Source organism: Helianthus annuus, chromosome 8, assembly GCF_002127325.2.
Source record: "Helianthus annuus cultivar XRQ/B chromosome 8, HanXRQr2.0-SUNRISE, whole genome shotgun sequence".
NCBI lineage: Eukaryota > Viridiplantae > Streptophyta > Magnoliopsida > Asterales > Asteraceae > Helianthus > Helianthus annuus.
The window spans coordinates 31,429,755-31,501,843 of record NC_035440.2 but is presented as its reverse complement, the minus strand read 5'-3'; the positions used below and the strand labels follow the sequence as shown (position 1 = coordinate 31,501,843).

General features: G+C 36.3%; 1 protein-coding gene, 1 long non-coding RNA gene and 1 other non-coding gene across 3 annotated transcripts; 1 reads left to right on the top strand and 2 right to left on the bottom strand.

Moving 5' to 3' along the window:
* Positions 1-14,402: 14,402 nt before the first annotated feature.
* Positions 14,403-21,908, bottom strand: LOC110869820. Its single transcript, XM_022119037.1, has 2 exons — positions 21,333-21,908; positions 14,403-14,468 (listed from the first exon to the last, which is right to left on the bottom strand). The coding sequence occupies exons 1-2, from the start codon at positions 21,906-21,908 to the stop codon at positions 14,403-14,405; spliced, it is 642 nt and encodes a 213-aa protein (XP_021974729.1).
* A 24,240-nt stretch (positions 21,909-46,148) lies between these two features.
* LOC118481238 lies at positions 46,149-48,843 on the top strand. The gene is made up of 3 exons (XR_004864974.1): positions 46,149-46,271; positions 47,404-47,476; positions 48,736-48,843. It is a non-coding gene; the product is annotated as an uncharacterized LOC118481238 (long non-coding RNA).
* Positions 48,844-64,346: 15,503 nt separating this feature from the next.
* LOC118481346 lies at positions 64,347-64,465 on the bottom strand. The gene has a single exon (XR_004865553.1). It is a non-coding gene; the product is annotated as a U5 spliceosomal RNA (small nuclear RNA).
* Between the last annotated feature and the right edge of the window lie 7,624 nt (positions 64,466-72,089).

Here is a 72,089-nt window from a genome sequence, read left to right as displayed (position 1 = left end):
GGACAAACCGGTGTGGATGCACGTTTGAAGGGTTTACCTTAAAGGTATGTAACATGACTCGTTACATTATGTGAAATTAGATCAATGTAGTTGGTTATTAAAATTATTAGTGATTGTGAATTGAAGCGATGGTATTGTTGCATTGAATACTTGTTGAATAATGAACTAAACTCGTTGGTAGTTGTCATAAAGGAAGGAATTCTATAGACAAGCCAAACGGGTCAATTAATCAAGTTAAACATGATCTACATTCCGGAACATGATAGATTGTTGTATGTAGTTGGTTGTATTATGATGTACTAGAAATATCAGACTTTTATTACATTGATAATGCAGAATACTGAAACCCGAGAGTTGGGATTTTGGTTGAAATGCTTAAACCAAACAAAAACATGAATTTCCAGGTGCTACCGTAAATTACGGTGTCACCGTAATTTACGGTAGAGATTAATGATTTACGGTGGTTTTCTACTGGTTTACGGTGGATCCAAGAACTTCCAGCACTCACCGTAACTTACGGTGGCACCGTAAGTTACGGTGGAGCCTGGAAAACCTTTATATTTTTGTTATTTTCAATGTGATGTTAAACCTTGAAATCCTATTATTTATAAACGTCAAAGCTAATGATTTATTGGTTGATCATAGGTAATTAGGTGGGTCTCATGGATGGCGATCAAGTGATTTGATGATGAACCGAACACTCCACTCCGAAGCTTCCGCTATGTTTTGAACTTGTTAATTAGTTGTTCCTTGTTTTTAAACAAATTCCTAAACGACTTATCATAATCTACCTTAGTCTTTAGTAGACTAAGGTGTGTAATATTTTTGAAACTTATGTAATCTATCATCTTTTGGTATAAATTAGCTATTAAATCTAGTATAAATTTAAGGGTGTAACAAGTTGGTAATCAGAGCCACAGGTTGTCAATAAGTGTTCGGTTCAAGCTTGATCGACCATCCGGTAAGAACTAATTTCTGTTAATAAATTTTATATTACGTAAAGAATGAGAAATGAACAAATATGCATGAAAGGAGCAAGTAAGCTCATTTAAATACAAGAAATCAAAAGCAAGAACGATAAAATCAAGTTGTGAACTTGATTGAATCAAAAGCAAGAATGATCAAATCAAGTTGTGAACTTGATTGAATCAAAAGCAAGAACGACCAAATCAAGTCGTGAACTTGATTGAAATAAAGCAAGAGCGATTAAATCAAGTTATGAACTTGATTGAATCAAACAAGAACATCATGTGTTATAAATGGAATGTTTTAACAACTTGTGTAAACATTTCAGAAATAGAGATGGCTGATAAAGGTAATGATGATGCGGTGCCAAGAGTCACCGAACAAGTGAGGGAGGCGATTGCCGAAGAGGTTGGAAAGGCAATCGAAAACAGTCTGACAGGCTTCATTGATAGAATTCAAAACACAGTTCTATCAATGGTAGAAGATAGAATCAAGAAATTAGAAGATGACTCAGAACTTGAAAAGGAAAAACATGGAGGACGGAAACCTTGTTCATACAAGGAATTCATGGCTTGTAAACCACCGATATACAATGGGGAGGTTGACCCAATAGTGTGCCAAAGATGGCTAAGTGATATCGAAGGGGTATTCGAGAGGACCCATTGTGATGTAAATGACTATGTAGCCTATGGTATGGGTCAACTAAGAAATCAAGCAAAAGATTGGTGGGATAATAAGAAGAGAGAGATCGGTATTGAAGCTGTTAAGGTCATGACTTGGGATGAATTCAAGACGCCATTTCTGAAGCATCATAGCCCCAAAGCGGTTATGAATAAAATCAAGGAAGAGTTCATGCAGCTCAGACACAAAAACGAGACCATAGACAAGATCACGGCAACGTTTATGGACAAAATGAAGTTTTGTGACGATCTAGTGACAAACAAAGAACAAAAGATATACTACTATCATAACATGTTGAGTGCCGAGTATAGGGAGTTTATCACCCCTTCCAAATACGAGACCCTTACCGAGATTATAAATGCTGCTCGGGAGAGGGAAATAGAGCTGAAAAAGAGTATCAAAAGGGATGAACGGAGAGCACATGATGTAAATCCGAGCCCTACTAAGAAGGCACGAACAAATGAGAGCGCAAGGAAATCTGATACGAAAGGCGGGTCACCAAGTTGCAGAATTTGCGGGAAGGGTCATAAAGGCGAATGTCGTTACAAGGATAAGACTTGTCCTATATGCAAGAAAACGGGACATATAGCCATATCGTGCCCAGAGAAGGTGACGGTTTGTTATAATTGTTATCGAACGGGTCATAAGAAGTCTGAACGCCCGGAATTGGTTGAAAAGAAGGATGGGCCGGAACCGAAGGGTGAAGCCCCTAAAGCCAAGGCAAGATCTTTTCAACTAACAGCCGCAGAAGCAAAGATTGAACCTGACGTGGTCTCAGGTATATTTACTGTAAACTCGATTCCTGCACGTGTGTTATTTGATACGGGTGCGAATAAATCCTTTGTTTCATATGGATTTATTCGACATCCTTCATTTGTTCTAACTAAATTACCTGTGCCCTTAGAAGTAGAGATAGGTAATAATAAAAGTTTTATTGTTTGCGATGTATGTGAAAATTGCAAATTGAGCATTGACGATGAAGAATATTTGATAAATCTAATCCCAATGTCGATGGGAGAATTTCAAGTCGTCGTTGGGATGGATTGGCTATCTCGACACCATGCAAAGGTCGTGTGCTTCCGTAAAGAGATAAAACTGTCATCTCCGAGCGGGAAACACGTCACCATCTATGGCGAAAAAGGAGGCAATCCCATAGTATGCTCAATGTTGAAAGCTCACAAGCTAATGAAGCAAGGATGCAAGGCATTTATGATATACGCTAATGAGCCCGAAAAAGAATCACGAAAGATTGGAGATGTACCGGTAGTACGAGATTATGAAGATGTTTTTCCGGAAGATTTACCGGGGATACCGCCCGAACGGGAAGTAGAGTTCGGGATCGAATTGATTCCGGGCGCGAAACCCGTAGCAAAGGCCCCGTACCGACTTGCGCCGTCAGAATTACAAGAATTGATGTCCCAAATCCAAGACCTGCTCGACAAGGGATTCATAAGGCCGAGTGTGTCTCCTTGGGGCGCACCGGTATTGTTCGTGAGGAAGAAAGATGGAAGTATGCGCATGTGTATCGATTACCGGGAGTTAAACAAACCCACGGTAAAGAACCGATACCCGCTCCCGAGGATAGACGATTTATTCGACCAACTACAAGGTGCGAGCTGGTTTTCCAAAATTGACCTTAGATCGGGGTATCATCAATTAAAGGTCAAAGAAGAAGATGTGCCGAAGACGGCTTTCCGCACGAGATACGGACATTACGAATTCCTCGTGATGTCATTCGGGCTAACGAACGCACCCGCGGCTTTCATGGATCTCATGAACCGGGTTTGCAAACCGATGCTGGACAAGTCGGTCATCGTGTTTATCGATGATATACTGGTATATTCGAAAAGTGAAGCTGAACAAGTACATCACCTACAAGAAGTGTTAGAAACCCTTAGACGAGAAAAGCTATACGCAAAATTCTCTAAATGTGCCTTTTGGTTACGAGAGGTACAATTTCTTGGCCACGTTATAAGTGCCGACGGAGTACTGGTGGATCCGTCAAAGATTGAGGCGGTGTCAAAATGGAATCCCCCAAAGAACCCTTCTGAAATTAGAAGCTTTTTGGGACTTGCGGGGTACTATAGGAGATTTATTCAAGATTTCTCCAAGATTGCGTCACCACTAACAAAGCTGACCCGAAAGAAAGAAAGATTCATCTGGGAAGTTGATCAAGAGAAGGCGTTTCGAACGTTAAAAGAAAGATTAACTCAAGCTCCGATATTGACACTACCGGACGGAGTTGAAGACATGGAGGTTTATTCGGATGCTTCATTATCGGGACTCGGTTGTGTATTGATGCAACGGGGTAAGGTGATAGCCTATGCCTCGAGGCAATTAAAGATACACGAACAGAAATATCCCACGCACGATCTCGAATTGGCGGCGGTAGTGTTTGCATTAAAAATATGGAGGCACTACTTCTATGGAGTAAAGTGCACCATATTCACCGACCACAAGAGTTTGAAATACTTCTTCGATCAGAAGGAGTTAAATATGCGACAAAGGCGATGGCTGGAAACGGTGAAGGATTACGATTGCGAAATACGTTATCACCCAGGAAAGGCTAATGTAGTGGCCGATGCGTTGAGCCGCAAGACAGATTATACCCCGATACGGGTCCGATCGATGCAACTGGTTGTGACTTCAAGCTTGCTAGAACGAATTCGAGAAGCACAAGATGAAGCTGTAAAGGCAGAAAACTGGAAAAAGGAAAGAATTATCGGCCAAGTTAAAGACCTAGAGGTAGGCAGTCACGGCCTAAAGACTCGTTTTAATAGAATCTGGGTCCCTAACACATGTGAGGTTAAGAAGCTTCTACTTGATGAAGCTCATAAATCCCGCTACTCCATTCACCCGGGAGCGACCAAGATGTATCAGGACTTGAAGCAAAACTATTGGTGGCCCGGAATGAAGCGGGACACTGTGAAATACGTGGAGAAGTGTTTGACGTGCCTACAAGTCAAGGCGGAACACCAAAAACCATATGGTAAACTTCAACCGTTAGAAATCCCGGTTTGGAAATGGGAGCAAATTACGATGGACCTATTGACCAAACTGCCTAAAACTAGTCGTGGCTTTGATGCTATTTGGGTAGTCGTGGATAGGTTAACTAAAAGAGCTCACTTTATTCCGATTCGTGAGACTTATACGTCTGAGAAAATGTCGGAGGTTTACACCAATGAAATCATAGCAAGGCATGGGGTACCGATATCCATTGTGTCAGATAGAGATACCCGGTTTACTTCGAAATTCTGGCGTGAATTCCAAGAACAGATGGGAACTAAATTGTTCCTTAGCACTGCTTACCATCCACAAACGGATGGGCAGAGCGAAAGAACAATACAAACATTGGGTGATATGCTGCGGGCTTGCATTATTGACTTTGGGGGTAGTTGGGATGTCCATTTACCCTTGGTCGAATTCGCATATAACAATAGCTATCACGCGAGCATTAAAATGTCCCCGTATGAGCTATTATGTGGCAGAAAGTGTCGGACTCCGGTATGTTGGGGAGAAGTGGGTCCGCGGGGGCTAGCACCAACTGATATAATCCGAGCTACAAATACGAAAATTGACATAGTTCGGGCACACTTGAAAGCGGCTCAAGACCGGCAAAAGGCATACGCAGATAAAAGAAATAGGCCAATTGAGTTTCAGGTTGGCGATATGGTCATGCTAAAGGTTTCCCCATGGAAGGGTATTATTAGATTCAGAAAAAGGGGAAAGTTAAGCCCGAGATTTATTGGGCCATTTAGAATCACTGAACGGGTTGGTAAAGTGGCTTATCGACTTGAATTACCCGAAGAGTTGAGTGGAATTCATAGCACATTCCACGTATCACATCTTCGAAAATGCTTGGCCGACGAAACTGCTCATATCCACTACGATGACATCGAGGTGGATAACAGCCTCAACTTTGCAGTAAAACCGATTGCGATTTTAGATCGTAAAGAGAAAAGCTTGAGGAACAAAGTGATAAATCAAGTCAAGGTCAAATGGGACCACAGAAAAGGGTCAAACACTACATGGGAGTCCGAAGAGGAGATGTGACGTCTCCACCCTGCTTTATTTGGTACGTAATTTCGGTTTCGGGGACAAACCCCTTTTAAGGGGGGTGGACTTGTAACACCCGAAAATATAAACCCTCATATTAGAAAAATTCAAAGAAAATAATAAACAAGAATTTACCAACTAGGAACTTAACCTAGTTAAAAAATTTAGTCTTGAAATAAACTTATAATATGGTTAAAACACTTAAACTTAGAGAAAATGGTAGTTAAGGGACTGAACTTGTTAAAATTGAAAGTTGAATTCTAATTAGTGAACAAAACACAAAACTCACCCATCTTGGGTGGGCATCGATCGAACAGAGAGAGAGAGGGGCGACCAGGAGAAATTCCAAACCCTAAAATCTCAATAATCTTGCAAATTGAAGGATTAATCCAAGTAGAAATCGAGAATTGAGTCTAGAATCATAATCCTCATCACAAGAGGATTGTAAGGTATGTAAAATTAGTGAAAATCCCTTAACTTGAATTTCTCATGATTTTGTGAAATCTGAAAAATTGATGTTGCATGTGTGTTATTTGGTTAGTTTAGAATCGATTTGGTGTTTAGAGGTTAGACTCAACCAATTACATGTGAAATCATGACCAAATTCAGAAAACTCCATGAACACCTTGAAGGTGGGTTGTGGGTTTTACAAGATGATGATGAATTCTAGGGTTCTTAGTGGTTATTCTAGTAAAATTCGACCTTAGAAGATAGTTCCAGAAAAGATGTGATGTTTACATGATATATGATAGCTTAATTGAAGTTAAGTTAACCACTTAGCAATCCATAAACATGAATATGAATAATATAGAAATTCTGCCCTCTTGATGTTCGTTGAAATGCCTCAAAGAAGGCTTAAAAACTGAATTGTCAAGTTTTAAACGCGTAAATATGAAGCATGACGAATGTGCGTTATGTGTGTAAAACATGGAGTTCTAAACATAAAGTGCTTGAACTCTTTAGGGAAGGAAGCCGGGGCATCTAGCGGACAAACCGGTGTGGATGCACGTTTGAAGGGTTTACCTTAAAGGTATGTAACATGACTCGTTACATTATGTGAAATTAGATCAATGTAGTTGGTTATTAAAATTATTAGTGATTGTGAATTGAAGCGATGGCATTGTTGCATTGAATACTTGTTGAATAATGAACTAAACTCGTTGGTAGTTGTCATAAAGGAAGGAATTCTATAGACAAGCCAAACGGGTCAATTAATCAAGTTAAACATGATCTACATTCCGGAACATGATAGATTGTTGTATGTAGTTGGTTGTATTATGATGTACTAGAAATATCAGACTTTTATTACATTGATAATGCAGAATACTGAAACCCGAGAGTTGGGATTTTGGTTGAAATGCTTAAACCAAACAAAAACATGAATTTCCAGGTGCTACCGTAAATTACGGTGTCACCGTAATTTACGGTAGAGATTAATGATTTACGGTGGTTTTCTACTGGTTTACGGTGGATCCAAGAACTTCCAGCACTCACCGTAACTTACGGTGGCACCGTAAGTTACGGTGGAGCCTGGAAAACCTTTATATTTTTGTTATTTTCAATGTGATGTTAAACCTTGAAATCCTATTATTTATAAACGTCAAAGCTAATGATTTATTGGTTGATCATAGGTAATTAGGTGGGTCTCATGGATGGCGATCAAGTGATTTGATGATAAACCGAACACTCCACTCCGAAGCTTCCGCTATGTTTTGAACTTGTTAATTAGTTGTTCCTTGTTTGTAAACAAATTCCTAAACGACTTATCATGTTCTACCTTAGTCTTTAGTAGACTAAGGTGTGTAATATTTTTGAAACTTATGTAATCTATCATCTTTTGGTATAAATTAGCTATTAAATCTAGTATAAATTTAAGGGTGTAACATCACCCGAAACAGAACTTTCTTCAACAGAACTCCCGTTATAACCCTAACTGTCGTCACTTTCAGAAAATTCTTCCTTGTGAACGTGCTTGATGTGATTAATGATCTTTGCATAGCACGCTGTTCCTCCTCCTTGATCGCCTTCCCCAAATTGTACAGACCAATCACACCCTTCGTCAGCTTGAACAGTCAATGCTCGATTGGTGTTTGATGGTCCAGACTGGTTCGGATTGTTATTCACTGCTACAATCCCCCTTTCACGATTCTCTTGACGGGCATTGACATTTGAAGTACTCGTCTGGTTTCTGAATGGATTATGATTGCCTTGTTTGGTTGGCCGGGTGCACTCACGTTTGAAGTGCCCCTTTTCGCCACAATTGAAACATGTGACTGCATTTATATCAAACCCGTAATTCGTATCCTTTTTGCCTTCCAACGAAGTTCTTCCAGTTCGAGCCATGAAGTCCTTTGCCCTTCTAACTGCACTTGCAAATGCCCATTTGATATCCATTAACTCCATTTCATCCCTGTCGATCTGTTGATAATCTTCATTGGTCATATTTATGTTTCCAATTTGACCTGCGACCAACCCGCAGTAAGCACTAACCATTGTATTAATGAGTTCCATATGCTCCTTTGCTACTTCAATGCTAACTTGTGAGAGGTTTGAAGTATCGACTCTGACCGTGTTAGGGTTTAGGGGTGGAGGATTGTTGGTATAATGAGCTTGTTGTTGTTGTGGTTGGGCTTGAGGTGTGGGTATTGATTGTGAAAGATAGGCACTTTGATCGAACTGTGGTTGTGTAGTGGTAACTTGAGGTGGAGGTATGGATTGTGAAAGATAAGCACTTTGATCCCACTGTGGTTGGGCTTGATTGAATTGTGGAAACGGAGAAGAGCTTGTATTGGATACAAACGCCGTTTGAAGCTTCGGTTGCTGAACAGAACTAGAACTAGCTGAAGGACCAAAACCAGGCAAATACATTTATGTGTTTTGAGGAGGTGCAGCTGCAATTCTTTTAGCCTTCCGAATTTCCTCTTCGTTCTTGTGCTCCAACTTTTGAATGAATTCATAGAGACTGGCATTGGCTGCATCCAGAGCACCCGTATGTTTTAGAAGCTCAATGAATGGACTCCACTTAGGAGGTAGAGCATCAGCAAACCAAGCAATCATTTCCTGATGGGTTGCATTAACATTATAAGAGCTCATTTCACTAATCAAATGATAGAAACGAGAAGTCATATCATTTAGGGTTTCATTTTCCAAGAACTGAAATGATTCAAACTCTTTCTTTAACAAATCATGGCGTGTCTTCCTAGAAGCTGCATTCCCTTCTCCTCTCGCTACCAATGCATCCCATAAGCTTTTCGTGGTCTTACAATATCCGAATTGATGATAGATTTCTTTGTGAGGCGCTTGTGTAAGAATAGCAAACGCCTTTTTCTCCAAGTCATAGGCTTTCTTGTCATCTTCAAGCATATTAGCATAACCTGCTGAAGTTGATGCTGCTACTTCTAGGGCAGGGTTGGATGCATTAATGAAACACGTCCAAAGTTCAGTGCTTTGCCCTTGAACGTAGGTATGGAAACGTCCCTTCCATGATGGATAGTCATTCATGTGATTTAACTTTGGCGGGAGATTGTTGCTACCCGTCTCACTCTCGCTAAGCAAGAGATTTTGAATGCTTTGATTTTGATTTGATACCAATGCCCATTGACTTGCACTTATGGACGGTTGTTGTTGAGGTATGGAATTCGCTAAGTATGAGGCCATAGAGGTCTGATTCGGATTTTGACCTGGTCGTGGGTCCGTACTCCAGTCCCACGGACTTGTGCAACTCATCTTCGATGTATACAAGAAGAATACCTGATCAATTACTTGAAAACACAATGTTAAGCCGCTTTTGCAAACCTTTTGTAAAAAAAAAAGATAACACTTTTGACGAAACACTTCCCACGAAACACACTCTGTTTCGTCGAACTCACTTATGACGAAACTGCCCGTGTTTCGTCAAAAATACCTGTGGCGAAACTCTTCTGATTCGTCGAAGATACCTTTGGTGAAACACTTTTGTTTCGTCGAAGAGACCTTTGGCGAAACACTTTGATTCGTCGATAACCAGTTTCGCCAAAAAAGTAACCAGAGTTGGTGAATTGGTTGGTAAGACTTTTCAACCCAAACCTTATCTTGTTATTGACAAGGTACACCCAACAACATACTCATTTCACCAACCAGCATGGTCGCCCAATTTTTTTAATCTTTTATCAACTTTCAATTAAATTTTTAATTGTAAATTCAAGAAACTCTTATGAACTCCTTGAAGAGAAGTCCAGAAAATATGAATATATGAAGAACACTTCCAGAAAATATCAACTTTCCGGTCACCGTCAAATTTTCCGAAACACAAGATTGCACAAGACTTTCACGAAAAACCTGGTTTATCACTAGAACATCCAATCTAACAAGGTTTTTAACAAAACTCTTTAGCAAAACAACAATATTCAAGCAGATTTTCAAGACTTTTTCCGGAAACTATGAGTTTACAAGAACACGTTTCTGAAGAACAACCACAAATACTTGATAAAACCGAATAATGTTTGATTTTAAACAAGGGTAAGAGCCTAGAGCTCTGGTACCACTTGTAGGTCCCGAAATCGGAGGATCAGTAACACAACCTAATCCTTGTTTATAGCAAACAAAATCACGTGTCCGGAATCCACGTAACTAAGCCAAATCAAACATGTAAGAAAGTAACAAGGCGGTTTAACCAATGAACCACAATCTATTGATTAAACTGGATGAGAATACAAACTGATACAAACACAGTTTTGACAGAGTGACACTAAGGGTATGCTCTCATCTCTAACTTTTAAATGAAACAGACAGTGCTTATATATAGCAGCCTGGGCCAGTTTTCGACGAAACACAAGGTGGGTCGACGAAACAGAACTGGGCCATAACACTGGGCCATGAGAAGCCCATCAGATGACGAAACAAGTCTGTTTCGTCGCTGATCATGACGAAACAGAATGGAATTGTCACAAGCCTGTTTCGTCGATAATTGTTCGACGAAACAACCTGTTTCGTCGAAGGCTGCAATATGTGAGGTGTTTGCTGCAAACAGACAGCCAACAGCAGACAACATAAACACACCTGCAAAAGACAGAACTACCCTTTACATGCAACATGCATTGTTCATAGATCATTACATACCAAAGGAGATAAACAAGTCGGACACAAGCGGATAGGAGGATATCCGACTTGGTCGACGGCAAATACAGACTCGATAAACGATAAAAGACCGTACAAAATACATCGTAAATTACAAGACTAGTGACAGACACAAAAGTGCATCAACACACCACAAGGTTTTCACGCAAAAAAAGTTGGTCCATGCAAGACCTCTATTTCACAATCATCACTATCCCACTCCCTTGACATTTTGTTAATTAAATCCCATCGAAAAGATATATCAAAATGTCTTGGCAAAAAAAACTCAGTATCTTACATTAGATGACAAGAATCACAACCAAAAAATGGACGTGTTAGTTCATAAAGCCGAGTAAACGGTCAAGGACGTGAGTCACAAAGTTGATAGAGCTAGGTGGATTCGAAAGAACACACTTAGAGATCAAAAAGTTCCAGGAGAATCAAGGTCAATGAGACGACAAGCTTGGAGTTGATGACCCGCCTAATTCGAGTCTAAATTAAGGGAGGTGGATGTGTGAGTTCCAACCCAAAAAAGTTGGTTCGGGCTCGGCCAATTATAGCTACAAGAGGGTAGTAGCTTAATCCACAAAGTATGGGAACTAGATTTGAATTAAAATAGGTCGGTTATAATCCTTAATGTTTTCAAATTAAAATTTGAATTGTAATAGGTCACCTTGATTAAGAAGTTTGTCTAGCCAAAAAAAAAAAAAATAGATATCGAGTTGTGGTATACGGTATGCAAACTGTAATCGATTTCTTTGAGTTTTTTTATTATTAATAAGATTAGGGAGTCAGATTGAGGTTCTTGTAAAAAAGACTAAAAGTGTGAGAAGGGTAAGAAAGAATCGCAGCCATTAGATCTTTGATCTAATGGTTGAGATCAATAGGGACCAAATTGTAAAATTTCTTTTATTTTTTGCACCGATTTGAAAGTTGTAGGGGTAATAGAGTCTAATAGAAAACTGTAAATCAAATCCCTAGAATTTCAAATCCTCTTTTTTCTTCCAGATTTTTTCAAACAACAGCTTCAAAGAACGATAAGTTGCTTCAATTAAAACCCTAACACTTCAAATTTTAACAACTTGTTCGATTAACAGCTTCAACAACGATCAAATCAATGAATATGCTTCAAACTTCAAAAATCAGTTCGATTAACAGCTTATCCGACAACTGTAGCGATTAATTTCAACCTTTCTTCTTCCAAATCTGTGTATTCGAATCCTCCTTCTTCTCCAGATCAAAGATCTCGAATCATCATCATCAATCCATCTCGAATCATCATCATCGTCAGTTTACATCTCGAATCATCATCATCGATACAGCAGATTCATCATTCCTTCATCATCATCATCATCATTATCGATACTGCAGTGTCTTTAATAGTGTTATATACTTGTTGAATGGTGTTATATAATTATTGAATGGTGTTATATACTTATTGAATGGTGTTATATATGTGCTGAATGGTGGTTTGCAGTGTTATTCATAGTGTTTTTATAGAGATCTTTAAAATGATGTTATATACTTATTGAATGGTGTTATATACTTATTGAATGGTGTTATATATATGTTGAATGGTGGTTTGCAGTGTTATTCATAGTGTTTTTTATAGAGATCTTTAAAATGGTGTTATGTACTTATTGAATGGTGTTATATAATTATTGAATGGTGTTATATATGTGTTGAATGGTGGTTGCAGTGTTATTCGTAGTGTTTTTATAGAGATCTTTAAAAAATATCATGTTCCTATAAATAAGGTGGCGGGTGTGGAAGGTTTTGAATTACTTGAATCAATAATAAAATTACTTGTTTACCCTTTTAAATTAATTTAGATTGAGGACACATGTCATCTGCACAATATTTTCACACTTAAACATTTTTTACAATAACCTTACCCTAGGGAGTCATCCAATTAAGTGTTTTGTGTTCATACCGGTAATGGACTTGAGCAATGTCCTGAGTTACATTACCGTTAGATTCTTTTCAATTTCTAAAACGTTTGCCACATTCTCTACGGTTCTCTACATTATTGGAAATGTGAACTAAGCACAAAGTAAAATCGCAATTTATCAAAAGATAAAGCGATGAGAATACTGTAATTTTGAAATAGGAGAAAATCGTATTTTTAAACAGGGGCAAATTCGTAATTTTAAATTAGGGGTAAAATCATAACATACCCTGGCCAATGAGGGAGTACCATGCAACAGCCTAGCACTATTCCCCTACACACCTTTTAAAAAAAACTAACACAAGCAAAACTGTAATTTTGGGTTGGGGTAAAATCGTAATTTACCAAATGCTAAAGCGATGACAATACTCTAGTTTTAAACAGGGGCAAAATCATAACTTTGATTAGGGGCAAATTCGTAATTTTGAATTAGGGGTAAAATCGTCATATATACCCGGACCAATAGAGGAGTGTCAGGCTGCTGCCTTGCACCATTCTCCCACATTGGTTTTGTATTTATAGGTAATATAGGCCATAAGGAGCATAATATCAATTTTTTTTGTTTGTTTTTTAGAATGGCAATACCAATTATATTATATTATATTATATTATATTATATTATATTATATTATATTATATTATATTATATTATATTATATTATATTATATTATATTATATTATATTATATTATATTATATTATATTATATTATATTATATTATATTATATTATATTATATTATATTATATTATATTATATTATATTATATTATATTATATTATATTATATTATATTATATTATATTATATTATATTATATTATATTATATTATATTATATTATATTATATTATATTATATTATATTATATTATATTATATTATATTATATTATATTATATTATATTATATTATATTATATTATATTATATTATATTATATTATATTATATTATATTATATTATATTACATTATATTACATTACATTATATTATATTACATTATATTACATTATATTATATTATATTATATTTATATTATATTATATTATGAAGGATAATGAATAGTAACTTTATTTTTAAAATAAAGTGTAGCTTTTTAATATTTTTTATTTAATATATTACAATAGCTTATTATTATATTAATTTTTAATCATGTTTTTTATTGTTTTCTTTTTTTTAAAATCGTATATTTCCTTTACCATTTTTTTCATATTTTTTTTCTTTTTTTAGAACATAAATTAATTTATCAAATAATTTGATACTGTTTTAATAATTTACGTTTATAACTTTTTTCTAAAAACTTAAGTAGATAGTTCTTGATTTTTTCTCTCGACATTCCGTTATAAGTTGTGTTGAAAACGAAGTTGTATTCAAAATAAAGTATTTATTTGGTATCAAAAGACGGTACAACGATAAACTAAACCGTTCTAATGGTTTAACTTTCTAAACAAAATGGTTTACTTTTAAATCACGTTTGCTTTAGATTATCATTTGCTCGGTTTCACTGCAACGCACGACGTAAAAAAAAACTAGTTATTATTTAAAGTTGTTGATATATATCATAAATAAAAGTCATGATAGATAACCAGTAACAGAAAGGTTTTACATGCAAAAAATGAAACTAGATCAAAAGATTTCATCAACCTGCAGATGCAAAACTAATGCATAAAGATTGTGGTTAGCACTTTATCCGTCTTCAATGATGCTGCCAACAGCTTCAAACCCTGTTAACATTATCAATTATCAGTAGTATGAGAACTAAATCACAACCTAGATAAAAATGAGAAATGTATGAGATGACAATAGGTAACCTTCTCTTTTCCAAAAGAAACCATCTTCTCCTCAAGTTGACTCAGATCCTTCACACCAAACTTATTAATGAGAGTAATGCTAGAAATGGTGGACATTTGTGTTGGTTCAGTTCTGTTTATGCATGAAGGAAAACAATATAAATCATACCTGTCACAGCAGATAGTGCAGAGGAGAATCCTGTGAGGGAGTTCGACATGCCTGTCATCTTGATCTGGTTCCTCCTTAGGGTGCTAACTGATGATGGGGACTTAGAAAACCGAAAAGGGTATCGGTTATGGAGAGGAGGTTTCGTGATGATGTTATGGCTAATGGGGTGTGTGAATTGTGTAACTGAGTAACTCCTTAACCTCCACATAATTCTCCTTATATAAGCACCCAGGAGGAAACCCTAATTCGTTAATAAGGGTAATATGGTCCATCAACAATTACCAACTAATTATTTAATAGGTTCTAATATATTTTGATCTCTATCATGTAAATGATTATGATGGCTATAGATTAAATATTAATACGTAATATATTTAATCTTACATTCTCCCACTTAGCCGAGTAATCATTTACTATGAGTATTAGATAAGCCTGATCAGGAGTTAACACTCATTTTAGCCTTAAACAAGTACTATAGCAGAAAAATACAGCCGTTGAATCATTATGCGACTCAGGATCCCCATTAATCATACTATAGCCTTAATTTAAAACCTAATCGTCATGATCAAAATACGCGTAAGCCCTTTGTTTGATTTGTAACTTTTATTTGTCTATATGCCATTATACCGGTTGAACATATTCTAACAGACATACAAAATCAAACTTGAGGAAATTTCATTAATCATAAAACATAAGCTAGTACAATATGCTCAAATAAGGTCTTTACTAAATCCCATATTCCGAACATGTTCTTCGTAAACCTTAGGAGGGAGACCTTTAGTCATCGGATCCGCAAGCATATCCTTAGTACTAATATACTCGATACAAAGATTATTTTCCTCAACACGTTCACGTACAAATAGATATTTCGTATCGAGATATAAACCAGCTCCAGTCGAACTGTTACTGTTCGAGAAACTAACGGCAGCTGAATTATCACAGTAAAGCTTCAATGGTCTAGAAATGGAATTAACAATTTTGAGTCCAGTGACCAGGTTTCTAAGCAACATTCCATGACAGGTTGCGTTATAAACAGCAATGTACTCTGCCATCATTGTGGAAGTTGTGGTCAACTGTTGTTTATGACTCTTCCAAGAGATAGGGCCGCCTGCTAACATAAAGATATAGCCCGAAGTGGATTTCTTGTCATCTTTGCATTTGGCAAAGTCAGAATCAGAATAGCCCACCACTTCTAAATGATCACTTCTTCTATAAGTCAGTTTATAGTCTTTCGTCCCTTGCAGATATCGAAGCACCTTCTTAGCTGCTTTCCAGTGATCTAGGCCAGGATTAGTCTGATAACGGCCTAGCATTCCAGCAATATAAGCGATATCTGGACGAGTACAGACTTGAGCATATATCAAGCTCCCAACTACTGACGCATAAGGTATCTGGCTCATTTGCTCCTTCTCAACCTCTGTTGTCGGACACTGGAATGAACCCAAAACGTCTCCCTTAACTACTGGAGCGATGGAGGGTTTGCACTGTTGCATGTTATATCGTGTAAGGACACGATCTATGTAAGCCCTTTGGGACAATCCTAAGATCCCTTTGTTTCTATCTCGGTGAATTTCGATGCCAATGACGTAAGAAGCATCTCCGAGATCCTTCATGTCGAAGTTATGCGAGAGTAAACGCTTCGACTCATGCAACATGTCTAAACTATTACTTGCCAATAGAATATCATCTACGTAAAGGACAAGTATAGTAAAGTTACTCCCACTCATCTTGAGGTAGGTGCATTGATCCACTTGATTCTTCATAAAACCTTGCCTCTTCATGACTTCATCAAACTTGAGGTACCACTGACGTGATGCTTGTTTCAACCCGTAAATGGATTTCTTCAACTTACAGACTAGATGCTCCTGACCTTCAGGTTTAAAGCCTTCAGGTTGTTTCATGTAAACATCTTCGTCCAAGTCTCCATTAAGGAAAGCGGTTTTAACGTCCATCTGATGCAGCTCTAAATCGAAATGAGCTACTAGGGCCATGACGATCCTTAATGAATCTTTACGAGAGACAGGTGAAAACGTCTCTTGATAATCAATTCCCTCTTTCTGAGTGTAGCCCTTTGCAACCAATCTCGCTTTGTAGCGTTCAACGTTCCCATTCGGATCCAGTTTTGTTTTGAACACCCATTTGCATCCTACGGGTTTGACTCCGGTGGGTAATTCTACCAAATCCCAAACGTCATTTTTCTTCATGGATTCAAGCTCATCAATCATTGCTTTATTCCATTCAGAAGACTGATCACTGCTAATGGCTTCATTGTAAGAGATAGGATCATTGAGCTTTCCGGGATCCATTTCAGTCAGGTAGGTAACATAATCATCCCAATTAGGAGGCCTTCTTTGCCTGGATGACCTCCTGAGTGGATTATCGGGTACAGCGTTGTCTTGGTTTTGAGCGTTTGATGTGCCTTCGTCATGAGGTATAATGGGTTCTGATTGTGGAGGTGAATTTGGAGTTGGTGCAGTAACTTCAGGTGCAGTAGTTGCATTGGGTACAAGAGGAGTAATCGGAGTAATGGTAAGCGACGAGTCTCTCCCCCCCGCGTCTTGTACTTCTTACAATTCTTCGTAAGGGTTGGTACTGCTCCCACTGACCTTGAAATCCTCCAGGAACGCGGCACGCTTGGTTTCAACAATACGGGTGACATGGGAAGGACAATAGAAACGATAACCCTTAGAGTTCTCAGGATACCCGATAAAGAAACAGGTAACTGTTTTAGGGTCAAGTTTCCTTAGGAAAGGATTGTAAAGTTTTGCTTCAGCAATGCAGCCCCATACTTTCATATATTTAAGACTCGGTTTCCTTCCTGTCCAGAGTTCATAAGGAGTTTTAGGGACAGACTTAGAAGGAACTCTATTGAGTATATGAACAGCTGCTTTTAACGCTTCAGTCCAGAGGAATAATGGTAAATTAGTGTTGGCTAACATACTGCGCACCATGTTCATAAGGGTACGGTTTCTTCTTTCAGCGACACCGTTCTGCTGAGGTGTACCAGGCATGGTGTATTGGTTCACAATCCCCTGGCCCTTACAAAACTCATAAAATGGACCAGGAGCTTGACCCACATCAGTATGTCTTCCATAATATTCACCGCCTCTATCTGATCTCACAACTTTAATCTGACGATCTAATTGCTTTTCAACTTCAGCCTTATAATCTTTAAAAGTTGTTAGAGATTCAGATTTCTCCTTAATAAGATACAAGTACATGTAACGAGAATAATCGTCAATAAAAGTGATAAATGAAGTATGTCCTGTTATGCCAGCGATTTGGTAGGGACCACTAATGTCAGTGTGAATGAGTTCTAATAAATTAGAACTCCTAGTGGAACCTTTCTTATTCGCTAATGTCATTTTACCTTTAAGACATTTGACACATGTTCCAAAATCAGAGAAATCGAGAGGAGGTAATACTTCATCCTTTATGAGACGATTTAATCGTTCTTTTGAAATGTGGCCTAAACGCTGATGCCACAACATGGATGAAGTCTCTAAGTCTCGTTTCTCTTCCATCTTTGTGAGTGATTCATTAATGTTATATGACAACAAAGATTTAGAAAAGTTATCTTCTAGTTCTAATCTATAGAGACCACCATCCAGAATACCAGTACCATAAAGAACAGAATCATAGAGGATAGAGAGTTTGCGATGGCCATGGGAAACAATAAAACCGTCCATGTCTAACTTTGGTCCTGATACAAGGTTCCGAGTTACCTCAGGAACATATAAGGTATCATAAAGTTTAATACATAAACCAGTTTTCATAACTAATTGTAATGTTCCAATGGCCTTCACTTCTAATTCTCGATCATCCCCAACCTTAAGCGTTCTTTGGTTTCTTTCCAGCTTCCGGATTGAAAGGAATCCCTGAGTAGAATTGGTAACATGAACCATAGAACCAGAATCAAACCACCAAGAATTAGCAGGAACACTTAAATTATAGGACTCAAGTATCATAAAGTAATCGTTACCTTTCTTAGCCAGCCACTCCTTAAAGTCAGGGCATTCCTTTTGCATGTGTCCTGTCTTTTTACAGAACTTGCAGCGGATACTGCCTAAGGAGTTCTTAGAGCTGGAAGGTGCACTTGTGTTAGGATTAGGCTTATGGACTTTTGAAGCATCCTTCCTCTGATAATTGTGCTTCCTTTTCTTAGGATTTGAGGTAGTGAAATTGGCAACATCAGTAGTGCGATCCATCCTCATGCGCTCTTCCTCCTGTACGCACATGGCGACCAGCTCACTCATCGTCCATTTTTCCTTCTGAGTGTTGTAGTTGATCTTAAATGCTTCAAAGGATGAAGGAAGCGAAGTAATGATGAAATGAACAAGGAAACCATCACTGATTTCCATTTCCAGCCCCTTCAGCTTATTGGCCATGTCATTCATCATCATGATGTGCTCGCGAATGCCGCTCCTCCCATCATACTTAGTTGTCACCAGCTTGAGAATAAGGGTACTAGCGTGCGCCTTAGACGTCCCTTTGAACTGCGCCTCCACATGTTCCAAGTAGGTTTTAGCATCTTCAGAATCAGGAATAGCTCCCCTGATTGCATTGCTTATGGATTGCTTCATAAACATGAGAGACATGCGATTACACCTAGTCCACTTTTCATGAGTTAACTGCTCAGCAGCAGTACTTTGAGTGGTAAGGTCCGCTGGCTTTTTCTCTCTTAGAGCATAATCAAAATCAAGCAATCCGAGAGTAAGCATGAGAGCATCCTTCCATGCAGCAAAGTTATCACCAGTCAAAGGTGGAATCCCGCAGTTGGGTGCTGATAGTGGAAATAAGATGAGCAAGTTATGATACTAAGGAAGAAATTCTAATGTGATCTATGGGCACGTTAAACTAAGGCAGGCAAAATAATGACCATTTTACATAATGAAGCTGTGATAATGTCTATTACTAACATCAAAATAATAGACTTAACTAAAAAATTCTACTTAAACGAAAACAAAACAGCTTTGGCCAGAAGTGTAATCATTTAAGCATATGTGCAAAGTGGTTGTAACAAAACAGCTTTGGCCAGAAATTGAAACAATCACTTTAGTTATGCACTTGCTAAGTATGCAATCTATGAAAGAATTAAATCAGCTTTGGCCAGATATTAAAACATTCATGCTTATGATGCACACTTAGCATAGCTTTCGTAATATTTGAATGATAAGTAGATGTATCAAGTCAGCTTTGGCCAGAAATGATATATCAAAGCTCATTCAAGTTAAGCTATTCTGGTTTTGTAAAACATTACATTATCTGATTCTGATTAATTAACTAAGTAAATTACAAAACCATTTATTTAATAGCAAACTACCCGTTAGCGCGGATCGAACTCCGCGGTGAGTTTTCTTTAGTTCACATTTAAACAGCTTAAAATAATGAGATTTCGAGTCGCAACTACGGTCTCGACTAATCACGTTATGGTTGCGAGTCGCAACTACGGTCTCGACTAATCACGTTTTGGTTGCGAGTCGCAACTACGGTCTCGACTAATCACGTTTTGGTTGCGAGTCGCAACTACGGTCTCGACTAATGACGTTATGGTTGCGAGTAGCAACCTCATGGTCTCGAGTAGCAACCTCATGGTTGCGAGTAATGACGTTATGGTTGCGAGTAGCAACCTCATGGTTGCGAGTAGCAACCTCATGGTCTCGAGTAGCAACCTCGCTAACAGCTGTTAATTGTGATATCATAACCGAAAATTCGAAATCTAAGGGATTAAGAGATATTCTTTCCTGTTTTAAGCTGATCTAATTTTGTCAACAGATTTCGAAATTGTAATCTCTTTATCCTTTTAACAGTTTTCCAAAAACCTTTAGAGGAAAAAATAGATCAAAACCAGGAAAAAACACTTAATAATCCGAATCATATTCCAAATCATAACAGAATACTTCGAATTTTCTCAAGAACATGATGAACCCTAAAACATAAAACATAAATTCTGGAACCCGAAACCTGAATTTTAATAGTCTTTTCTAAACAGATTTCGGCTAAACATAAACAAGTTAATTCCGAATGAACATATCATTGATCTTTTTCCGAAAATCATGATTTCGAGTTGATACTTATGACTCGAAACCGGCTGTTCAGGTTTTAAAGGTTTCAAAATTCTGTTTTCCAAGTTTCAATCCCAGAATTATGGATACGAAAACAGAACTGACTAATCAACATATGCTCTGATACCACATGTTGGTTCAGTTCTGTTTATGCATGAAGGAAAACAATATAAATCATACCTGTCACAGCAGATAGTGCAGAGGAGAATCCTGTGAGGGAGTTCGACATGCCTGTCATCTTGATCTGGTTCCTCCTTAGGGTGCTAACTGATGATGGGGACTTAGAAAACCGAAAAGGGTATCGGTTATGGAGAGGAGGTTTCGTGATGATGTTATGGCTAATGGGGTGTGTGAATTGTGTAGCTGAGTAACTCCTTAACCTCCACATAATTCTCCTTATATAAGCACCCAGGAGGAAACCCTAATTAGTTAATAAGGGTAATATGGTCCATCAACAATTACCAACTAATTATTTAATAGGTTCTAATATATTTTGATCTCTATCATGTAAATGATTATGATGGCTATAGATTAAATATTAATACGTAATATATTTAATCTTACAATTTGTTTCACCACTAAATCATCCATCACCATGTACGTCTTCCCTTTCTTTACATACCCTACTTTCTTTTTCTTGACACCTTCCTTTGTTTCTGCTACTCTGTTAGGCGTTATGACTGACCTCTTAACATTCATGAAACCACGGCAGTTGGGACACTCGAGATTCGCATACAGCGTCACGTTTGACGCGCAAGAGTCATCTTGATCACATCCAGAGCAAAGTGCATTATCACACATGTAAACTGCTTTAGATGCACCAGCAGGCTGATCATCAGAAGAAGCATGATCATAGGACAACAGAAATATGTCACCATTAAAAGCAGTTTTGGGGTTGAAGATATCTTCCGATTTGATGCCGGATTGAAGGCAGTCCTCATCAAAGCTTTCTATGCTATCTTTGAGTTTTCCTAAGCAACCAACCATCTGGTTGGATCCCAAGAACTCTATGAGGGTGCCTAAAGGTAAAGAGAATATGTGGAAAAGAAAATCAACAAATTCTTTTGGTGCTTCCGCAAATAACACTCTAGACCCTTTTCTGTCAATAAGAAGCTTCAGACTCATTTTTGGGGAAGCCATAGATGAGCTCATGTCATGTGTTGTTTGTTGTGTTTTGGAAGACTTTGAAGAAAGAGATCTGTTTATAAAGAACGTGTTTGATTATATGTTAAATGCCATCAATATGATAATCAAGTATTACAATGACAAAGTTATATGATAAACGGTTAAACTTTAGAATAATAACTAGGGGGAAAGCCCGTGCGATGCACGGCATGCATAATAGCTATTGTTTGTTCGTGGTAAGACGTCTGACACGGCCGGTGCATAACATGTAAGACAATACGCCTACAAAGGGGCGTGCTTAAACTTTATTAAACCATGGACCATAAGTTGTTTCCTTGGCAAAACTTGCCGGCCAAAAAGAAGTGAAAAAAGATGTCTTCCAAGAAAAAAAAACATGAAACAGGAAAAGGAAAAACGCATAAACTCTCGCACGCCTTCCTATCTTATTGGATAACACATAGACCAAACTTTTGCTAACGCATGCCACCGTCATCCCCAATCCCGTCACCAAAAGATTGCTTGGGGTATTTATTCACCACAACTACAACCACAATGGTGTATAAAACCTCCTACATACCAGATTTGAAAACTCAAGATAACCATTTTTGTTTCAGTTGGCTTATTACACAATATGTAAGCAGAGGAAGTAAAAGAAGTCCACCAAGCATATGCGTTTACTAATTGGCTTCCAGCATCCTTTCCCTTAACATAGCTTCTGTTTTCCTCACTTCCTTCACTGGCTCAATCACAAACAGACACATAAAGTGAAGACGCCAATTTGTGTGATGGGTCAAAACAAAACTCGGGTATAGATATGTAACATTGGGCAGGTCACGTTAGTTTCATAACATACACTGTAGGAGTAAAACCCTATATAAGAACTAAAAACAAAAGATATGATGTAGTGGCTGGTGGTCCCTTGTCACCTCCATTAAATATTTCAACAACTCATCAACAGTTAAAATAAGCTGAAATAATAAAGACAAAAAAAGAATTACTTACAAGACTCTTTAATAGCCAAAATAGAAGCTCCTTTTCTGTTGCCCAACTTTGATCGAAGCCCGAACCGCTCGTTGCGGCGGGTGTGCTTGTTTACATTTGCTCCCCTTTCTAGAAGAAGCCTTATTATATCTAAATTACCTTTCTTTCATTCTTATTTGATTTAAATGGTGGAAATTAGTTCACGCCCGTCCTCCCCTAGTTCGACCAGCCTTTACCTGTTTGCCCAACTTTGATCGAAGCCCGAACCGCTCCAAAATCTACCAAGAACGAACCCAACTTCACCTATGATGACTTCGATAGATGACCACGTCCCTGTGAGGTGACAGAATAATCGATAACAATATGACATTAAATGGATTTTGAAAGGAAACAATTGTACCTGGCACAAAGATTCACATTTTAGTTGTCATACCAGCAGCAATGATACCCCCCCCCCCCTCTATTTTGGAGTCAACTAATGACTAATTAGCAACACTTTTATTATAAAGGAAACAAAAATTAAACAGATTCAATGTTTAAATATATCAATTAAACACCAGTCTATAAGCTTGAAGTGTGTGTTTACCACTTCTTTTGTAGCAAGGCCAACATGATCGCCTTATAAGCTAACCACAAACCAATTGTCTTCCGTGCTAATGCATCCAATGTCAAAAAATTGCCCTTGCGTGGCTGTAATTTGAAAACTAACATCAGAACTCAATTTTGATCCAAATACATATTCAAGTTTAAACACATTCCACAAATTGCAGACACACATACTCAATATATCAATCAATGAAAATATTTAACCTTTCAAAACCCTAGAACTCGATCACAAATCCTCTTGATCAGTCATACTAACATTTAAGAATACATATTAGATGTGAGGAAGGTTACCTGAATTCGATGAAGTCTCGGGTTATTGGCATCCACCCATGCCGCACCCGGTATCCATTCGTGCAACCCGAACCCATGAACTCAATCACTAATCGTCTTGATCAGTCGTACTAACAATTAAAAAAAACAGATTAGATGTGAGGAAGGTTACCTGAATTCGATTGACTGAGTTTTCATGTGAACCACCAGTGCCCCCCAAGCCCTAATCACACACGCTTCAATTTTGGCATCCAAATAGGAATTAAAACCCAGGGCAATGATGGGATGTGGAAGGACCCTTCAATTTCGTCTGAACGAGAGGCAGTAGATACATACCGCTCAAAAATCCCATGGTCGGAAGCCTTGCCAATGATCACACCGCCGTCTAAATCATTGCTCCGACATCATCTTCGTGCTCGTGCCAAATCCCAATGATCGGAAAAATCATCGGTCACCAGAGGTCTACGATCTCTCCCTTCTCTTTGTTCTCACTATTTCATGGCCTCCAAACGTAGATGGTTCAATTGCAGGAGGAAAAGAAACGATTGAATTGCCTGAGGAGTTAATTGTAGGGTTATTGTATGGATGAAATCCCCAAAACACCCTTAATAGGTGTCTTAAAACTTTGGAAAAGGTGCAATTAAAAAGGCTTTATTTTCTTGTACATATTGTTGTAAAGTTTGTACCTCATGTAAAATTACAATTTTGTATGTCACTTTTCCTTTATATAGTATTATAAAGCACCCCCACTTCTTACTTTTCATACATCCCTTCCAAAAAAACCAATTTAAAACTTTTCAAAGTCTACCTCTCTAAAAATCCATTCCCACAACTTTTACATTATCAATTCATAATCAACACTATGTTCTTCTAAATTTACAAAACCTAAATTTGCAAATTAATTGCTACTGTGCAAGTTAGTAAATGGCAGAATCGTTGTTAAAAAGTCGCCATTGTGCCGATACGATCAGGAAAGGTCCGTATCACGAACCGCCGCTGAGATTGACGCATGAATCATCTGCAATTTTTGTTCGGTCGGTATCATGAACCGCCGTATCACAAACCGCCGCTGAGATTGACTGTTCCAAAGGAAGGCTAGGAGGCTGCATGCTTTTAAAACCACTCTTTGGGAAACAATTATCACATGGTATTTTAGCCTGCTCATTGGCAAAAAAAAGTGAGACTGCTCATAGGGATATTGTTATGTAGGCCACCAAGTAATCAAAAGTTCTCAGTAAGTCCACCCACAGATTAAACCAGCTTTAAAGGTCACCCACTTATGAACTTGGTTTCAGTGATGATAGCAACATCAGAAAAAAAACTTGTCAGAATATAGAAAAATAACAAATGCCCATAAATTTAAAGATTCTCACAGCTAAAGTTGTAAAATGATAAAAGTGTCCCTGTATAAACATACATATTACTGACATCACAAATTCGCACTCTAAAACCCAGAACCCAGCCCCTTGAAATACAGAATAAATCAACAACATAAAAGGAGAAAGTATACCTGGATGTTTCGGAACGCAGACACCCCAAACACTAACAACCACAAAAACAAAATTTAAACTTTCTTTTGACAAAATTGTACCAGTTTGAGACTACCATTTGACCTGTTTTACCCAACTTGCTTCATCTTCCAACTCAAATGTGAGTTCACAATCTTGTTTAAGGTGAAATCCTTAAATATTGACTCGATGTTGGAAAGTATGCCCGTACATGCATTTCATTTGGTGCTAGATGATTCAGTGTCAGCCTCTGTTGTCGGTTTCTTTGAGAAAACTCACTGAATTCTTGACCCGCTACCTAAAAACAACACAAAAGTCATAGATGAACGAATTGTAAACTGCATTAACCGTATACACATAACAAAGTGACATATTTGAGCATCTTTACTGGTTCTGTTTTGGTTTCTTTTATCTTTGAAGATTATAGTTCTGATGAGACTTGATAAACAGAAGCAGACACATGGCATTTAGCGACCTCGTAGCTTTAAATATGCAAATAGAGAACATAAAGATGACCAGATGGATAATTCAACAGCAGATGTATATGAGGAATTGAGTTAATCGAGCAAAATCTAACTAATTTCGAACCTGATCAAATGAATTAGACCCAGACGTGCGAAAATGATGATATCAGAGAGACAAATTAGGGATATCTATAACGCATTATTATAGAGGGTTTGATGGAAACGACGGAAAGCGAGACGCTTCATTTGCATACTTCAATTTGCAATGAATTAAAACTGAATAATTAATGTGATTGAGGAGGAATTATTACTGAATTAAACGCGAATATGAATTTAGCCTGCATTCAATTCAAGAATGTGAATTATTACTGATTATACGCCTTCAATCTTAATCAATTAACCTAGACTCTTTGTATTTCATATTAATATTATTTTAATATTATAGTTACACATGTGCCAAAATCCCTAAAATGCCACTAAAGTGTCTTAAATGTTTGAAGAATGGGCAAGTTTACCCCCTCTAAAATAGTTTGGTTCACTTGTACATATTGCTTGAAGATGTGTACACAATGGAATTACCAAAAGGATAGAATTCCTAGTTCTCTTAATATAGTAGTATAGATTATAGACATAAATGTATTTAAGAGACTTATAATAAAGGTTGTAAAAAAGTTGATATAAGTAAATTTTTAAGTATAATTACTGAATTAAACGTGAATATGAATTTAGCCTGCATTCAATTCAAGAATGTGAATTATTACTGATTATACGCCTTCAATCTTAATCAATTAACCTAGACTCTTTGTATTTCATATTAATATTATTTTAATATTATAGTTACACATGTGCCAAAATCCCTAAAATGCCACTAAAGTGTCTTAAATGTTTGAAGAATGGGCAAGTTTACCCCCTCTAAAATAGTTTGGTTCACTTGTACATATTGCTTGAAGATGTGTACACAATGGAATTACCAAAAGGATAGAATTCCTAGTTCTCTTAATATAGTAGTATAGATTATAGACATAAATGTATTTAAGAGACTTATAATAAAGGTTGTAAAAAAGTTGATATAAGTAAATTTTTAAGTATATATATAGATAAGTGGGTTGGCCCGCGCGATGCAGCGGGTATCACCAATTTGGATATCAGAATCTATCCCGACATGTCTTAAATATCGATTATATTTGGGTATTATTAATTTATTATTATGTAAATACTTAGTATTTATATAATTAAGTATTTAAATAAGACAATAGTTAATTTAAATAGTATTAGTTAATAGTAAAAGTAAATTTAAATTATGATTTAAAGTACTATAATTAAGATATAATTTAAATAGGGATGTATTTACGGATTGTTTCATCGAAATGAATAGATTTTGTGATAGTGTAATTGGTCCATAATCTTCAAATTTGTAAGTTTGACGTTGAATGGGGTCGACGGTGTTGTTTTATGGATCTACAAACATTAGAAATTTTAAAGGTTTAACATTATTAAGAAAATGAACCTTTTTTTTGAACTCATTAACCTCGCATGCATTCATCGTTGTGAAATAAAAAGCCTGTACTGATGGTGTAAATGAGTTTTTTGTGAAACTAAAAGCGGGTATTATAGGGGTGAATGAGTTTAGCAAAGTTTAAGCTTGACACGTTTTAAATGTCTAACTTGAGTTTAGTTTATAACATGATATCAGTTCTTTGTTTTTAACTCTTTATATCTAAAAAACTTTAAATTTAACATTATTTTACCAATATATGACTATGATACGTGGAGACCCAAGAACCAAATCAACCAAAGACCTGACGATCCAAGAGCTAAAATTAATTCGGAATGGGGTTGCTAAAATTATGAAGCCAAACATTATCTAAAAATATCTGGAGGATTTCAAAGTGGGTCAAGTTTGGCATAAAGAAGTAAAAAAGTGATTTTTTTACAAAGATCCTCATACTTGATGTTTGTCTTAGGATTGAATTTTATTCAATATTGCCATTAGCAAGATCATGTCATCGAAAGTAAACACAAAATTAGATGTTCAACTGCTTCCAAATTCTTATCTAGTTTGACTAATAATTATATTTAAACAACAAAGATCAATGTCTTTTCTACATAGCAGTTAAATCAAAAAAGCTAATGCTATTAATAATAAAATATCATTATGTAAATGAACTGAGCTATAATAGTTGATAGTTGATTCCTATCAAGGCCAAGAGCTGTTTGGTTGATCTTGGGTGTCGTGAACTCATGTATATAAGGACCATAAATATGTAAACCTGCATTTCCTCGTAAACATGGCATACGATTCCATTAAAATAACATAACCTTTACAATCCTTTCATACACGAATCCTATGTTAATTATTAAGAATTTTGGACTAACAACGCTTCAGGTTAACCAAACCCAACCCAACCCGTTTTGATCAATACCAAGCATACCATTTGAGGTTGATCTTGGGGGTAGTAAACTCAGGTATGAGAACCACAAATTTTTTACCTTTCAAATGTAATCCAAACTTTCTTCACCGGTGGTTTTATTCCCTTCTGAATCCGTGCCATTGAATACCATCCAAACACAACAACATCAATTAACAATTTAACTTTAAATAATTTCAAAATCAAGTTATATAAAGAATACCATGTTTGTTAGCAGTTAGCACTTGCACAACTTCAAAAAGAATGTGATGTTTATTAGTACTATCCATCTGTTTCAACAAAAACATTAAATCATACAACCAATTTTTACAATTTTCATTGACTCTTTTTCTTTGATGCGTTAACACAAAAACTTGGTAGGCATCCCTTTAAGTGGGTTCTGCTATATGCCTTAAAAGATGATGAAATTGAACTTGGTATATACCTGGATTATGGTAGCATTTTTTCCGAATTCATTGTCGATCACGACTCATGGCGAGTTCATTCGACAGATAAACTTTCAATATTTATATTCCATGTGTCGATAATACCTCCCACCTTTCTGACAAAATATGAAAAAAAAAACATCAACTATTTACAAATCAATTATCAAGAAGATTGTTAAGAAATAGAAAACGACATACCTATTGCAGTTCTTGGTGTGTGTGATCTGTGTGACCCCTTGCTAGAACCACCAAAATCTCACAAAAACAACTTCTATTCATACTCAAAACCTAAAATAACGCCTCTGATTCTCAACAACAATGAGACAAAAATAAAAACCAAATAAAGAACGTTATTACTTCAATACCTAAAACCGAGCAGAACTAAAAGTTATTCAAAACTTAGATCATCGAGTAAGCTTGAAACAAACGAATTCGATAATCTTGAATTCAAATCATGTATGACACATATAAAGATGAATCAATTTATGAAAGACTGGCGATGGGTTTTCAATTGATAGAAATCTTATACGTTTCGATTGAAGAAAGATGAAAGGATTTCAATTTGAACTCACAACTAATTGGCAATGAAGGAACCCTATAAATCGCCTCCTTTCAACTGCCGACTCTTCAATTATGTCTTCAATGGGATGTTACTCCTTCAACTGCAGTCTTGAATGAGAAGTGAATGAGGGTAGTATAGTTATTATAATTAAGTGTGATTATACTCTCATTTAGTTAATTTTTTTATTTAATGTAGAAAGACCATTTCGCCCCCTTACTAACATCATTAAGTTGTTGTACCATAAGTATAAAATATTGTAATTACTTAAATTTGGTTGGTATCCTTATGAAATGCTTTATAATATAGTATAGATAATCAATATTATTTTAAGTAGTGCATTTAAAACATCATAAATGTTGATTTTAAAATAGAACATGTAACTAAATTTTAGATTATATATAGATGATTTATTTAGGTTATCTTTTAAATGTGCAATCACTTGATTTTCTGTTTGGACCTTTGGTTTTCTTAACCCATACCAATCGACGGATAAAAAATTGTAACTTGCTCTACTATCACATCAATTAAACAACCAAATTCACATATTTTAAACAAATTTGCTTTTGAAAAAACGAAATCACTAAACTAATACATAACTATGGATTTAACAAATTTTAAAATATTATTCAAGACATTTCATATAATTTTTAAGTTAAAAGAATACTAATATGGAAGATGAAATGATAACCTATTTTAAACCACATGGAATTATAAATTAATTGAAATTTAGACAACTTATAATTTTTCTAAATTCAATGGGTAATATTTAGAAGAAATTAAGTTATCTGATTGAAGAATATTCTGGTTATGACCAAAGATAGTAGTTGATTTGGCCGTTCAAAAAAAAGTAGTTGATTGACTTGGAGTTCGTTAATTCATCCAAAGGAAGACTGTTGGCAGGTATTTTGAATCCATCTTTACTGAACAAGTGGTCGCTAGACCCAAATTCAGTAACAATGGTTTCAAAGTACTATCTCTGCCTCAGTCTGCCATGTTAGTAAAAAGATTTTCCAAAGAAGAGATCAAAGAAGCTGTATGGAGTTGTGGGGGAGATAAAGCACCGGGCCCTGACGGCTTTTCTTTCAAGTTCATAAAAAACTTCTGGGAGTTGTTTGAAAAGGATTTTGAGGCGACACTTGATTACTTCTATGTACACGGTAAGCTGAATCGGGGATGTAACTCGAGCTTCATTTCACTCGTTCCTAAAATTAACAACCCCCAAGCAATCAATAATTTTAGGCCGATCAGTCTGATTGGTTGTATCTCAAAAGTTGTGACTAAGATTCTTTCGAGCAGGCTCAAAAAGGTCATGAATTTCTTGGTAAGTGATGTGCAAACGACATATATTGAAGGTCGGAGTATTCTTGAAGGACCTTTAATTATCAATGAACTAATCTCTTGGGCGAAAAGCAGCAAAAAGAAAATGATGTTATTTAAGGTGGACTTTGAAAAAGCTTTTGACTCGTTAAGTTGGGAATTCTTGGATTCGATTCTATCTCAAATGGGGTTTCCTGCTCTTTGGAGAAAATGGGTGACAGGAATATTAGAAACGGCAAGATCATCAGTGTTAGTCAATGGGGCTCCAACTCTGGAATTTGTAACTCAAAGGGGGGTTAGACAAGGTGACCCACTTTCTCCGCTTCTATTCATCTTAGCTATGGAAGCATTACATGTAGCCACGAAATCTGCGGTTGAGTTGGGGATTTTCAAAGGTATCACTACACCGGGAGCAGGTCCTTGTGTCTCACATCTTCTTTATGCCGATGATGCACTGTTTGTAGGCGAATGGTCGGATGATAACTTCCACAACCTTGCTAGGCTTCTAAGATGCTTTCATTTATCCTCGGGCCTAAAAGTAAATTTCTCAAAAAGTAAAGTTTTTGGCGTAGGGGTGGGAAACGAGGAGGTTATGAATATGGCTTTGATACTTGGTTGTGAAAGAGGCTTGCTACCATTTACATATTTAGGTCTCCCGGTCGGCTCTAACATGGGTTTGGTAAAAAATTGGAAACCGGTCATTGACAGATTTGAAAGCAAACTTTCATTGTGGAAGGCGAGGACACTCTCATTTGGCGGCCGTACGACACTCGTGAAAGCAGTCTTAGGTAACCTCACAACTTACTATTTCTCTTTATTTAGTGCACCCTTACATGTCATTAAATATTTAGAAAAAGTAAGGCGTAAATTTTTATGGGGAGGTTGCTTGAATAAAAACAAGATGTGTTGGGTACCTTGGTTTAAAGTTGTGGCACCTAAGAAACAGGGTGGGTTAGGTATTGGCAGCCTTGCCTCAATGAACAAAGCTATGATGGTAAAATGGATAGTGAAATTTAGAAACGAATCATCACATCTTTGGGCAAAAGTCGTTATGGCAATACATGGTAGGAGTTGCATTCATACGCCTATCCCAATGAAGAACTCGATAAGTGGCGTTTGGAAAAATATCGTGCAGTTGGGAAAAGGATCAAATCTCTCACTAACTGAGATACAAAACAGGCTGGAGGTAAAATTGGGTTGTGGCAACAAAACATTCTTTTGGTTGGACAAATGGGTAGGCAACTACTCACTAAAAGAATGATTTCCAAGTCTTTTTGCATTACAAAATGATAAATTTTGTTTGGTTCAGCATCGGTACAACGTTACAAATGGCCTCATCGAATGGACTTGGGGTGGTGAGTCTTCGGTTATTCATCCAGATTTGATTTTACTATGGGAAGATTGTGTTAGAATTTTAGGACAAATGAAAATAGAAAATAAATCAGACATGTGGCTATGGAAACAGGAGGAAAAACAGGAAATTTTCAAAGTGTGCGATCTACGGGCTGAACTGGATGGTATTAATCTGATCCCGGAAACACAGGTTCTTAAATGGCTCAGCTGGGTCCCGAAGAAAATTAATTGCTTCCTATGGAGAGCGGTGCTAGATCGAATACCAACCAGAGATGCTTTGGCTTTAAGAAACATACATATACCTTCGGTTCTTTGTCCATTATGCAACACAGCTTCTGAATCGGTTGACCATCTTTTGATCTCTTGTCAATATGCTCAACTTGTTTGGACGGCGATCTCGTTATGGGTCAAAATACCACTTCCGAGATACTTATTGAGCTTGGTGGGTCTAATGGAGTACATCGAATCACAATGTTCGTCACAAGAAAAAAAGAGGGCTGTCTATCTCATCGCTGCAGCAACATGCTGGATTGTATGGCGGATTAGAAATAACTTAATTTTCAACAAGAAGATAACTCAGGTTTCAAGAGCTGTCGGCGATATTAAGGCGATTTCGTTTTTATGGATCAAAGCAAGGGCTAGAAAAACGGACTTAGAATGGAAGGAATGGAGTGAATTTAAATGCTTTAAATAATTTTTCCTTGTTTATTTCATTGTTTTTCTTTACTGTTGCTGTACTGGACTACTGCCTTAGCTCCTTGCTAAGGTTTCATGTTTGTTTTCTATGATATGATACCGCCTTTTTCTCAAAAAAAAAAAATTAACAGTCCTAACTTCTTAGATATATCCCTTTTTGCTAAATGGTGGTAAAGATTCAAAACGGATATCATGCTAATATCGTTGCCCTTTTGGGCATGTTATACTGGTATGAAACCGGCTCACAAGTTACCATCTATTGTCGACAAACCGTTTGCAAGGAAGGGTTCACAAATTTATTGTATTATTGATGCTTTGGGTTTCTCTTTACACAACTTTTGCAAAAGAAACATGGCTCAGCGAACAAAACGCAACTCTCATCTGGAAGGATAAGTGGATCGATTGAAATGTGATTCTTAAAGATGACGTAAACAACCATATCAAGTGAAATCTCACCAATAGCAAAGCTCATTTTGAAGCTGATAGGAATAAATTTATAATTTAACATAGATAAAAAACACAATTAGCCAGCTAGCTCGTTTTGGAGTCGATAGGAAAGCGATGCGGGCCCAATAGTGAAGGAGCGGGCCATCTTATATATGGAGGCCCAAGATCGTGTGACAAAAGGGGCTTAAATAAAATGGCTCTAACTTGGGCTACGGGTGTCCGTTTTGGGCGTGCGACCATGCAAAACGATCGTGAGAACGAGGCCCATCTTTCTACAAACGCCGTAGGTGGTTTAGGTCATCGTTCAGGCCCAAAACACTTATTTCTATGAGTTATTTATCGTTTTATGTTTTTTTCCTTTTCGTGGACTTCTATTTCATTCTAACTTTTGGCCCAAGTGTGTTTTGAGGCCCGTTTTCAATTTACTGTCACAAATCTCAGAACCCAGAGCAAACACAGATTGATGCGTGTCGGTGTGTATATATTTTAGATGTATATTTTAAGTCCTTTTTACACTTTTAGCCAAGTTTTAAATTTATAAAACACGATATTCACTAACACTAAACACACATATGGGCAAGTGCACCCATCGTTGACGTAGTATAGTGTTGGTAAGATACCGAGGTCGTCCAAGGACACAAGAGCTTTTAGTACCGGTTTATCCTCAACGTCTAACCAAATCAAAATGTTAGAAAAGATTTTTAAATTAAGAAAATAAAAGTAACTAAATGCTAAAAAATAAAAAAAACAGATAGACAAGATGAATCACTTGGATCCGACTCGTGTATTAGTATAACCTTCGATTATTCTCGCACTTTTGCACTTGTTTAAGAGATTATCTTAGTTATTGTAGTAGGCCCCTCTTTTGAAGGCGACGTTACCCTCAACCCAGTAGTTTGAGTCAGCAAGGATACAATCCTAAAGGGTCGGATTATTGAAAGATAATGAATTAAGTTATTAATACAAATTATGGTAGGCCCCTCTTTTGGAGGTGACGTTACCCTCGACTAAGTAGTCTGAGTCACCAGGGATACAGTCCTAAATAGCCGGGTTATAGTATTAATAGTAGTTAACTTATGAGGGGGTCAAAGAGTTTGGATCCCCGCTATCCAATACTTTTGGGTATTGAAGGAGATCCTACTAAATTTGACCCAGGTCCCTTGCAGGACCTCTAAACGCTGAACAAGGGCAAGACCCTTACCAAACTGTTCCCTTAACCCCCGACCAGGTAGTCAACATACCTCCATATAGACCGTGGAGATATGAATGGTGAAAATCTTTTATTTTATATAGACAGTAAAATAATGCCAAGACACCACGGACAAACGATAAGGAAAAGTCACCTTCAACATAAGCAACTAGTTATTAAAGTCATTAATACAAAACCAAATAAAAAGTGCAAAAGATTAAAAATAAAAAGTATTATACTAAACACTTGTCTTCACCAAGTGATGTAAGAGACTTAGGCAAACATGGCCTTGATTGTCAAGAACTCTTACGATCAATCTTGGATCCCGAGTCGACTCACACACTCTATGATGGACAATGGATGATGGTGGTGGATGATGATGTTGTGATGGTGGTGGGTGGTGGATGAAGTGTGAGAGAGGTGGTGTGCCAAGGGATGAGTTGCAATGAAACCAAGCACTCCTATTTATAAGCTGAACAGAAGCCTGGGCACGGCCCCGTGTCCGCTGGGCACGGCCCCGTGCCAGTCTGACAATCTCTCTCCTCATTAATTGTAATTCGCAATTACAATTAATGCGCCTGCAGTGCTTTCGCCACGCCCCCGTGTTCACTGGGCACGGCCCCGTGGTGGGCAATAGAAGCTTCTATAGGTTTGTCTTATCTGCTGCTTCTTGGGCACGGCCCCGTGTTGGCTGAGCATGGGGCGTGTTCAGTCTTCTGCCTTCTCTGTTTTGCTTGGGAGGATCCTGTCGAGGGGTCGGGCAACCCACTTATGTTCCTTTTCTTGTATTTATGTTAGATTTAGCTGCCTTTTTGCTTCTTTTGTTAATTTGAGCTCATTTAATCCTGAAAATACAAAAGGAAGACAAAAACACTCTTTTTCCAACATTAGTACTTAAAAAGGGTTAGTTTTATGCCTCATTTGATGTAATTTATATGTTGCATTTTACACACATCACAGATTTATTCGAAAAAGGATCAAGAACACTTACAATGAAATGATTAACCAGTCATCACAGATTGACTGGTGAATCATGTATATGAACAAGATCAAAGTAGCAACAATAAAGCCCTAAACTCTCACGTATTGTACTTGTGAGGAACAAAGAAAGGCGAAGAGAAAGCAACAAAAATGGGGGCTGTGATGATCGATAAAGACAAGGGGAGCATCCCCTTTAATCTTATGCACAACCCTAGAAAGGGGATAGCTGGAGCCCAGAAGAAGCAGCCCACATGCAGCAACCAGAAGGGAGCGGCCCAGACAAACAAGCCCAAAGCAAACCTCAAAAACAAAGAAATAAAAAAGGATTAGAAAATAAAAAGAATACAAAAAAGAGATGCACATTTATACTGTAAATTTAACACACCCCCTAAGTTTAAATGTGCAAAGAGGTTTGTTAGACCCAGAGACTTACACATATCTGAATGAGCTTTTGGTAGGAGGCCTTTGGTGAAAAGGTCGGCAAGCTGATTTTCTGTCTTTATGCCTTGAGTTTTAATCAGTCCCGAAGCTATTTTTTCAAGCAAGAAGAAGAGGTCCACCTCAAAGTGCTTTGTTTTGTCATGAAATACTGGGTTTGCGGCAATGAACAGGGCAGCTGAGCTATCACATTTTAAAGTCACAGGAATAGTAACATCAACTTTAAGTTCCCGAAGGATATTGATTAGCCATAAAACTTCACAAGTAGCGCTACACATGGATCGATATTCTGCCTCGGCAGACGATCTGGAAACAACACTTTGTTTCTTGCTTTTCCAAAAAAAACCAAACAACCACCAAGGAAGATACAAAAACCAGTGACAGACCGTCTGCTGTCAATACATTTTGCCCAATCAGAATCTGCAAAAGCTGTTAGATGAAAGGAATTAGTTTTTGTGAACACAATCCCGGTTCCCGGGGCTCCTTTTAGGTACCGCAGCACTTTCAAAGCAATCTGAGTGTGTGCTTTAGTTGGTTTGTGCATGTATTGAGATAACTAGTGAATTGAGTAAGCTATGTTAGGTCGAGTGTGCGACAAATAAATTAATTTACCAACCAATTTTTGATATTGTGTAATGTCAACATCGTTGGTTTCTTTCTTTGTTAAATTGGTTAGAACGTGATTTTGTTCTATGGGGCAACTGAGTGGTTTGCTGCCACTCATCCCGTATTCATTCAATAAATCCATGCAATACTTTCGTTGTGAAAGGCAAATACCATTGTCAGTCTTTATAACTTCGATTCCAAGGAAAAAATTTAACAACCCAAGGTCTTTGATCAAAAATTCAGTTTTTAAGAAATCTTTAACTTCATTGACTTTACCTTCATTATTCCCGGTTAAAACAATATCATCGACATAAACAAGAAGGATAATGAAGACCTCCCCTTTTGACAGGACAAACATAGAATGATCACATTTGGACTGAACAAACCAAATTTTAACTAAGGCTTGAACAAGTCTTTCATTCCACGTACGTGGGGCCTATTTTAGGCCATATAGAGACTTGTTCAGCCTGCAGACTTTGTTTTGGTGTTTGACACCTAACCCATCAGGAAGATTCATGTAGACTTCTTCCTTAAGGTGACCATAAAGAAAAGCATTATTAACATCAAGTTGGTACAATGGCCAATTATTCTAGACAGATAAGCTAACAACACACCTAACAGTGACTATTTTAACTACAGGGGAGAAGGTTTCCTCAAAGTCCATACCTTCTCGTTGGTTAAAACCTTTTGCAACGAGACGGGCTTTAAACCTATCTATTCACCTGTGGATTTATATTTCACTTTGAACACCCACTTACACCCAATGGGTTTTTTTCCATTGGGTAGGTCGACTATATCCCAGGTGTTGTTTCTATGAAGGGCAGATAATTCATCATTCATGGCCTCAACCCATCTATTATCCTTAACTGCATCCTTATAAGTGTTTGGTTCAGTGATTTTGTTGACATTGGCAGCAAAACAAATATTTTCATTAGGAAGGTTTGAGTAATCAACGAACTTGTCATAACTATACTTAGCATGTCCTACCACAAAATCATTAAACCTTTTTGGAGCAGACACAGATCTGGAAGATCTCCTAGTAGGTTGATTACCCTTAGGAAGGTTTGATTCCTCATTGCCACTTCTTGACTCAGCCCTCACAGGATCAGGCTCAACACTTGTGGTCTCATGGTTGTTAGACACACTATCAGACCCTAAGGACTGCTGTGCATCACTCACAACAGTGAACTCAGCCTCATCGTTGTGTTGCTGAGTCTCAGCAGGCGAATCAGTGACGCCCTTCTCTTCATCATCGGGATTTGTATCACTTGAGGTTTCATAGTTGTCAAAAAAATTAAGTTGGTTTAAAAGATTTTGATTGATTTGAACAGGATAACCTTTTTTAAACGGAAAAACTGTTTCATGAAAGCTCACATCCCTGGAGAAAATGAACTTCTTTTGGTCTAAACTCCAGACCTTATATCCCTTTTTAAAGTTGGAGTATCCCATGAAAACACATTTTTCAGCTCGTTCCTCAAGTTTATTAGGATTGTCTAAAATGGTGAAAAAACAAAGACAGCCAAAAACTCTCAAGTGATCAAGAGAAGGTTTGAACCTAAACAACATTTCATAAGGAGAACTACCATGCAGCACAGAAGAAGGAAGCCTGTTAATTAAGTAGGAAGCAGTAAGCACACATTCAGACCAGTATTTAAGAGGCACTTTTGACTGAAATAATAAAGCTCTTGCAACATTTAGCAGGTGTCTATGTTTTCTCTCCACAACACCATTTTGTTGTGGGGTATACGTACATGAGGTTTGATGTATGATTCCTTTATTTTTAACAAAATCAGACATTTGAGAGTTGATAAATTCTGAGCCATTATCACTCCTAAACATTTTGATGTTGACCTCAAATTGGGTTTTAACAAGATTGTAAAAACTTTGTATGTTTTTAAAGACTTCGGATTTGGACTTCATTAAATAGACCCATACAGATCTGGTAAAGTCATCAACCACAGTGAGAAAATATTTGTAACCTTCTATGCTAGTAACTTTGTATGGACCCCAAACATTCAAGGGTATCAGATCCCCTACTTTAGTTGACCTGTGGTCACTTAGGGGAAAAGGTACTCTGTGTTGTTTGGCCTTGTGACAAATGTCACAAGGGTTTGTATTACAAGACTCAGATTTAATTTGTAAAACTTTTAACACTTGTTTAACAGGGTGACCCAATCTAGAGTGCCAGAGCTTTATGTTTTCAGTCTTACTTAAGCAAGAAAAGGTAGGTCCTAGGGAGTTACCACAAAAATATAGACCCTCAGTTTGCCTACCAGTCACCAGGGTTTTCTTTATGCATAAATCCTGAATGTAGCAAGTGTTTTCATCAAATATGACTCTAAGTTTGTTGTCTTTAGCTAGTTTATACACAGAAATGAGATTCACATAGTATTCAGGCACAATAAACACATCTTTCAAGATCACAGAATCTTATAGTTTAAAACATCCAATTTTAGTGACTTTAGCATCAGTCCCATTTGGATGCTTAATAGTTATATTATATTCAGAAACATCAACAAAGTTGAACATAGTTTCACTGGACATAGCCATATGTTGGTTTGCACCAGAGTCAATGATCCAATTCATATTCTGTGTTGTAGAACTTATAGAGTTAAAACAGAAATTTTTTTTGCAGTTTCCAAAGGATGAGAAGGAGTTAAAGCATTTACCTCCTACATTGGACCTATTAGTTTCTTCAGTTTTATTTTCATTTAGCAACCCTAGCAGCTTAGAAAACTGATCAGCAGACAGAGTGTTCAAGGAACTAGCACCTTTATCACACACAGAGTTGTTCACAGAGGGGCCATTACTATTATTAGCAGAAGACCAGAAGTATTAGATCTAGACCATTGGCCACTTTGATTTGGTTTTTGTCTATAATTTGTAGGATAGCCATGTAATTCAAAACATTTATCAATAGTATGCCCAATTTTATTCCAGTGAGTGCATTTAAGATTAGGGTTAGGACCTTTGTTAATCCTTTTTTTGTTGTCATTAAAATTACTTGATTTAGCAGCAAACCCAACATTAGGAACTTTTGACCCACTATTTGATCCTCTATGAGACTCTTCTCTAGAGATAATAGAGAAAGCAGTTTTGATAGTTGGTAGAGGATCCCTAGTCAACAGATTGGTCCTAACAGGTTGGTAAATATCATCTAGACCCATTAAAAATTGCATAAGTTTAATTAACTGATTGAACTCATTGAACTTAGTAGAAGCATTACAAGTACAAGAGGGCAATTGTAACATGACATCAAATTGTTTCCACATAGTATTGATTTTATGATAATACTTAGACACACTAGAGCCATTTTGACTAACAGAGTTGATCTTTTGATATAAGCTAAACACAACAGACCTATCATCTTTATCATAGGTATCTTTTAAATCATCCCAGACTTCTGAAGCAAGTTTAGAATAGACTTGACCAACATACAGTTCATCAGAAACAGAATTTAAAATCCAGGTGAGCACTATAAAATTACATCGATCCCACTGACTAGCAAGCACATCATTGTCTTTTGACTTAACACAGGTTCCATCAATAAAACCTAATTTGTTTTTAGCCATTAGAGCAAGTTTCATAGCATTTGACCAAACCATATAATTCTCAGTCCCTTTCAGTTTTATACTAACAACTGTGAGCCCACTAGAATCACTAGCATGGAGATACAGTGGGTCACTAGCATCAAGTTTGCTAATCAAGGTCACAGAAGGATCAGTTTTATCACCCATAACAGCAAAAAGAACCACAGAACAGCCTACAAGCAGAACAGATCAGACAAGCAAACAGACAAGCAGATAACCAAACAGCCAGATAAATAAGTAAAGCATAGGTAACAGACCGGCGAAGCCTGGACAGAGGTCCGATCAGAGGTTCGTCACTCAAGGGTGCCTCTGCAGACGGTAACCAGGGAGCCACAACACAACACAAAACAGACCAAACCAGACAGATGCAACAGAGTGAACCCTCTCTGTGTCCCAAAAAACAAACCGGTCTTGCCTAGGAACCCGGTATCAAGAATGCCTAGACACGAGACACAGTGATGCAAAATAATAAATAGAGAGAAGGGAAGGAACTGTAACGCCCCAAAAACTCGAATGTTTATATTCGCTATATGTCCTTATATGATATATCGTGAAATAAATAACTAGGCTATTTAACCTAGTTAATTGTATGTGTAATGCCCCAAAACTTGAATGTTTACATTTGCCATATGTTTTAAATGATAAAACTTAAAATAAGATGACTAGGCTACCTAACCTAGTTACATAGTTAGTCAAAACAAATAAGGAATGAAATTGGGACAATTATGAGCAAATAACAAACAAGAGGGGCTGAAATTAAAGATTTGAGATGAAGTTTTGGTTAAGTGCAAAAGTCAGTAGTTGTATGTGTTTGGTGTGTGTGTGTGTGTCGACACCAACAAGAGAGAAGAAGGGGAGAATGCTCAAAAGATGCAATTTCATCAAATTGAAAAGGGAATTCAGCCCAAATCTAATGCATGTACATGAATTCTTGATCATCTAGCCCTATAAATCACTTAGTAAGTTGTAGATTCTTATTTGATAATCTTTTTGGAAATGGGTTATGATCAAATCCATGAATTCGTATGAAACTAAGCATGATTAGGTATTAGAAGCATCAACTAGAACTTATTTTGTATGTAATTTCAAGTAAATTGATGTTTAAGATGAAAACCCACTAGTTGGGTGATGAAGATGACATGGGTGTTTCACCCATGTCCAAGTCTTGTTCAAATCATGATGTAGTATGAGGCATTAGATAAATTCTTGTTAGATGAATTGTGTATATTATAGAGTATGTATGATATTTGGTTGAATTTGATGAATGAAGATAAGAACTTGGAAGATTATGCATGAGTTAGTTGTACATTGTGCATTGAATGGTGTACGCACACCAAGTGTTTGATGAAATGACTAGGTGAAGATAGGAAGGGAAATTGTATGCAAGAATTGAGTAACTTGGCATAGGATGTGATAATGTAGTATTGAGAGTTAAGATTAGCATGAGATACGTGTTTTGAATGATATACATATGGGTAGTAGTTAATGATGTGATTTAGTAAAAGTATGCTTTAGGAACTAGTACTCAAAGCTTGAAAGGTGGTACACACCTTGAGGCGGATTAGTGGCATAATGGTAATGTAGAATGAACGTGTACTAAAGAAGTTGTGGACTACTAGTTAAATATGATGTTACGATTACATGAAAATGATTTTGTGAACATAGGGTATGAAATTAAGTGATCATGTAGTTGTATGTACCACATGGCGTGAAAGTGAAATGTGTATGTTGTGATTACAATAATCTATCATATCAAGATAAATGTGTGTGTATGTTCATAAGTTGGAAATAAGTAAGCATGACCATTGACTTTTCGGAAAGGTCAACGAATATGCGAGTCACATGATTAAACGTATGAATTTGTTTATGAGATTTTAAAGAATTATGTATATGTGTTAGGACAATTATGCATGGGTATGCATGATGATAAATTTGATTAAGAGAATATAAACAATGTGGTTGTCGGTTTATGTCGTATGCATGTTAATGTTTGACTAATGAAAGTCTATATAATTAAGAGTTAGAAATGGATGTGATATGAACAAACGTGCATACTAACTATGATGTGGACATAATGACTTGAAAGTATAGGGATCATGTGGAAATGGACTCAAGCAAGAAAGGCAAACGGGTCAAAAGGAGGCAAGGGAACGGACGCAAAAAGGTAAGTGATTTCCGTAATCGCTTCTTAGTTGTTTATGTAAAGTTATGTGCTAGTTAGTTAAGTAAGTTAATTGAGGACCAATACGGATGTGTGGTATGAAACCAATGATTTCTGTTAAGTAGATGTAAGGGGTCAAAATGCAGTCTTGATGTTAAAACGAAAGTGTTGATTGATGAAAACATGAACGGGTCGAATAAACCGTGAATGAATAATAAGCCGATAGCGCATAAGTTAAGAATTTCCTTAATCCGGATGTGGGATTTTGAGTCCATAGGGTAGAGAACCAATTTACAAGCATGTAGGAAGAAACGGGAGGTTAAACGGATAAACGGGTTGAAAGTTATGCAAGTTTTAGTGCGCGCGAACGACGAAACAACACAGCAGGAAAAACCAACTTTTGAGAGGCCGTCGCCGACGCCCACATGGGCCGTCGCCGACGCCCTCTGGAAATGTCAGTTTTGCTGACGGGTTATCTTGCTGTCTACGGAGGTTTGGGCTACGGGCAAATGCAAGGGCCGTCGCCGACGCCCCCTAGGGCCGTCGCCGACGCCCTTCCCATGTCCAAAAAGATGAAAATTAGTTATTTATGTTATATGCATCGTAGGCTTCGGTATATTATCCGTGGTTTATGGCAAGCCTTTTAAACATGATTTCGAGTGTTCCCTCGACACTTATAAGTTGCAAACTCAAGTCTAAGCACCATGTAATTCATGTATGGATATATATGAGGTATGTAAGATCTTGGACGTGTACATATTAGTGTATGTACATATGTAGATGTGTATTTAAGTATATATGAAGGTACGTATGAGTGTATGCAAGTAAGTAGAGGTATAGTAAAGCATGTATGTACGTAGATGTGTATTTTATGTATATATGAAGATACGTATGTGTATATGAACGTATGTAGAGACGTAGTAATGTATGTGTGTATGCGGATATGTAATTGGTATATATGAAGGTATGTATGAGTATATGCATGTATGTAGAGATGTAGGAAGGTAAGTACGTATGTAGATGTGTATGTATACATGTAAAAATGTACGTGTGCATGATTTAGATACGTAGGGTAATATGTTATTAATAGTGTGCCTTGTGAATGATAAGTAATGCAGGTACGCTATTGAAGCCTCACCAGAATATGGATACGCAGTTGAAATGCTTAAAAATAGAATGATAACGCAATAGGAAGTGTACGAGATGGAATCTTGTTTATGTATTGTGTACTAATGTGATGAATGTATGTGGTGAGTGCAGGTTGTACGGGTCACGGAGGATCATCAAGGAATAAAGATCGAGGACCGAGTCACATGAAGGATTGTACGGGGTTGTCTAAGGATGTAATTTGTTATACAAAAGTTATGATTTATTCTATAATTCAGTCAGTTTGATGTATTCAATATAAAAGAGTTATTTTAAAAGTGAACTTTCAAGTAAGACATAAGGTTTATAATGAAAGAAATTTTATGGCATGAACTTCCGCTGCGACTTTTGTTAATTACGTGTTAGGGTCTTACAAGTTGGTATCAGAGCCCGGTTTGAGGGAAATCAAGTATGAGGAGACAAATACTTGAACTCAAACCTGTGTGCTCTTATGATAAGGAACCCGTACAATCCAAGACTCGATCAAGATCTAAGGGTAGAAGCCAAGGTAAGTATGTGCTTAAGTATGTATTGGAAGATAACTAACAATATGTTATGTGTAAGGTAAGCATGGATGCTTGGAAAGAATGATATGCGAATGCGGTCTAGCACCGGCACCAAGGTATGTAATACGACATATCGACCCAGGTACATATATTTAATATATGTAAGTACATGTAATGGCAAAGCCTATCAATAAAAGGAGAATTTTGAATGAAAAATAATGATAAGAACGGTAATTAAGTTTTGGAAATGTTACACGTGCCGAAACCTAATTCTTCGGACATAAGGTGACAATTACACGAAGACACGAAACTAGTATGTGGATTGTGTACCTGGCCAGTACACAAGAAACATATGACGATCGTGAGCCCGTGATAATCGTTACAGGTGTGTCCGTTAGAATTAGGTAGTAGGTGGGCGTGAGGATAAAAGGGGAAAGTAAGACTTTCAGGGTTTCGAAAGTACCAAATATACAAGAGAAGCATGAATGATATGTTAGAATCCGCGAGACGGATTCGAAACATGAAAGGAAGGAAAGTATGAATGATATGTTAGAATCCGCGAGACGGATTCGAAGCATGGAAGTAATGAAGTATGAATGACATGTTTGAATCCGTGAGACGGATTCAAGGAATGAAAGGCATGAAAGGAATGTTTAAATCCGTGAAACGGATTCAAGAAAATAAAATATAGAAATAATATGTCTGAATCCGTGAGACGGATTCAACATATGTAAGGAATGAAAGGTGTGAATGCTATGTTTGAATCCATTAGATGGATTCAAATCATAGGATGAAAAAGTTTGAACTCGTAAGTAAGTATGAATCAAATAAGTAAGAATTAACGGCTTGACTTCGAAAAGTCAAACTGCAAAAGTTGACGAACGAGTCATGCGGGTTAAATGGTAACTGCCATTTAAACTCAATATATTTAATGTTTTGATTTGTAAGTTTTATACTTGTAGGCGAGCATAATGTTTGGCACGCAAACTTAAATTTGACGAAGGAAATAAGTTTTGAACATATTTTGTGTTAGATGCGTTAGTAATCAATCCTTAGGAATCGTAATGGATGACGGGCTACGACCCGGACAATGATTTAAGTATGAACGAGAAGGATAAGTTTTGTTAAGAATGCCTAAATAACGTAATGAATGTTTTTGCAAGTAAGCATGAATGGAAAGCAGTACGAAAGTGTACCCCAATACATATACGATAATTAAGAAATGTCGGTTAGCCTTGAAAAGTCAAACTATGAAGGTTGATGAAATAAGTAACTAGAATGAAAGAGTTTCGTGTGAGAAATGAAATGTACTAACCATTAAATTGTTGATGAAAATGTTAGAACCCTTGATGTGATGAAACCAATCAAAGTGGTGGAATGAAGCGTACGAGTGGAGGCACATCACATGGATGAATGAAATCTAGCCTGGTACGGCTAGCACTCGCGAAGAATGTGGACAGATCTAAATTACGGATCGCTGTAGTACGGAATGAAATCGAGGTAAGTAAAGTGTTTTAATTTATGACAGGTAAGTATGAATTAGTAAATTGAAAACGCCCTGCAAATTGAATGGTGGAAGGAGTATGGTATAGTATGGAATGTTTGATCCCTTATAGTTGACATATGAAGAGAACTATGTCAGTAAGAATTAGATTTTATAAGTTTTGAACGAAAATTTCGGGTATTGGTTAAACTCTCTTAAGAAGAACCTGCATGATGCGCTTGCTTAGGCAACTTAAGTGATGCCTGAATTGAGAGAATAGTAATGTAGGATAACAGAGGTGAGTTGAAGGTAACGTAAGGGTACGTATAGTACAAATAACTATAGGAAAACGTAGAATGACGCTAACTTTGGAGTTAAGCGTATATATGTGACTATGAAATAGTAGTTTTGTTGTGGTAACAAAACAATAGTTAAATATTATACAGTGTATGTAGAGAATGTAATTTTAAGAAATGAGATGGAGGTATTAGATCCGACATGAACGGATCATATGAATGTATGTATGACTACGGGTTGAAGAAGCATGTATATTGACCCGTTATCAACAGGTCAAGGAAATGAGGATGTTATGTAAAGGTATGGTATGGAAAGTATAGACTGTTAGAAAGGAGTCACAAGCGTTTTTGTGTTGTAGAAAACTTCTCGGATGGATTGATTTAAAAGTAAGACTAGAATGGGTCTAGTAAGAATTAGAAAGGTTTCGGGGACGAAACCTCCTTTAAGGGGGGTAGACTTGTAACGCCCCAAAAACTCGAATGTTTATATTCGCTATATGTCCTTATATGATATATCGTGAAATAAATAACTAGGCTCTTTAACCTAGTTAATTGTATGTGTAACGCCCCAAAACTTGAATGTTTACATTTGCCATATGTTTTAAATGATAAAACTTAAAATAAGATGACTAGGCTACCTAACCTAGTTACATAGTTAGTCAAAACAAATAAGGAATGAAATTGGGACAATTATGAGCAAATAACAAACAAGAGGGGCTGAAATTAAAGATTTGAGATGAAGTTTTGGTTAAGTGCAAAAGTCAGTAGTTGTATGTGTTTGGTGTGTGTGTGTGTCGACACCAACAAGAGAGAAGAAGGGGAGAATGCTCAAAAGATGCAATTTCATCAAATTGAAAAGGGAATTCAGCCCAAATCTAATGCATGTACATGAATTCTTGATCATCTAGCCCTATAAATCACTTGGTAAGTTGTAGATTCTTATTTGATAATCTTTTTGGAAATGGGTTATGATCAAATCCATGAATTCGTATGAAACTAAGCATGATTAGGTATTAGAAGCATCAACTAGAACTTATTTTGTATGTAATTTCAAGTAAATTGATGTTTAAGATGAAAACCCACTAGTTGGGTGATGAAGATGACATGGGTGTTTCACCCATGTCCAAGTCTTGTTCAAATCATGATGTAGTATGAGGCATTAGATAAATTCTTGTTAGATGAATTGTGTATATTATAGAGTATGTATGATATTTGGTTGAATTTGATGAATGAAGATAAGAACTTGGAAGATTATGCATGAGTTAGTTGTACATTGTGCATTGAATGGTGTACGCACACCAAGTGTTTGATGAAATGACTAGGTGAAGATAGGAAGGGAAATTGTATGCAAGAATTGAGTAACTTGGCATAGGATGTGATAATGTAGTATTGATAGTTAAGATTAGCATGAGATACGTGTTTTGAATGAGATACATATGGGTAGTAGTTAATGATGTGATTTAGTAAAAGTATGCTTTAGGAACTAGTACTCAAAGCTTGAAAGGTGGTGCACACCTTGAGGCGGATTAGTGGCATAATGGTAATGTAGAATGAACGTGTACTAAAGAAGTTGTGGACTACTAGTTAAATATGATGTTACGATTACATGAAAATGATTTTGTGAACATAGGGTATGAAATTAAGTGATCATGTAGTTGTATGTACCACATGGCGTGAAAGTGAAATGTGTATGTTGTGATTACAATAATCTATCATATCAAGATAAATGTGTGTGTATGTTTATAAGTTGGAAATAAGTAAGCATGACCATTGACTTTTCGGAAAGGTCAACGAATATGCGAGTCACATGATTAAACGTATGAATTTGTTTATGAGATTTTAAAGAATTATGTATATGTGTTAGGACAATTATGCATGGGTATGCATGATGATAAATTTGATTAAGAGAATATAAACAATGTGGTTGTCGGTTTATGTCGTATGCATGTTAATGTTTGACTAATGAAAGTCTATATAATTAAGAGTTAGAAATGGATGTGATATCAACAAACGTGCATACTAACTATGATGTGGACATAATGACTTGAAAGTATAGGGATCATGTGGAAATGGACTCAAGCAAGAAAGGCAAACGGGTCAAAAGGAGGCAAGGGAACGGACGCAAAAAGGTAAGTGATTTCCGTAATCGCTCCTTAGTTGTTTATGTAAAGTTATGTGCTAGTTAGTTAAGTAAGTTAATTGAGGACCAATACGGATGTGTGGTATGAAACCAATGATTTCTGTTAAGTAGATGTAACGGGTCAAAATGCAGTCTTGATGTTAAAACGAAAGTGTTGATTGATGAAAACATGAACGGGTCGAATAAACCGTGAATGAATAATAAGCCGATAGCGCATAAGTTAAGAATTTCCTTAATCCGGATGTGGGATTTTGAGTCCATAGGGTAGAGAACCAATTTACAAGCATGTAGGAAGAAACGGGAGGTTAAACGGATAAACGGGTTGAAAGTTATGCAAGTTTTAGTGCGCGCGAACGACGAAACAACACAGCAGGAAAAACCAACTTTTGAGAGGCCGTCGCCGACGCCCACATGGGCCGTCGCCGACGCCCTCTGGAAATGTCAGTTTTGCTGACGGGTTATCTTGCTGTCTACGGAGGTTTGGGCTACGGGCAAATGCAAGGGCCGTCGCCGACGCCCCCTAGGGCCGTCGCCGACGCCCTTCCCATGTCCAAAAAGATGAAAATTAGTTATTTATGTTATATATGCATCGTAGGCTTCGGTATATTATCCGTGGTTTATGGCAAGCCTTTTAAACATGATTTCGAGTGTTCCCTCGACACTTATAAGTTGCAAACTCAAGTCTAAGCACCATGTAATTCATGTATGGATATATATGAGGTATGTAAGATCTTGGACGTGTACATATTAGTGTATGTACATATGTAGATGTGTATTTAAGTATATATGAAGGTACGTATGAGTGTATGCAAGTAAGTAGAGGTATAGTAAAGCATGTATGTACGTAGATGTGTATTTTATGTATATATGAAGATACGTATGTGTATATGAACGTATGTAGAGACGTAGTAATGTATGTGTGTATGCGGATATGTAATTGGTATATATGAAGGTATGTATGAGTATATGCATGTATGTAGAGATGTAGGAAGGTAAGTACGTATGTAGATGTGTATGTATACATGTAAAAATGTACGTGTGCATGATTTAGATACGTAGGGTAATATGTTATTAATAGTGTGCCTTGTGAATGATAAGTAATGCAGGTACGCTATTGAAGCCTCACCAGAATATGGATACGCAGTTGAAATGCTTAAAAATAGAATGATAACGCAATAGGAAGTGTACGAGATGGAATCTTGTTTATGTATTGTGTACTAATGTGATGAATGTATGTGGTGAGTGCAGGTTGTACGGGTCACGGAGGATCATCAAGGAATAAAGATCGAGGACCGAGTCACATGAAGGATTGTACGGGGTTGTCTAAGGATGTAATTTGTTATACAAAAGTTATGATTTATTCTATAATTCAGTCAGTTTGATGTATTCAATATAAAAGAGTTATTTTAAAAGTGAACTTTCAAGTAAGACATAAGGTTTATAATGAAAGAAATTTTATGGCATGAACTTCCGTTGCGACTTTTGTTAATTACGTGTTAGGGTCTTACAGGAACGATCTCACAGCGGGTGCAGGCAAAAAGGGACCAGGTCCACAACCTTCACTTAGGGTTGCAAACACTGATCAGAAAACCAGATAATTCCTGTTGGTTTGCCCAAAAAGGGACCAACAAGGATCTTCTACACCAACCAGGGGAGAAACCACAAATTAGGGTTTCTACTACAGCGTCGTCACCAGAACCCAAAGGATCAAACAACAACCACCAACCCTAGAACTTAAGGTTTTACACTCCAATATCGACACCGTCTCCACTGAGCAGGAAAGAAATCTGGAAACAGGGACCAAACCCTTGATCGGAAAAAAGGAGAGGGGCAGTTGGAAAAAGGAGAAGGGCAGACGAAAGCTTATAACGCAGCGGATGAAACACTAGAGCCTGAATTAACCTTGGGGCTCTGATACCATGTCACAAATCTCAGAACCAAGAGCAAACACAGATTTATTCGAAAAAGGATCAAGAACATTTAAAATGAAATGATTAACCTGTCATCACAGATTGACTGGTGAATCATGTATATGAACAAGATCAAAGTAGCAACAATAAAGCCCTAAACTCTCACGTATTGTACTTGTGAGGAACAAAGAAAGGCAAAGACAAAGCAACAGATATTGGGGCTGTATGATCGATAAAGACAAGGGGAGCAACCCCTTTAAGCTTGTGCACAACCCGAGAAAGGGGACAGCTGGAGCCCAGAAGAAGCAGCCCACATGCAGCGACCAGAAGGGGGCGGCCCAAACAAACAAGCCCAAAGCAAACCTCAAAAACAAAGAACTAAAAAAGGATTAGAAAATAAAAAGAACACAAAAAGAGAGGCACTTACACTGTAAATTTAACATTTACGTTGTTATTTATATGGTTGTAATGGGAGAAAATCAATTTTGGAATATATGAAAGGTCATTTTTCTCTCCCAATTCACTAGTGTGTGTTTTGTGTGTGAAAATCCCAATTTTCAGTATTCTTCATGAATCAACGAAATTTGGAAGACTCGTTCCTGGTATACTGTGTGAATCAACAGGTCCGATTTCCTTAACGAAATTTGGAAGACTCGTTCCTGGTACCAGAGCCGAAGTTCCTGATCAAGATGCCTCCTAGAAGAAGACCTCTTAATGAAGTGCATGATCAAGAGTTTGAGCAGCATCTTTTTGCAAGAATGGAGGAGCGGTTAGATCAGTTTGTTGATCAGTTGACTGATCTGATGAATGATTTGATGAATACGAGAAGGCATCATAATCGTCATGAAGAAGATGAAAATGTGTTTGCTGAGGGTAGCAATTCATCTTCTGATGAAGAACCAGAGCAGAATCGGAGGGGTGATAATCGGCGTTGGGAGTCGGGAATGCGAACTAGCATTTCAGAATTTGATGGTGACACTTTGAATCCGGAAAATTTCATTGATTGGCTTGTTGTGGTTAACGAAGTGTTCGAGTTCAAAGAGATTCCTGAAGACAAAAAGGTTCCTTTGATCACTACCAGGTTACGTGGTAGTGCATCTGCTTGGTGGCAACAACTGAAACTGTTTCGTGAAAGGGTTGGAAAGTCAAGAGTCACAACCTGGAGGAAGATGAAGAAGGGCATGAGGGCCAACTTTATTCCTCATAATTATCAGCGTTTAATGTACTAGCGGTTACAGAATTTGAAGCAAGGAGCCAAATCTGTTGAAGACTACACAACAGAGTTCTATCAATTGGTGGCTCGAAATGATATTCAAGAGACCGAAGATCAACTTGTCTCTCGTTACATTGGTGGTCTGAGGGTTCCGATTATGGAGTTTATGAATTTGTTTGATCCGATGACAATTTTTGATGCACATCAGTGTGCCCTGGTTTTTGAAAAACAAAACCGACATAGTGGTGGTACAACCTCATCTGCCTTGACAGGAGGTAGTTTGGGTTCGGGAAACGTGGCGTCTCGTTTTACACCCAACCAAGCAAAACCGGGTGGTGGCACTATGGGACCTGGTTCTAAAGGGGCTGGTACTAGTAGTATGAAATGTTTTAATTGTTGAGAGACGGGTCATCGACAGGCAGAGTGCAAGAGGGCTGGGAAGAGACACTTGTTTAATGAACCTGAGGGATGGGAAGATGATGATGTGGCTGGTGGGAATTATGAGGATGGTGCGGTTTATGATGAGGAGCCCGAGTATGAAGAAGAGGAGGTGGCTGGAGATGTGCGGTTAAATTTGGTGGTTAGGCGCTCATGCTATACACCATAGGCCAATGATGATGATTGGCATAAACATAACATCTTCCATTCGACATGTACTGTGTTGGGAAAGGTTTGTACTTTTGTTATTGATTCAGGGAGTTGTGACAATCTAGTTTCTGAGGAGGCTGTCAGAAAGCTAGGTTTGAAGACAGAGAACCATCATAAACCTTATAAGCTCCAGTGGCTCAAGAAGGGATGTGAGGTACAAGTAAGTAAGCGTACCCTTGTTTCTTTTTCTGTTGGGAAAACATATAAGGATGATGTATGGTGTGATGTGGTACCTATGGACGCGTGTCATTTATTGTTAGGGAGGCCTTGGGAATATGATGCTTAGAGCATAACGGGCGTTCTAATTCCTACAGTTTTATGTTTGATAATGTGAAGATAACTTTGTTGCCTAATAAACCTAATGAAGTAGCCGCCAAGCCCACTGGTACCCTATTGACTCGTTCTCAGTTTGAGAACGAATTGGAGGTGGGAGATGATGTTTTTGGGTTGATTGGTAAGGAAGTGGTTGACGGGGTCAACATTCCTGATGCTATGGTTCCTTTACTTGAGGAATTTTTTGATGTTTTCCCTAATGAGTTGCCTGATGGTTTGCCACCTTTGGGTGGCATCCAACATCATATTGATTTGGAACCTGGGTCACAGTTACCCAATAGACCACATTACAAGATGAGCCCTGGTGAGCATGAGGAGTTGCGAAGGCAGGTTGAGGAGTTGATTTCTAAGGGTCATGTTCGTGAAAGTATGAGCCCTTGTGCTGTTCCTGCTTTGTTGACTCCAAAAAAAGATGGCACATGGCGTATATGTGTTGACAGTTGAGCAATCAACGGTAACACCCTTGTTACTATTTTAAGGTTTTCGTATAGTTTACGGAAATGAACATGTAATTATAATTACATGTACTTTGAATAATACGGTTAATTTAAAACTTTTACAAATGAAGGTTTATATACATCGCAATGAGTTTGAGTTTGTCGTTTAAAAGTTACGACGAAATATCGTGCGGAAGCTTTTAACTTTATCGTGTTCAGTTCCTCATCAAGCTTGATCTTCCTCCGGGCACTCTTGACATTCACCTATGATCAAAACCAACTTAAAAGTTAGTTTTGATAGTTAAATAATAAGTTTAAACAAGTTACATGGGTCAAATAAACAAAATTTAACAATTTTTGGGTTCAGGGGGGGCTAGACGCCCCACCTAGCCCCCTTTTTGACAGCAAGTTCATTTTATGTTGCTGCATATTTCCAACCAAACCAAGTTTTACGAAAACGGACATAACTCATTCGTTATTGATCCGTTTTACACGATTCTTTTTCCTACGCGTCCGTAATTTAATTCTCCGTCTCATGGAGTTAAAACCCAACATCCGGATTAATAAAATTTCAGACTTTTAAGTCTTCGACTTATTACCCTTTTTACCAAATTTTGACCCGTTCGTGTTTATATCAAAGAAACATGTTTATTAGATCATTAAACTCATGAGATACATCATTTCAATATTGACCATCATATTAGGTTCGAATCACGTGTTTCTTACGCATTCTTAACCTGTTTTCGCTCATATGCTTATTTTGACCCGTTAAGGGTATTTAAGTATATTTTAAACACGATTCGCTTTCATTTGTATCTAGCTTTATATTTCCACATTTCTTACCAAGTAATCTTCCACCACAACTATATTTGTGGTGGATTTAATGTGGATATCCATATATTCCGAGTTTTATCCCTCGGACTATCATTTTACGGCAAAGACCCATATTGAGTCATTTGACCCAAGATTTACCCTTTTCACTCTTTATACTTATTCAAAGTATTTGCTTGATCATATAACTTGTTTTTAAACAACTCTTAAGGTTCATTTGCTCGATTTTGCTTACGAGGGCGTTTTGGTCATCTTAAATCCTTTCTTTACAACAAAAGACTTTTCATGTCATAATTGACCAAAATTCCACTTTTAAACTAGGCTCTTGTTTTAATAGCCATTATGTTTTCAAAACACAATGACTATAACTTAAATCATTCGGTTTACTTAAAAGATAACCCAATGTCCCTTCTAAGTTGTTTAGCCCTCATTGAACTTCAAGTTCTAATGATGATTTGACCAATTATACATACCTGGCTCGAATCAATATATTGACCCGTTTTGATACCTTGCCTTAGTAGCCGCTAAGTAATAGCGATGTCAACATTCAATCGATATTTATTCCTGTAATCATGCAACTCGACAAAACATTAGCCGATATTGTCAAAGGGTGATATTTTCACCTTTTGACCCGTTTGGTCTATATGACCGTTTACTTTTGCGAGATGGATTTATTATTATTTCGTCTACATGACTTATACCGGTTTACACCGTACGGTCAATTTTACTTATAAATCTATTTTTTGATTATTTTGACCCCTTTATATCTTACGCCATAAAGTGTCCTTCAAAACTAACGGTTATCGTCAACGAGTGATCACATTGTCGTTTTACCCTTATTAATTGTATTGATTTACCTTATAAGGTAAATCATTCAAAACTCGTTATTTATTAGTCATTGCATGACTAAATGACCTTATTAGCTCTTTTTAACCATTCAACATGGTTTATCATTATTGTCTTTTGTTCCGAACCGCGCATGTCGGGTCGAAACATCATAAGTCAAATGTGACTTTTGATTATTCATAATCTATAAAACCAATAGATATTAAATAAAAAGGTGTAAGCTTTAACTTACCTAGCATCCCGAATATGCCTTTCTTCTCATGCTTGATTCGTTTGACCGCTTCTTTCCCAAGCCTCCACCTAGCTCGTTAGGCGTCAAACTATTGTCAACATTTACGAGGTGGTTAAATTAGTCATTAAAAATCAAGACTATTCCACCTTACTTATTTTCTATGTTCAAACTTCTAATCGACTTTTTCATTAGTTAACTTAACTTATCAAAAGTTAACTACTTTGATCATTTACATAATTAAGTCTAGATTAACTTTACACTTTGAATCCTTATCGGTTCATACTTCGCCTAATTTGTCATATAATTCAAATATATGTTTCACCCGAAATTTTCACATTTTAGCATTCATTTAGGCATTTTATCAAACACCTAATGGGCATACTTTTACACATTTACAAACTAGTTCATAACTAGTTATTTTTACCAAGGTTAACATCAAAATTCAAACCTCCATGTCTAGTGTTCATGAACTACACCTAGTACTAGTATCATAACATCATTATTCATCAATTTAACACTCTAATTCAAGTGTTCATCCTATTGTCATAAAACCCACTTAGCACATAATAGGGTAATTATCAAATCCCTAGTTTTGACAACAATTCATCAAGTTTTCTACTAGGGTTTGGTTCTAAACCAAGATTTTATCACAATAACACTCATAGATTCAACATTCATTCCAGAATTTCGATTATGATTGTTCATCATAATCTCAAAGTATCACCAAATCATAAAATTGAACATACCTTGTGATCCCCATGACTAGGTGATCATTTATATGTGTTCATGCATTGATTTGGGGCTTGAATTAAGCTTCAATTTGTTGATTTTGTGATGAGCTAGGGTTTGCTTCTTTTTCCCTGTCATCTGATCGATCCATGCACACACACACACTTAGTGTGTGTGTTGTATTTTATTTTAAATTTTAATAAAACAAGTTTCCCTTCTTGGCCATATTAGTCCCTCTTGTTTCATTTATTATAAAAGAAGCTATATCTCATAGCTTTTCATTTAATTACCCATTACTAACTAGGTTAACTATTCCTAGTTAACTTGGTGGGTGTGGGGAATTATAACCCGTTTTATTTTTATGTCCCGTTAACTCGGGCTTCTAATAAACCATGTTTTCTCAAAGCGTTTATTCCTCTTTTTTTATTAATATAAGATTATTTATTTAAAACCTAATATTCACCGGGTTAATTTTACCACTAACGGTATTTTACCCGTCTTTACTATTAACGGGGTTTGATTACCAAACCCATTATTAATATAAAATGTTACAACCCATTTTTGATTACCCCCCTTAAAGAGGTTTCGTCCCCGAAACCTTTCTCATGTACTTTCTTAGTTAGAATCACCTGAACCTTGGTTTCGGTGATCACTTGAGCATTGCTCTAAAAAAAATCTTGCCAAAAAGTATGGTAATGTGTTCTTGGTTTTAAGGCGTATGCGCCTTTTATGTGTATGGCCTCGTAGGCCGACACTTTCATTTTGTATTTCTTATTCTGGTCACTTATTTGACCGAGTTGTCATTTGATCACTCGATGGTATTTATTTTCGTCATGCTTACTTCAAGCTAATCTTATTTCAACTGGCACTTTGTATAAGTTGTAACACTACTCCGACTTTGAAAGGTTTTATCGGCCAAACTGATTAGTCGCCGTCACTTTATTCCCCGTCATTCGGGTATATCTTATTGCCAATCCGGCCTTTTACATGTTTTTCTAATTTTCATATCTTATAACTCACGTTACGACTTGATTGTATTCCATATCACTTTTTGTGACCGTGATTACATCACGTTTTGTTTAAGTTTATGTCGACTTTTATTATCGAAAATCTTTCCTTCGAATGTATCGCCTTGCAACTATCGATGTTAAGATCTATATTCCTTGATATTAACCATTTCCCGAATTTGTTTCATAATATTCATATCTGTTAAAGTGTTGTTTCTTACTAATACTGAATTTTAGTTTAACGCTTTTCTCTTTAACTGATGTTAATTCCAAGGAATTTACGTCCAAGGATTTATCCCTTTCCGCTGTCATTTCGGTAATGACTTCCTCCACTTTTGTGATGTAACACAATTTAAATAATTGTGAATTCTTTTGTCATTTTTGCCCGTTTAAATGTTTTAGTGAAATTCTTCACTTTTGTTAACCAGAACTTTCACAATCTCCTAGTTTTTAATCCATTTAATTAACTTAGCAAAACCCATCGCTTTTATACGAACTTTATCTCCCGTTATTATTTTACGTGGGAAGTTTCAACCAGTTTCCTTGTTACTATTTGACACGTAGGTTCTTTCGCTTAGCCTCGTAGGCTAATTCCTTATATTTTCACATGTTTACCTCATTAAGGTGAAACCCCCAACAATTTGTTTCTTTCTATTTGCGACCCGAAGGTCTTTTTGGTCCCGTAGACCTTAGCCTCATTTATAATCTCGTAGGTTATGATAATCCCGTAAATCATCTTTTATTCAAGTCTTTATTCAAAGGTATATACACCTGTATATGTATATGGCGTTAAGGTACCCCTTTTTTTACGTTCAAAATCATTTATTTTCGTCCTGATATTTCCTTTGACCTTGACCGTAGTCCAAGGCTACATTTGTTTTCTTTCGGACAAATTTTCTGACTTTATGATTTCTCACGTCATTTATGCATCGGCTCATCTTATGCTTACTGTTATTTGATTTGCATATATTCTTATTTGGTTATGTCCCATTACCGGGCTCATTAGTCTTTTGCTTTTAACGTTACCATTATCCCGCTTGCATTTACTCATGCCGTCCGGCATGATATTATATTCGACCCGTTCAACTTAAAAATAGTTGAACATAATTTATTCAAAATTTCTAATTACATTATCTTATCGTCTTTTAGTTATGACTCAAAACCCGAGTCTTTTAACCTTCCATCCGAGTTCCTGTTTCTCGGTCTACGTATGTGTTAAATTCTTACCCATCAACCGGGTGTTTTACCGAAGTCGTTATTATTGCAACCCTCCCGGTGTGCATTAAGACTTCGCTTCGATTTATTTGGTTGTCTTAGCGAAATCCATCGCTTTTATTCAACCATGTCTTTTATTCTTTATATGACCGTCCTTAACGCCCTTATAGATTATGAGTGACGATTATCATCATCATCCTTTCCTTGCAACAACCAAAATTAACAACCTTGATTATCCTTTCATGTGGGCAATACCTTCGTTTTTTATGACCTGGCGGGTCACCTATACTATGGTTTTACTTGCCCATTTTGTTCACCATTTTCGTGAATTTTCTTTTGATCATTCATTTATATCATCATTTACATTAATCCTTGTCCCTTTTCTCGGGCTCATTATCCTAATGTAATACGCTTCCATCACCCGGCTGTGCGTTTACATTATTATCAACTATTTTGTTCATTTGTTTCATTTGGGTACTTTTTAATTTGTCTCATTCACCCCGTCCTTACTACATCGGATGTAAATGTGTCCGCTATAAGAAGTTCATGGTATCATATGCCACTACTTACTTGGCCAGAGTAAGCGATTAACACATGACACGCATGACCTTTTTATAGTTTTCACATCACGCCTTATGTAAGTAATGCCTCTATTTGTTTCTCTTGGAAACAATATCCCGAATACATTTTCTATTCGGGTTTTTCCAATTTTTTTTTTTTAATCTACATATGCAACTTTCAATTTCTACATATTTGTTGCATATTACTATTTGTGCAATTAAATTTAAAATGTGCACCTGGTAATGCTTGCCCTAATGGGCTTCTCTTGCCATTAGCCTTGTTCGCGACCGTTACGCAATTTTGGTCCTTGATGAGCATACTCTTTGGACCGTTCCTCTGTCAAATCTGCGATTTGTAAACTCTCGCTATCCTCATATGCGAGTGTCCTTCAACTAAAACATATACAATAGTTAGTAATTTCAACATTAAAGGATGCCCGTATTATAATACAAGGCTTTTTACTATACGCATGAACGCGTGTAATTTCGTTGACTATATCTATTCTATATCATTTTTATTGGTGTAACGTGTATTACACGATAACCATATGTGTTGTTCTCAACACTTTAATCATACTAATCCATTGATATACATGTACTTACCGGATTTGCGACCAAGCCTCGCACCGAACACTTTATTCTTTTAACCTTGAGCTCTGATTACCAACTTGTAACACCCTTGTTATTATTTTAAGGTTTTCGTATAGTTTACGGAAATGAACATGTAATTATAATTACATGTACTTTGAATAATACGGTTAATTTAAAACTTTTTCAAATAAAGGTTTATATACATCGCAATGAGTTTGAGTTTGGCGTTTAAAAGTTACGACGAAATATCGTGCGCAAGCTTTTAACTTTATCGTGTTCGGTTCCTCATCAAGCTTGATCTTCCTCCGAGCACTCTTGACATTCACCTATGATCAAAACCAACTTAAAAGTTAGTTTTGATAGTTAAATAATAAGTTTAAACAAGTTACATGGGTCAAATAAACAAAATTTAACAATTTTCGGGTTCAGGGAGGGCTAGACGCCCCACCTAGGGGCTAGACGCCCCACCTAGCCCACTTTTTGACAGCAAGTTCATTTTATGTTGCTGCATATTTCCAGCCAAACCAAGTTTTACGAAAACAGACATAAGTCATTCGTTATTGATCCGTTTTACACGATTCTTTTTCCTACGCGTCCGTAATTTAATTCTCCATCTCATGGAGTTAAAACCCAACATCCGGATTAATAAAATTTCAGACTCTTAAGTCTTCGACTTATTACCCTTTTTACCAAATTTTGACCCGTTCGTGTTTATATCAAACAAACATGTTTATTAGATCTTTAAACTCATGAGATACATCATTTCAATATTGACCATCATATTAGGTTCGAATCACGTGTTTCTTACGCATTCTTAACCTATTTTTGCTCATATGCTTATTTTGACCCGTTAAGGGTATTTAAGTATATTTTAAACACGATTCGCTTTCATTTGTATCTAGCTTTATATTTCCACATTTCTTACCAAGTAATCTTCCACCACAACTATATTTGTGGTGGATTTAATGTGGATATCCATATATTCTGAGTTTTATCCCTCGGACTATCATTTTACGGCAAAGACCCATATTGAGTCATTTGACCCAAGATTTACCCTTTTCACTCTTTATACTTATTCAAAGTATTTGCTTGATCATATAACTTGTTTTTAAACAACTCTTAAGGTTCATTTGCTCGATTTTGCTTACGAGGGCGTTTTGGTCATCTTAAATCCTTTCTTTACAACAAAAGACTTTTCATGTCATAATTGACCAAAATTCCACTTTTAAACTAGGCTCTTGTTTTAATAGCCATTATGTTTTCAAAACACAATGACTATAACTTAAATCATTCGGTTTACTTAAAAGATAACCCAATGTCCCTTTTAACTTGTTTAGCCCTCATTGAACTTCAAGTTCTAATGATGATTTGACCAATTATACATACCTGGCTCGAATCAATATATTGACCCGTTTTGATACCTTGCCTTAGTAGCCACTAAGTAATAGCGATGTCAACATTCAATCGATATTTATTCCTGTAATCATGCAACTCGACAAAACATTAGCCGATATTGTCAAAGGGTGATATTTTCACCTTTTGACCCGTTTGGTCTATATGACCGTTTACTTTTGCGAGATGGATTTATTATTATTTCGTCTACATGACTTATACCGGTTTACACCGTACGGTCAGTTTTACTTATAAATCTATTTCTTGATTATTGTGACCCCTTTATATCTTACGCCATAAAGTGTCCTTCAAAACTAACGGTTATCGTCAACGAGTGACCACAATGCCGTTTTACCCTTATTAATTGTATTGATTTACCTTATAAGGTAAATCATTCAAAACTCGTTATTTATTAGTCATTGCATGACTAAATGACCTTATTAGCTCTTTTTAACTATTCAACAAGGTTTATCATTATTGTCTTTTGTTCCGAACCGTGCATGTCGGGTCGAAACATCATAAGTCAAATGTGACTTTTGATTATTCATAATCTATAAAACCATTAGATATTAAATAAAAAGGTGTAAGCTTTAACTTACCTCGCATCCCGAATACGCCTTTCTTCTCATGCTTGATTCGTTTGACCGCTTCTTTCCCAAGCCTCCACCTAGCTCGTTAGGCGTCAAACTATTGTTAACATTTACGAGGTGGTTAAATTAGTCATTAAAAATCACGACTATTCCACCTCACTTATTTTCTATGTCGAAACTTCTATTCGACTTTTTCATTAGTTAACTTAACTTATCAAAAGTTAACTACTTTGATCATTTACACAATTAAGTCTAGATTAACTTTACGCTTTGAATCCTTATCGGTTCATACTTCGCATAATTTGTCATATAATTCAAATATGTGTTTCACCCGAAATTTCCACATTTTAGCATTCATTTAGGCATTTTATCAAACACCTAATGGGCATACTTTTACACATTTACAAACTAGTTCATAACTAGTTATTTTTACCAAGGTTAACATCAAAATTCAAACCTCCATGTCTAGTGTTCATGAACTACACCTAGTACTAGTATCATAACATCATTATTCATCAATTTAACACTCTAATTCAAGTGTTCATCCTATTGTCATAAAACCCACTTAGCACATAATAGGGTAATTATCAAATCCCTAGTTTTGACAACAATTCATCAAGTTTTCTACTACGGTTTGGTTCTAAACCAAGATTTTATCACAATAACACTCATAGATTCAACATTCATTCCAGAATTTCGATTATGATTGTTCATCATAATCTCAAAGTATCACCAAATCATAAAATTCAACATACCTTGTGATCCCCACGACTAGGTGATCATTTATATGTGTTCATGCATTGATTTAGGGCTTGAATTGAGCTTCAATTTGTTGATTTTGTGATGAGCTAGGGTTTGCTTCTTTTTCCATGTCCTCTGATCGATCCACGCACACACACACACACTAAGTGTGTGTGTTGTGTTTTATTTTAAATTTTAATAAAACAAGTTTCCCTTCTTGGCCATATTAGTCCCTCTTGTTTCATTTATTATAAAAGAAGCTATATCTCATAGCTTTTCATTTAATTACCCATTCCTAACTAGGTTAATTATTCCTAGTTAACTTGGTGGGTGTGGGGAATTATAACCCGTTTTATTTTTATGTGCCGTTAACTCGGGCTTCTAATAAACCATGTTTTCTCAAAGCGTTTATTCCTCTTTTTTTATTAATATAAGATTATTTATTTAAATCCTAATATTCACCGGGTTAATTTTACCACTAACGGTATTTTACCCGTCTTTACTATTAACGGGGTTTGATTATCAAACCCATTTTTGGGGTGTTACATCAACAAGATTACTGTGAGGTACAGGTTTCCTATTCCTCGACTTGATGATTTTTTTTATCAGATTAGTGGTGCTACTATTTTTACAAAGTTAGATTTGAAGAGTGGGTATTACCAGATTCGTCTTAAACCAGGTGACGAGTGGAAGACTGCCTTCAAGACTCGTGAAGGGTTGTATGAGTGGTTGATGATGTCATTTGGTTTATCAAACGCACCTAGTACTTTTATGTGTGTGATGAATCAGTTTCTTAGACCTTTTATTGGGAAGTTTATGGTTGTGTATTTTGATGACATTCTTATTTATAGTGCTTCCTTTAGTGACCACGTTGTGCATGTGAGGCAGGTTTTGGCCTTACTTCGCAGGGACAGTTTTTATGCACCCACCATGAAGTGTGTGTTCATGACCCCTAAGGTGTTATTCTTGGGGTATGTTGTTTCTGGTGATGGGATACAGGTTGATGAATCCAAAGTAGCGGTTGTTCAAAATTGGCCAACTCCTACTACCACTACTGAAGTTCGTAGTTTCCATGGTCTTGCTTCTTTTTATAGACGGTTTATTCCACATTTCAGTTCTATTATGGCCCTAGTGACAGATTGTACGAAGGGGAAGGCGTTTGTATGGACAAAGGAGGCAGAGTTGGCTTTCCAAGTTGTGAAAGGCAAGCTCACTACAGCACCAGTTATGGTATTGCCTGATTTTTCTCAAGTTTTTGAACTTCATACTAATGCCTCAAAGGTTGGAATTGGTGGGGTTCTTAGTCAGGGTGGTCAATATGTTGCTTATTTTAGTGAGAAGTTAACTGGGCCTAAGTTGAGGTACAATACTTATGATCTGGAATTTTATGCAGTGGTCCAAGTTGTAAAGCATTAGCGTCATTACTTGTTTCAAAAGGAGTTTGTTTTATTCACTGATCATGATTCCCTAAGGCATATTTATACTCAATGTATCTCATAAGCATGGTCGATGGTTGGCCTTTCTTGAAAAGTTTACTTTTGTGGTCAAACACAAGACTGGTGGTTCAAACAGGGTTGTTGATGCCTTAAGCAGGAGGAGTAATCTGCTTATATCCATGAAGGTTGATGTGCCGGGTCTGGAGGTCACTCGTGAGCAGTTAGCCATTGACCCTTATTTCTCAAACACAAGTCCTATCTGCCTCAACAACATAGCTGATTTGACGGATACTGCTTGGCTGACATTAAGGATCATTATGTTTTCGCACGCTAAAACTCATGCCTATTTTGGAAAAGATACCGGTCGACTTGACTAATTAGGTAATTACTTTCCCAAAATTAATGCCACTATACATGGTGACAAAGTGTATTTCCAGAAATATTTTACACACTAGAACGAGTTTTTTCCCATGGTGGTGTTGATGGAAAAACTATTTACCAAAATGGTGTTGTAAGAAAAATATTTACCAAAATAGTGTTTTTGAAGGTTAATTTGTTTCTCAATCCTATCCCCATTGGATAAGCCCAATTCATTAAATAACTATTGCTTTATTGAGTCTCTCACCAAATTTATCTTTTTAAGAATATTAAAAAAAGACTATTTTTTAAATCTACTTAAAAAAACCTACAATAAAAATCTTAAAATCTGTAGCTAATTAAAAATAACCTACATATGATTCGAATGACATTAGTTGTACCCTCTTTATTTAATAAGAAAAAAAACTGAAAAATCACTCAAATCTATATACGACCACTCTCATAATTCCTTCCGCTTATGTTATTTTTTATATAAACAACACAATATAATTTGTTATATTAAAACTTGCTAGTTGAATATATGTTCAACACATAACACAACACAATATAATTTGTTATTTTAAAACTAGCTAGTTTAATATACGTTCAACACATTTTATAATGAACCCTATAATTATTCGATATCCTTTTATATTAATTTAAAACATAATATAAGAAAAGCTTTTATATATACCGGTTTAATTGTAAAATTTGTTTCTCTTATATTCTACTAGATGAAAGGAATACATGTCGCCTAACCCAAACCTTGAGAACTAGATTTGGAGAGAAAATAAGTTAACATAATGGGTGATTAAAAATAGTTTGAACTAAATAAGTTAAGATATCGTGTTATTTATATAAAAATAATAAGCCAAAGAAATATTAGCAATGATCATATATAAATTTGAGTGAATTTTGAGCTTTTTTTTAGTACAGAGTAATGAGGGTATAGTTAAAGTTATTAGAATCACACGCAGTAGGTTTTTTTATTAAATATTTATTTTTAGATTTTCAAAATATCATTTTTTAAACTAAAGTTTTATAAATATAAAAAAAGTTTTAGTAAGATTCTTAACAAAAAAGTAAGTTACATGAGAGATCAAATAACATTATTAATTTGATATTTATTTATTTAATTGTGTTTATCCAATAAGGTTATGAGTGAGAAACAAGTACCTTTTAAAAACACTATTTTGATAAATATTTTTTCCATAACACCATTTTGGTAATTACCTTTTCCACCAACATCATTATGGAAAAAAACTCCACTAGAACTTTGTTTCTTATCTTTTATGCCTTTGTATATGCTAAATAAAACCATGGTTTTTAGTTACTTGATTTTTGATTAATATTGATCGTTTGTCACCACAAGTGCACTGTTGGTAAAGTGTACAGGTCGCTGGTACCCTTGGAAGCGATTGGTTACAAATCCAAAACACATTTTTCTGTCATATGATTTAGACCATATTGCTTTATCAACATAGATCACACGTATCAAAACAATAAGTAAACACCTTTTACCTTCGTATGAAAACACAATTACCGAAAGGGAAAATACACATGGAAAACATAAATGGATTTATCCTTTTTATGAATATAAATTCTGTTTTATATTTCATTTCAAAGATCCATGTCTACATTTTATTTGGACGGCTTTAGTGCAATTGGTTTGCAACATGGTAGGCTATACATGCCAACATCTTATCTGGATTCGAATCAATAGTTGTGTTCTCCCACATCACTGGCAGGACGAAATTAACCAACTGGGCTATACCATGTTGGCAAAAAGGAGCCCTTCAATAATAGAAGAAGCTCTCAAAAATTAAGCGTATGCCATTTAATTCAACGAGCATACGGTATTCTTTAGCAAAAGGCGAAAGAATCATTGCATTTATCTAAATAAAATATATCGCATGCATATAGGAAAATCCAAACATATATACAAATAAATTGGCATATATAGAAGCTAGATCAAAAGATTTTCTTAATGCAAAAAGTTAACATTAAGAAGTAGGCCTGTAAACGAACCGAACGAACACGAACATAGGCATGTTCGTGTTCGTTCATTTAACTTTAACCAAACACGAACCCGAACACGAACATATAATCGAACACATTTTTTTGTTCGTGTTCGTTCATTAAGAAATCAGGGATGTTCGTGTTCGTTTATGTTCATTCGTTTAAAGCCTAAACGAACAGTTCACGAACATAAACGAAGACAAACGAACATAAAAAAAAGTTAACTGAACATATTTGAATAAACATAAATTATAGCATGATTGAAGAAACAAGTCTAATATATTATATTTCATCCGAAAACACATCTAAATAAGTGTTCATATACTAATTAGTTATATGTACATAAGTAGTTAGAAAACCTAATATTTATATAAATATAACTATTTATGTATTTATTAAAATTTAAACGAACATAAACGAACGTTCACGAAAATAAATGAACGAACACAAGGTGTGTTCATGTTCGTTCATTTAATTAAACGAACAATTTTTTTTGTTCGTGTTCGTTCATTTATTAAATAAACGAACATAAACGAACTTCCCGCCGAACAAGTTCATGAACAGTTCATGAACGTTCGGTTCATTTACAGGCCTATTAAGAAGCGGTTTCAACATGCCACAATGAAACTAAATCAAACGAATTTCCTAAACCAGACCGATAACTATATTCTATTGCATAAAGATAGTTGTGAGCACTTTATCCGTCTTCAAAGATGCATTCAACAGCTTCAAACCCTATTACCATTTTCAATCAATAAATTATACATTATACATATTACCTATTACCTATATATTAAAATCACAATGGAATGAACAGTATAGTCACTAACAAATTACCGAATGATATCGGGTACCGGTATTGGTATCAAATTTATCAAACCGGTGTATTTTCGGTACCGGTTCGGCACCGGTATTCACCGGTTTTTACCCTCAAATGCCGGTGTCGTACCAGTACCGACCGGTACCGAAGCGTACCGTACCAGGTATATTCGGTACCGGTACCCACTTTTGGGGATTTCAGTAACGGTATTTTCAGTACCGGTTGGTACCAAGCTCATTAAATCCTGTAGCAACGCAGCAATGCAAGTAATTGCATCGTTTAGATTACTTTTCATATACGCAATAAGTAAACTTTATGTCGTTTGAATGAGTTTTTATATACACAACAACTTATTTTGCTTTCTTTTTCTGTAATGAATGAATTGTAGCATGTAAAATTAACTTGGATATTTAGAATATTGATAAGGAAATCGTATCAAATCCTGTAATCAAACCGGTATCGTATCGGTACCAAATTTACTATACCAAATCATTTTCGGCACCAATTTGGTACCCACCTTTAGGCGTTTTCAGAATCTTACTTTCGGTTCGACACCGGTCTAGCACCATACCTATATTTATTGATTTTTACCTTCAAATATCATACCGTATTGTACCGAGCATTTTCGGTGCCGGTACCTAATTTCGATGATTTTCCGGATCGGTACTTTCGGTGTCGTTACCGGTGCCGAGCTCATCCATATTTTAACGTGTTAGCACTGTAATAATTGAACTGAAAACAACCGAATTTCCAACGTGTAGGACGTGTGGATCCTATTATTATATATAAGGTTATTTAAAATCGTTTCTTTAGGACGGAGTTACTATCCTTACCACGTCATTTTTTATGTTTTGATATTCGGTATCTGCTTGCCGTTGCTAACACGCCTTTTGTAGTCATTGGGTCCCCGCCGCAACGCGTGGACGAAAAATCAACTAGTTATACATATTATTAGAAAGTGGCCATGAACAGTGTTTTGATTTTTTATTAATATTGTTTTTTTTCTAAGTTTTTATTAGTATTATATTGTTTTATTTGTTTAATTGATTTAAACATATACTTTTATATAACTTTTAAGATACGATTAAAGTACCAGTTATCAAACAAAAAATCATAAAATGAATATATACTCGTACCGATGTTGTTCAGTACAGTATGGTAGCGATACAATATTAATTCATCGAAAGCAAAAACACTAAAAATAAATACGGATACAGATGTTATTCAATTGATTTTGATTGAATTTGGTACGATAGCGACACAATATCCGTTTAAAAAATATATATCGTAATGTTGAAATAAAAAGAGAGGAACAATTGTTTTTGATTTTTTCAATATTGTTTTTTCTAAGGTTTTATTATTTTCTTGGTTTATTACTTTAATTGATTTAAGTATATTTTGTTCTCTCATAAAACTTTTAAGATACGGTCATAGTACCCGTTATCAAACAGGAAACAATAAAACGGAATGTATACCGGTACCAATGATGTTCGGTACAATATGGTAGCGATGCAGTATTAATTTATTGAAAGCAAAAAAACTTAAAAAAAATATTGGTTCCGATACAAATGTTGTTCAATTGGGCTTGGTACGATAGCGGCAGAATATCCGCTATAAAAAAATAGTAATGTTGAAATAAAATAAACATAAAATACAAGCGAACCGAACCGATATCAACTGAACAACATATATAGGTACCATATCAATATGTGTTTTTTTTTTGTTTTCAATCGATGTAATCCTTTCTCTTTCAATTACTATAACGAGTGCAGATACTGTAACGAACCAAATTGATATCGACTTAAGGGTTGAGATCCTGTACAAACAGTGCTAATTATAAGAACCGTAAGAAAAGATCTGAACCATTGTTAATTTAAATCAAGGGTTGATATTGATTATAAATAAAACTCTTATAATTAAAAATTACTACTAACAAATTAGGGGTAATTTTGTAAAATTGCTAGTCATTTGACCATTTTCTATTAAATACAAATTCCACCAAGGTTTTTTAAACTAAAATAACTTTTATATACTTCATTATTTTTTTTAAAAATATATACCATAAAATCAAGTATTTTTTATCTTTAATATGAGTACCATATTGCTATACCTTTTTGTATTTATAAAAGTGTTTTTTAAAAAAAGTTAACAAAAGGTGTTTTATATTTGTGCTAATAAGGTGCTGATTATGTGTTAATTACAAAATAATACAAACAAACACCAAAAGTAGATATAATCAGCACATCTGGTGTGCTGATAATGGAGAACGATTGAAGATGTTGTGCTAATGTCGTTTATGTTGATAATGGAGAACGATTCGAGGACGATGTGCTGATAATGAAGAACGATTAATGATGTTGTGCTAATTATATAGTGTTGTGCTGATTATATTTTTTGTAATTATTTTTAATTAGTTATAAATAAATATGGTCAAAAAGTCTAAATTACCCCTAAACTAATTTTTTATTGATGGACACTTGTCAATTATGTATTAATTCTTATGGTTCTTACAAACTTAAGTGTTTGTATTTGATCCCATTCCATCGACTTAATCCCCGCCGCGAAGCGCGAGAAAATATCACTAGTTGCAAATTAAAACACAACAGATAATACTAGTACCTCGTCTTTTCCAAAAGTAACCGTCTTCTCCTCAACTTGACTCAGATCCTTCACACCAAACTTACTGATGAGCATGATGCTAGAAATGGTGGACATTGGTGTCACCACTAGATCATCCATGACCATGTAAGTCACCACTTCTTTTACATACCCACCCTTCTTTTTCTCATCATCTTTCTTTGCTTCTGCAACCTCCTTCGGTATTACGAGTGTCATCGGAACATTCATAGAAATACTGCAATGAGGACATATGGAATTCTCATAAAGTGTCGTGTATGACGCGCAATGGTTATTATATTCATAGCAATGACTTGTTGCATTGGAACATCTGTAAACAGCTTTTGATGCACCTGAGTGAACTTTCATATCCTCTTCCTTTGTTTCTACTGCCTCTTTTGGCATTACGATTGACATCGGAAAATACATAGAATTACTACAATCGGGACATATGGAATTCACATACATTGTTGCATTTGACCCACAACAGCTTTTACAGTTATAGCAATGCCTTGTTGCATTGACACATCTGTAAACTGTTTTAGATACACCAGATTGATCCTCACATGACAAGGGAACGGTGTCAACGTTGAAAGCTGTTTTGTGATTGAAGATATCTTCCATTTTGATTCCGGGTTGAAGGTAGTTTTCATGGAAACTTTGTATGCTATCTTTGAGTTTTCCTAAAGAACCCACCATCTGTTTGGATCCCAGTATCTCGATGAGGGTGGATAATGGCAAAGAGAAGATGTTAAAAAGGAAATCAACAAATTCTTTTGGGACTTCTGCAAATAACACTCGTGGACCTTTTGTGTCGACAAGAAGCTTCAGACTTATTTTTGGGGAAGCCATTGATGAGTTCTTCAATAAAATGCATCTTTAAAACAAAAATTAACAATTAAATAATGACATGTTGATGGAAGTAAAATGGGAAAAGTTGCATAGGGGAAGTGGTTCCAACGGACATGGTTAATGGCCCACGACCCATGACGCCTTACCTCCGAAACGGCCATCTGAAATAAAATTAGACAACCATTCTAATATTTATTAGTAAGAAATTACAATAATTAGAGTAAATTAAATTATGTATTTTTTTTTATCGGCAAATTTGGATCACTGACGGACCACCGGAGTATAATCGTGCCACCAGCGGAACCACCCGATCATATCCATCTCCACTAGGCGTAATGCCTATACACCAATTCAGGAGGAAACCCAATAAATAAGGGAAAAACCCTCTTGTAGGAATCTAACCCGTGACCTATTGGTCGCAAAGTCTTATCTCACCTCTAAGATGACACTAGGCGTAGAGGATTAAGTGAAATTTGTACTAAATGTACCGGTTAACCCAACCATGAATCCCTTGATTAACTTGCTAATTTAATTCCATGTGACTGGAATTTCCATATCCTTGCAACTGATGATCTATGATTAATGAATTTCTGGAAATCAAAGATTTCCGAATCCCTTTCTTGGAACTTCAGTGTATAAGCAGCAGCAAGGATAAAAAACTACGACGAACCTATGACCTAGTGGTATGGTGTTTTCTCAGTCGTTTGCGTCTATCATAGTTAAAGAATAAGCTGTGATCACGTTGTCAAAAGGGTGAATGACAAACCGTTAGTTTTTTTTATAGCGTGCGGCCTCTATCATTCAAGCAATTTCGTCCTAGTCATTTAATCAAAGGTTATGCATAGGGTTTTTAATCAAAAATTATGCACTGGGTTTCATGGAGAATCATTTTCCCACAATGTCATTCGTGTGATAAGGCGATGAACTATAAAAAGAGAAAAAAATAAGTAGCTAAAGAATAATGTTTAAATCATAGATCATAACACGATTGTTTAGTAATCTAGTATACAAGAGAAAAAAAGGAGTTTTAGTCTAAATAGGTTACTCATGATACAATGGGGTGGTGATTCATTGCAAAGACAAAGCCTTTAAATATTTACGTTTAGGAGGGGAAGGTCTTAGGTTCAAATCTCACAGATAAGTAGGGCTAGCAATTCTGACACGAACACGATAACACGACACGAACCTACACAAAGTTAACTGGTTTCGTGTTTAACCTTAAGAGGTTTCGTGTTTAACCTTAACAGGTTTCGTGTCTATAACAGGTCGACACGATAAGACCTGTTTAATTTCGTGTCGTGTTCGTGTTTACCTATTTCGTGTTCGTGTCTTATCGTGTTCGTGTCTTAACAGGCCATGTTCGTGTTTTAACAGGTCGTGTTCGTGTCTTAACAGGTCATGCCAGGCACACGATATGACCTGTTAAGACTTAACACCATTATACAATAAATGTTAATGGCTAAATATTAAACATGTAGTAACAGGTCATATTCATGTCTTAACATGTCGTGCTCGTGTCTTAACAGGTTGTATGATACGTTGGTAATTTTTTCGTGTCTTAACAGGTCATTTCGTGTAACCTGTTTATTATCAGGTTCGTGTTTGGAAAATCCGACACGATAAGATTTCGTGTCGTGTTCGTGTTTACTTGTTTCGGGTTCGTGCCTTATTGTGTTCGGGCCTTAACAGGTCGGGCTGACACGATATGTCAGCCTTACATAGGGATGAGATTTTTTACCGAAATACCGGTACCGTACCGATGCCGTACCGTACTGATCATAAACGGTACCGGTATCGGTAATAGAATTTCTGAAATTCGGTATCGGTAAAAAACGGTATCTGTATCGGTATTTTTCGGTAAATACCAGTATTAATACCGAATTTATAATAAACTTATGTATTTTGCTATTATCTTAGATCCCACTATAAAGTTATATTTTCTTGAACATTGTTTTACAAAAAACAAATATCATTTTTTTTGTTTGGTTATTTTTAATCAATTATGATGATTTTTTAGACATGTTGGAATTTGGATGTTAAATGTCGAACCCATGGATATTTACCATTTGATTTTTTTGACTACTTAATATTTTTACCATTTGTTTACATTCCTCTATATATTACTCTAGTTCAATTAATAATGGATGGATGTGTTGCACATGAAATTTTTTTAGGTAAAACAATGGATGACACCAAAGCGGTACCAATATGGTAAAGTACCGAAATACCGATACCGGTACCGTATCGGTACCGAATCTATAGATACGGTACGTTAATCGGTGTTCACATTTCCTCAATTTCGGTAACGGTATTTACGGTATCGGTACTGGTACGCTACCGGTACGGTACCGGTATCGTACCAGTCTCATCCCTAGCCTTACATATAAGAGAGTTAAAAGAAATTTGCCGTAATGTTCGTACATATAGAAAAGAGTAAAATGCATGGATAGCCCCTGTAGTTTTGCAAAATAACACCTACAGTCCCCAACTTTTGGAAATTACACAAGTGTTCCCTATGGTTTGACAGTTTGTTACTCGGATAGTCCCTAGAGTGGATGACGGTTAGTTTTCTCTGTTAAGTGGATGTGAAATGAAAAATTTACCCCTTATCTTCTCCACTCTATAAAAACAAAACAACCCCACCCACCCTCCACCTTTCTCTCTGTTTCCCCCCACCATTAACACATTCTGGTCTGTTTTTCCTTTCGCTTCTCTGAATCAGTGTTTCATCTTATTTCATATCTATAATCTTGTATGCGTTCACTGAAATATCACAAAGTAAAACCTAGAATTGACAAAAACTTCATATGGATCTGTACAGCTATAAATTAGCTGAACTCACAAAGAAGATATGATATCAATAATGACATCAACAACAATTTCTGATCTATTTTCCTTTCGATTCTTTGAATTAGTTTTTCATCTTACTTTAGTGTTTCATCTTATTATATATCGATGATTCTGTATGTTTTTTGTGTGTGCACACTTAAATAGCACAATTTTAAACCTAGATTTGACTCAAACTCCAAATAAATCACTGCAGTTGAAAATTTGATTATTATTATCGATTTTAAGCACAAAACAATGATTTTAAACTTCAAGTTAAAACCTAGAAATGACTGAAACTTCAAATAGATGTGCGCAGTTGTAAATTTGATTATTATTATCGAGAGGTGGTGAAGGTGGTTCTGTTTAGAGAGATGGAGAGATGGTGAAGGTGATTCTGT

Coding starts and splice junctions, on each gene's coding strand:
- LOC110869820 (XM_022119037.1), bottom strand. CDS start 21,908: ATGGCTTCCCCAAAAATGAGTCTGAAGCTTCTTATTGACAGAAAAGGG. Junction 14,469..21,332: donor ATTTAGTGGTGAAACAAATT/GTAAGATTAAAT, acceptor TAATGTTAACAG/GGTTTGAAGCTGTTGGCAGC.